This window comes from Hemiscyllium ocellatum, chromosome 15, assembly GCF_020745735.1.
Source record: "Hemiscyllium ocellatum isolate sHemOce1 chromosome 15, sHemOce1.pat.X.cur, whole genome shotgun sequence".
Lineage (NCBI taxonomy): Eukaryota > Metazoa > Chordata > Chondrichthyes > Orectolobiformes > Hemiscylliidae > Hemiscyllium > Hemiscyllium ocellatum.
Genome location: NC_083415.1, coordinates 8984835 through 9039657, shown reverse-complemented (window position 1 = coordinate 9039657; position 54823 = coordinate 8984835). Strand labels below are relative to the sequence as shown.

General features: G+C 43.4%; 1 protein-coding gene across 1 annotated transcript; it reads right to left on the bottom strand.

Annotated features, from left to right (window-relative positions):
- Positions 1-21795: 21795 nt before the first annotated feature.
- On the bottom strand, positions 21796-38374 carry sys1 (SYS1 golgi trafficking protein). The gene is made up of 4 exons (XM_060835948.1): positions 38154-38374; positions 35222-35539; positions 30528-30595; positions 21796-22211 (listed from the first exon to the last, which is right to left on the bottom strand). Exons 2-4 carry the CDS (start codon positions 35381-35383, stop codon positions 21971-21973), a joined length of 471 nt encoding a protein of 156 aa, XP_060691931.1. The 5' UTR covers positions 35384-35539; positions 38154-38374; the 3' UTR covers positions 21796-21970.
- Between the last annotated feature and the right edge of the window lie 16449 nt (positions 38375-54823).

Below are 54823 nucleotides of genomic sequence, written 5' to 3'. Positions count from 1 at the left end.
TTCTGGGACTGAGATAATTGCTCTCCAACAGAGAACTATCTTTCTTTGTGCAAGGTTTGACTCCAGTCAGTGACTCCTGGCGATTCTAGTTTTGCTAAGGCTTCTTGACGCCATAAACCGTCATGCCAGGTCTCAGTTCAAGGCTGCAATGAGGTCACCCTGGGGCATCCCAAACTAAATATCAGTGAGCACATAAATGCAGAGAAAATATGGCAGCACTGTCAATGACTCTTTCCCTCACTTTGGTGAAAGAATGATAAGGTGGTATTTGACCAGGTTGAAGTTGTCATTTTGTTTTAGAACAGACAGAACATAGCTGGGCATTTTTCCACATTGGCATCTACCCAACACCCAGCAATGCTGTGGTTGTACTCGAACAGCTAGTCGTAGAATAATAGAGATCCACAGCACAAAAAAAAAGCCTTTCAACCCATCTAGCCTATCTAGTCAAAACCAAGCACCCATCTATTCTGATTCCAATTTCCAGCACTTAGTCATGTATGCCTTGGGATCACAAGTATTCATTTAAATATTTCTAGAATGTGATGACGGTTTTTGCCCCTACCACACTCACAGGCAAGGAGTTCCAGATTCCCACCACTCTCTGGGTCAAAAAGCTTTTCCTCAAATCTCCGGCCCTTTACCTTAAATCTATGGCTGCTGGTCACTAATCCCTCCACTAAGGGGAAAGGTTTCTTCCTGTCTATACCCCTCACAATTTTATACATCTCAATCATAGTTGTGGGTATGTTTGCTGAGTTGGGAAGTTGGCTTGCAGACATTTCGTCCTCTTTCTAGGTGAAAACCCAACTTCCCAGCTCGGGAAGCATTCCCACAACTCTTACATCTCAATCACGTCGGCCCTCAGTCTTCACTGCTCCAAGGAAAACAGCTCCAGTCTGTCCAATCTCGCTACATCAGTGAAACTTTCCAGCCCAGGCGATATCCTGGTAAATCTCCTCTCACCCTTTCTAGTGCAATCACACCCCTTCTATAATGTGGGTTTCAGATCTGCACACAATACTCCACCTGTAGCCTAACTAACATTTTATACAGTTCCAGCAGTCTTCCTGCTCTTAAACGCTAACCATCAGCTAATAAAGACAAGAATCCCATATGCCTTTTAAACCTCTTTATCCACCTCCTTGCTACCTTCAGAGGCTGGTAAACATACACACCAAGTTCCCTCTGATCCTTGGTGCTTCCCCGGTCCCACTATTCATCATCTATTCACTGCCTTGCTTGTCTTGTGTCACCTCATTCTTATCCAAATTGAATTTCATTTGCCACTGATCAACTCATCTGACCAATTGATTTGTATCCTATTGCAATCTAAGGTCATTCTCCTCATTATTTACCAACCCACCAATTTTTGTACCATCCCTTAATTTACTGATCAATATATACCACAAATAGCAAGAGCTCCAAAACTGACATCTGTAGAACCCCAGAGGACACTGGCTTCCAGTCACAAAAGCATGCCTCAACCATTACCCTCTACTTCCTGCCACTCAGCCAATTCTGGATTCAATGAGCCAAATTTCTTTGGATCCCATTGGCTCTCACCTTTGCTATCAGTCTAGGAGAAAGTGAGGACTGCAGATGCTGGAGATCCGGGTCGAGAGTGTGTTGCTGGAAAATCACAGCAGGCGAGTCAGCATCACAACTCATTCCTGATGAAGGGCTTTTGCCCGAAACGTCGATTCCCCTGCTACTCAGATGCTGCCTGACCTGCTATGTTTTTCCAACACCCACTCTCAAAGTTGCTATCAGTCTCCCATGTGGGACCTGATCAAAAGCCTTGCTGAAAACCAAGGTGACTACATTGAGTGCACTGGCCTCGTCGACACGCTTGTTCAACTCTGAAAAATTCAGTTAAGTTGGTCAGACATGACTCACCTTTAAACAAAACCGTACTGATTATTCTTGATTAATTCCTGCCTCTCCAAATGCAGATATTTCTGTCCCTCAGAATGGCTTCCAATAGTTTTCTCAGCGATAGGAATAGACTGACTGGTTTGTAGTTTGCTGCTTTATCCCTTGCTCCCATTCTTGAATTATCTGTAAGGGTTCTGTCATATTTAAAGTGCATTTATGAAGAACAAATCTCAAAAAAATTACAGGTGGGCAACAAATGCTGATCCAGCTAGGGACCTCACGCACTGTGAATGAATAAAAATGAAAAGAATTCCTGGGGAGGTTTGATCATGTGACATTCTGACCACATGATACCTTCTGATATTTGGTCATGAGATTTGATAGTGGTGACATTTTGTCACACAACTTCCCAAAATGTTAATGAATATCCATTGTTGTTCTCCTATAGTCAGCTACATTCACTTCTGCTCAGTAATTATTGGTGTTATATCCTCCCACAGGCCACCCATGAGAAGTCCCTCTCCATGCTTTCAGGCGTTTGGCCTACAGTTCTGAATGCGTATTTGGTATGGACCCTGCAAGTAAACGCACACATCCAGCACTCCAAGAGTCAACTCCAAAACAAGGAGTGGTACAACAAAGGTGTCTTTCAGCTCTTTGCTTGAGCTATTAAATTAGTCTTTCTCCCCTGCTCTTCCTCCGTACTCTATCATTATTTCCCCTACTGTACCTCTTCAACTTACTTCTCAAAGTTCTTATTGAACATACTCCAATCCTCTGTCATTCCCAATGACAGTCATTCACTGTGGAAAAAAATGTATTCACTTCTGGTTGATTAAATCAGGCAGCCTCTGAAGAGAGAAGCAGAGTTAACATTTCAGATTAATAATAATTCTTCACCAGAATTGAGGAGAGGTAGAAATCTGTTCTGCTGTAGGGTAGTTAGCAACTTGAAACATTAACTTTGTTGCACTCCATAGATGCCTGCTGAGTATTTAAAGCATTTCCTGTTTTTATTTCAGATTAGATTACTTACAGTGTGGAAACAGGCCCTTCGGCCCAACAAGTCTACACCGACCCGCCGAAGCGCAACCCACCCATACCCCTACATATACCCCTTACCTAACACTACGGGCAATTTATCCTGGCCAATTCACCTGACCCGCACATCTTTGGACTGTGGGAGGAAACCGGAGCACCCGGAGGAAACCCACGCAGACACGGGGAGAATGTGCAAACTCCACACAGTCAGTCGCCTGAGGCGGGAATTGAACCCAGGTCCCTGGCGCTGTGAGGCAGCAGTGCTAACCACTGTGCCACCGTGCCGCCCTCCAATTGTTTCCTTTTGCCTTGGCTACATTATCTCTGGTTCATTTGCCAAGTGCCTTGAATTGGTGTCTTCTGGTTAATATCAACACTTCTGGCACTGGAAACAGTTTCTTCTTATTCACTTTTATTTTAAAATCAATCTGTTCAGAGATGTTATTACACACTTCTGTCTGACTTGAACTTCAGTCTCCTGGCTCAGAGATGTTAGTGCTACCACTGTGCCATACAGGATCCATTTGTGCTCTTACATACAACTGAACTTTTCCCGTCACCAAATCACTCATCACCTATTAACCATCACGAGTTCATATTTACTTTCTTTTTAAATCAACCTATTCAGAATGTTCTTACACACCTCTGGAGAGGGTGGGACTTGAACCCAGGCCTTTTGGCTCAGAGATAGGAGCACTACCACTGGGCCACGATAGCCCCTTTTTTTAAAAACTAATAACAACCACTGTATAAACACTCATGTAGCCAAATCGATATGCAAAGCCCATTAAGGCAATACTAACAAGCACTTAATTTGTTTTATATTATATAGGGCCAAATAGTGTTTCTTACTTTAGTTCCAAACCATATATATTTATTCCACATTGTGAGACAGAAAGAAAAAGACAGTTGTGAACAGGAAAGCACCCATGTAGCCAATTTAATGTTTGCATGCAAAGTCCATTAAAGGCATTGCTAATCATCATTTATTTACTTTATCTACTCTGAACACTTTAGTCTCAGTACAGATAATGTGCTAGCAAGTTCTCCCATTCAGAAATTTTGTGACTTTAGAACCTCTTTACAACAACATGGACATTTGTTGAGTTCTTCTTTTGCTGACACAATGTTATTCTATTAACTTCTCAGAACAATTAAGAGCACATGTCCTTTGCACCAATTACACTGACACAAACCAGTTTCTGGATCACGTTGATGTTCCAGTTTGAGAAATAACTTAAGTTTCAGACTTTCGTCAAAATATCTTTTAATCACAATCCTCCTGTTATATCCCATCTCTGGTTAGGTGCAATTTGACCTCCAAACTTCCAGTTCAAGAGGTAGGGACACTACCACTGCATTACAAGACTCTTCAGTCTTTTCTAAACATATTTTTACAATATTCAGGTGTGTCATGACTTAATTCCGCAGCAGGTGAGCTGTGAATGCAGGCCTCTTGGCTTAGAGATAGGGTCACAACCACTGCATTACAAGAGCCCCTAAGGGCATCAGTGAACCAGTAGAGCTTTTAGATACTTCTATTCAACTTGTTCAGTTTTGCTGGAAAAGGTGGGAGTTGAACCTTGTCCTGTTGGTTCAGAGGTATGGACATTGCCAGTGCATCACAAGCATCCGCCAGTCTTTCCTGTACCTCAAAGTTAAGACAGCTGTCACCTGTGGCTCAGTGGCAACACTTTCACTTCAAGCCCTCTGCCTGGAACCTGACCACAAATTCTGGGCTGACACTCCACTGTGGTGCTGAGGGATGCTTATCCTATTGCAGGTGCTGTATTTCAGAAGAGACAGCCAACAGTAGACACTAAAGAGAACATGGAATCCAATCCAACAATTATCATCACTATAGTGTCCAACTGTGTACTGAATTATTTCAAAGCTTTTGCTTTCACTGCTTTACCTGACAGTCCATGCCCAGTGCTGGTGCCTCTTCCTGTGAGTAAGAATCTGCCCATATTAATCTGTAAATCTACCATTTACTAATTTCTGTTGTTCTCCTCACACAATTTAAAAACAATTTCCAAATTCACCTTTTGCTGGCCTTCAACTCCTTTGTCTCAATCAGTAACCTCACTTCCTAGATACCCTCTTTTACATATTAAAAAAAATCCAATCTCTCCAGTCTCACCTCATTCATCAGCATAGCTCCCCTCTGCACCGCCTTCAACACTTGAAGATCTTCCTCAAGTCTTGCTCACTGGAACTGCTCCAGATCCCAAAATCGCAGTGTGAAAAAGGCACTGTTCCATTTGACTGCGGTTTCATCTGGCTAGTATCTACTGTTTCAGTGATTGAGTTTCTCATTTTCCACTACCAGTGGCAAGGCAAACAATCTCAGTCAAATCCAAGATTGGATTTCAGTCAGTCTCATCAGAGTGAACAACGTTGCAGTAGTAGCAGGGCTAGGTAAGGAAAGCTGATTTCCTTCGTGAAATTATTGAACCAGTTGGATTTTTTACAACAATTGAGAATGTTTTGGTCATCATTACTTAAGACTACCTTTCAATTCCAGATTTTATGAATTGAATTTAAGCTGTTGTATACGTGCAGCACATAGACTACAGTATGGCTCACCAACACGGTCTCAAGGACAACTAGGGATGGGCAATAAACACTGGCCAGATGGCTGGATGACCTAACAATGAACCTTATATTTAACAGTGTAAAATTTGCTTTGGCCGACTGCAAACACAGACCCCTCGAGGATCTTTCTGCTTACATTTTCAACCAATGCTTTTCATTTAAGGTCTTAAATATCATGTGTTAGTTGTCTGCCAATTGTATAACTGATTTCAACCACTTAAGGAGAAAGTGAGGACTGCAGATGCTGGAGATCAGAGCTGAAAAATGTGTTGCTGGAAAAGCGCAGCAGGTCAGGCAGCATCAAAGGAGCAGGAGAATCGACGTTTTGGGCATAAGCCCTTCTTCAACCATTTCACCCTTGCTGCACTCGCTAGTTTCATCTTTGAAAACTGGAACCTTTACATCCTGGTCACTAAAGTCATTGAGTGTGCCGTACTGTCATCTCTGAAACCAACATCTATTTTATTCCTAGCACATCATGATTGAATCCCTTCAATTACATTTATGCCCGATTACAGGAGCACAATGACTTTGTCAAAGTCACACGATAACCTGTGTGACTTAGTGAAACATAATCTATCCCACCTGGTCATTCTTGACCTATCAGCAGCTTCTGACTTATTTGGCTGCATCATCCTCCTCCAAAACCTCTCCACCATCCTTCATCCGAACAGCAGTACAACTTGGGCCATCTATCGATCCAGTTGTAGCCAAAGATTTTATTGCGAAGGGTTCACTTCTTGCTCCCATAACATGGCTACAAGGCATATGTTTAAAGTATGAGGAGAGAGATTTAAAAGAACATGTGGGGCAACTTCTTTTTACAGTATGTGGTTAGTGTGTAGAATGAACTGCCAGAGAAAGTTGCGGATACAGGTAGTTACAATGTTTAAAAGACATTTGGATAAGTTCATGAATTGAAAAGGTTGGGATGGATATGGGCCAAGTGCAGGCAGGTGGGACTAGTTTAGTTTTGGAACATAATCAGCGTGGACAGGTTGGACTGATGGGCCTGTTTTTTCTGCTGCATGACTCTATGATCTCTATGACGTCCCCCAAGAATCTGGTCTGAATCTCCTTGTATTTCTCATCTACCTGCTCACCTTGGTAACGCTATATGAAAATTAGATTAGATTCCCTACAGTGTGGAAACAGGCCCTTCAGCCCTACCAGTCCACACCACCTCTCTGAAGAGTAACCCACCCAGAACCATTTCCCTCTGATTAATGCACCTAACACTATGGGCAATTTAGCACGGCCAATTGACCTGCACATCTTTGGATTGTGGGAGGAAACCAGAGCACCCGGAGGAAACTCACGCAGACACGGGGAGAATGTGCAAACTCCTCACAGACAGTTGCCCGAGGCTGGAATCGAACCTGGGACCCTGGTGCTGTGAGGCAGCAATGTGAGGCACTGAGCCACCATGCCACTCCTTTCTTTCAGTGTGGAAACAGGCCCTTCGGCCCAACAAGTCCATACCAACCCGCTTATGTGCAACCCACCCAGACCCATTCCCCTACATCTACCCCCTTCACCTCACACTATGGGCAATTTAGCATGGCCAAATCACCTAATCTGCACATTTTTGGATCAGAGCACCCGGAGGAAACCCACGCAGACATGGGGAGAATGCGCAAACTCCACAGAGTTGCCTGAGGCGGAAATTGAATCCGGGTCTCTGGCGTTGTGAGGCAGCAGTGCTAATCACTGTGCCACCGTGCCACCCAGAAAATACAGTATCTCAGAACATATGCTAAAACATCCAGCTCCACCTCACAGCCAGCTGTCTCAAACTGCTTGTCCAACATCCAATAGTGGACGGTCAAACAGTTAAATATTGGGAACACCTGAACCATTGTCTGCAGTATCCACTACAATATCCATTTCCTACGTAGAAAAGCCACCCTATCTTTGGCCACTGTCGGCAGAGTGGAGTCATTAAGATTTGCTCAGCCAAATACCTGTACTATCCCTAATACCACCATTCCCAACTTTTTTGTTCATTCATAGGATGTGGATGTCATGGCCAGACAGCATTTGTTGCCAATCTCTAATTTCCCAGGGGCCAGTTAAGAGAGAACCATATTGCTGTGGGTCTGGAGTCACATGTAATCGAGAGCAGGTAAAGATGGCAGTTTCCTTCCCTAAAGGACAATAGTGAACCAGATTGTTGTCAGTTGTTGGGGGAAAAAAAAAGTTTCATGGCCATTATTAGAATCTTAATTTCAGATTTCTTATCGAATTCAATTTCCACCATCTGCCATGGGGATTTGAAATCAATTCACATGTCCCTGGAACATTACTGGGTCTCTGGATTAAGAATCTAGCGATATTACCACCTCTCCACAACGCCTCAAAATGTTTTGACTTCACCCCAGATTCAGCTCATTCAGAGGCACTGAAACCCTCAGCTATGACTTCGATACTTCTAAACTTGGCTTTTACAAAGCACTGACCTCCCAGGTTCTAGAAGTCACCCACGAACAGAGAACTCAGAAGGATTAGCACATCAACGTGGAGATTCAGAACCTCAGACGGTAGAAGGAACACAAGGTAACCAGTGGATAGGGACAAAACCAGACAGGCTCTGAAAAAATACTTATATATAACCACAGGGACCAATGAAAGGGACCCTTGATTACTAATGACAGGTTGATCCTCATATTCTTATAATCACATATACCATTTGTGGATGGCACAGAGGTTCAGTGGTTAGCACTGCTGCCTCACAGCGCCAGGGACTCAAAGTGATTCTTGCCTCAGGTGACTGCCTGTGTGGAGTTTGGATTGTGGGAGGAAACCCGTGCAAAGGTGTGCAGGTCAGGTGAATTGGCCATGCTAAATTGCCCATAGTGTTAGGTGCATTAGTCAGAGATAAATATAGGGGGGAAAATGGGTCTGGTGGGTTGCTCTTTGGAGGGTCGTTGTGGACTTGTTGGGCTGAAGGGCCTGTTTCCATACTGTAGGGAATCTAATCAGATCATCTGGATATGAACCAACATGTTTCTTTCCATTAAGCACACATCTAAAAAGAAGTTCTTTAAACATGTGTACTTTCCCTATTTGTGTAGCTCCTCCAGTTCTTCTAACTAGATAATATTCATTGTAAGATAAACATTAAATAAAATGCTATATAAAACAGACCTAACATAAGGGTCAGAAAGCAGCATTACTTCTGTCTCGCTGCATTAGTCCAGAGATTCTGAGAACATGGGCTCTAATTGTTTTCAATCACTTGTGGGATGTGGGCATGGCTGAAAGCCAGAATTTCTTGTCCATTCCTAGCTGCCCTTGAGAAGATGGTGATGAGCTGCCTTCTTGAATCGCTGTAGTAACCACTATAGGTAGACAACAGCTGGTGGAATTTAAATTCAATTCATAAAATCTGGAATGTTGAATTTGAATTCAATAAAGAATCTTGGGTGGCATGGTGGCTCAATGGTTACAGCACTAGGGACCCGGGTTTGATTCCAGCCTCAGGCATCTGTCTGTGTGGAGTTTGCATATTCTCTCAGTGTCTGCGTGGGTTTCCTCCCATAATCCAAAGATTGGCAAGTTAGGTGAATTAGCCATGCTAAACTGCCCATTGTATTTAGGGATGCCTAGGTTAGGTGCACTAGTTCTGAGGAAATGTCACTGGACTAGAAATGTTAACTCTGATATCTCTCCACTGATGCTGCCAGACCTGTTGAGCTTTTCCAGCAATTTCTGTTTTTGTTGCTCACTTGTCTTTTCTCTGCAATGGCCTAGCAAGACAGTTCAAGGAAAGTTAGGGATTGGCAAAAATTGGTGGCCTTGCCCTATGAAAGAAGGGAAAAAAAAACTTGCCTGTCCAACAGGGTCTTGTTGATAAAAAAAAATAAATTTACTCATGACACGTGGGCATCTCTGGTCTAGGCTGGCATTTATTCAGCAGTTAAGATTCAACCACATTGCTGTGGGTCTGGAGTCACATGTTGGCCAGACCAGGATTCCTCTCTTAAAAGGACATTGGTGAACCAGATGGGTCTTTCCAACAATTGGCAATGGTTTCATGGTCATCATTAGTCCAGATTCATACACTCAGAATCCCTACAGTGTGGAATCAGGCCCTTTGGCCCGACAAGTCCACACCGACCCTCGAGTAACCCATCCTGCTATACTATTAGCCTACATTTACCCCTGACTAATACACCTAACCTTGGCATCCCTGAACACCATGGGAAATTTAGTATGGTTAACTCATCTAACTCGCACATCTTTGGACTGTGGGATGAAACCCACATTGAGATGAGGAGAGTATACAAACTCCACACAGTAACGAAAAGCTGGAATCGAACCCAGGTCCCCAGCGCTGTAAGACAGCAGTGCTAACCATTCAGCCACTGTGCCACCCAAGATTCTTTATTGAATTCAAATTCAACCATCTACCATGGCAGGATTTAAACCAGAGTCTCCAGAACTTTAGCTGAGTTTCTGGATTAATAATCCAGAGGCCATTGCCTCCTCATATGAAACAAATCCTGAAATTTAAGGAAGATAAACTTCAGAATGAGAAATAAGCTGGAAACCTAATGGTCAGATTTATTGAGGGGGATATTTGGTACATTACAAAACTGGCATGTGTTCCTCACACAAAGGGTGCATTGTGCAGATTAACAATCATAGCAATCAAACAGAATATCAAGATAAAAGTGCAGGGTTGCAGAGATAAATGGAAATTCAACAACAGGGAGAGCAAGAAACAGATTGAGGCAATAAAAAGTGTGTGTTTCTTTTTGCAAAGGTTGTCAAAGCAAACAGAAAACATTTTTACAAAGAGACAGGATGTTAATGTGGAGCCATAAAGTGAGGCTGCAGGCAACAGTAATAAAGCAAAGAAATGGCAAACTTGTCAAAGGGAATACGTTGTATCTGTTTTCACAAGTGAAGATGACAAAATACCAGCTTAAAAATAGATCTACTCAATTACTCCCATTGATTTATTAGCTCAAAAAGTAATGGAGATGATAATAGAACTTTAACACATCTCCAGGATCCAACAGTTTTCAGCTGAGGGTATTAAACAGAAATTACAGGTGTTAATCATAATTTTACAGCAGATTTGGGAATTGTGCTAATGGGATTGCAAAACTGCAAATGTTTTTTCACAAAGACTGAGAGGGAGGAAACAAGTAACTAAATAACTGCCAGTTTATCAAGCTGGAAAAAAAACTATTGAAATACCATAGAGGATACAGATTGACCCCATTAGACTGTCTGCCTTGGGTTGTGCCATATGGAAGGTATCAAACTAATATGTTTTCAGAAACTCATGACCATTAGTCGATCAGGAACTAGTGATCTCGTTTGTATGGTGTATCAGCAGATGTTTGACAAGGCTCCACACTAGACATTAATGTGAGCACAATGAATCAGAGCTAACCTCCTGAGGAGCTGGTAATTGACTTGGGAGGTGGGAGATGACTGAGATAAAGGAATGTTCTTCGAATGGTGGGATGAACATATGTTGTTTGCAGGGACATCAACTTTTCGCTACAAAACAGGAAAAATAGACTATATTAGAAGGAGGAACAGAGAGTTGTATTTCAAATTTGCAAATGGCATGTGTTAAGTAAACAGTACGTTCCTTTGTTTGGATGGGAGCAGCAAGTTACAAAGGGATCTAAACAGACTGAGTGAACTCCATCTTTCATTTTACTCGATGTTGACAAGTGAAGATCGTCTGCTCACAGTCTCAGAAAGACCAAGTAGCATATTTTCTGAATGGTGAGAAACTAGAAGGTGTGGAGGAAGCCCATGTTATTGAAAGGCAATTACAAAAAGCATTTAAAAATGATGTTGGAACGTTAGGCTTTTCTGAAGGAGTTGGAATTAAAGTATGATATGCAATTCAAGAATGAGGCTCCAAGTGTTTACAATCTTGGTTAGACCCCACTTGGAGTACTGCTTTCAATATAATACACACTTGGAAACATATATGGATCATGGGATAGGTGCAGTTCAGATTCAACAGAACTATCCAAGGACTTGAGCTCAGTAATGAGGGCAGATTACATGAATCTGGTGTGTATCCTCAAGGGTACAGATGGCTGAGTGATCTAATCAAAGTGGTTAAAATGATTAAGCAGTGGATATTTAACACAAAAACAGAAGTTGGAAAGCTCAGCAGATCTAGCAGCATCTGTGAAGAGAAATCAGAATTAAATCTAGATTCTCTAAATTCACTGGGTAGGAAATTCAACAACAGTGGGGCCGACTCTTAAAATCAGACCTTGGTCATCTAGGAGTGAGTCAGGAACTGAAAACAAAAAATTATGGAAATCACAGCAGTTCAGGCAGCAATCATGGGAAGAGAGAGCAAGCTAATGTTTCAAGTCTAGACAACTCTTTACCAGAGCTGATGTGAAGTGTGGAGGGGGTAGCATTTATGCAGTAGTGGGGGGAAGGAGTGCTGGGGGAGAAAGGGTGCTGACTGTCAGAGTAAGGGATTGGAATGTGAGAATGGCAGATGGTTCCACTGGAGTGGGGGGAAAGAGGAGAAAGGATATGGTGACAGAGAATGCAATAAGCTAAAAGAAAAGGGAAGAAATGGGAATGAGCTCACAATCTAAAGGTACTGAACTTAATATTAAGTCCAGGAACACCATGTCACATTTAGGGAAGCGTAAAATCTGGAATATGAACTTCAAAAGTGGTAGATGCTGGATGAATTAAAATTTTCAAGAACAGGAGATAGCTTTTTAATCAGGTAAAGCTAACAAAAGATCTGGAGAATAGGTAGGTAAACAGTGTTAAACAGGTCCTTGATATTACCTCCAAAAGTATTTTACAATTTGTTTTCCATTATTCACTCCTTCACCACACCAGGTGTTAAGTTCTATAAACCTAAATCTTCTACATCCAGTTTCAAAAAGTCTTAATTATTTCCATTAGCATTAGTTCTACACTTTGAGTGCTCTCTAATGAGTAATTCATGAAACGGAATGATCCAAGGCAGCAACATGAACATGCTTGTTTTAAGCAACAAATTTTAAAATCTATTGAACAGACTTTGGTATAGCTAAAAGACAATGCTTTAAATTGGAGAAGTAATTAGTATCATTTTTTTAAAAAAAATCACAATTCCATTAGATGCTGACTTTCAGGAAGAGCTAAAGGTGGAAAAATGAAAATTATATTTAATTATAAAAGTTCCAGTTTATTGCTAAAGTAATTTCTCAACATGGGGTGGCATGGTGGCTCAGAGGTTAGCACTGCTGCCTCACAGCACCAGGGACCCAGGTTAGATTCCAGACTCAGGAGAAAGTGAGGACTGCAGATGCTGGAGATCAGAGCTGAAAATGTGTTGCTGGAGAAGTGCAGCAGGTCAGGCAGCATCCAAGGGGGAGAATTGACGTTTCGGGCATCAGCCCTTTTTCAGGAATCATGCCCAAAGAAGGGCTCATGCCCGAAACGTCGATTCTCCTGCTCCTTGGATGCTGCGCTTTTCCAGCAATACATTTTCAGCTTTGATTCCAGTCTCAGGTGAATATCTATCTATCTGTGTGGAGTTTGTACGTTCTTCCCATGTCTGTGTGGGTTTCCTCTGGGTGCTCTGGTTTCTACCCACAAACCAGGTGAATTGGCCTTGCTAAATTGCTCATAGTGTTAGGTGAATTAGTGAGAGGGAAATGGGTCTGGATGGGTTACTCTTTGGAGGGTTGGTGTGGACTTTTCGGCCAAAGGGCCTGTTTCCACACTGTGGGGGAATGAAATCTAAATCTCAAAATGAGAATCTCCATGGTTACAGCTCAAGGGGAAGCCATACAATTTTATCATGTCCCTTGGCTCAGAGTATGCCCTTACACAAGTCCTGTGTGGGTGCTCCCCCTGCAGTTGTGGCATTAAACAGCATTTCAGATCCATTTTAAATGTTTCACATTCAGTTAAAAATCGCCCAACAGGTTTATTTGAAAGCACTAGATTGTAGAGCATTGCTCCTTTATCAGGTAACTGTTGAGCAGAACTATAAGACACAGAATTTATAGCAAATGATTAATGTCATGCAACTGAAATGATTATATATTGAACCTAGACTGCTGTTAAGTCGAGGTTTGTTCAATATATCATTTCAGTTGCATGACACTAATCTTTTGTTATAAATTCTGTGATGTATGGTCCTGCTCCACAGCTACCTCATGAAGGAGCAGCGTTTAAAAGCTGGTATTGAGATCGGTGTGACTTCTTCCAAACTGAAGTGTGTTGGAAAATGGCTATTTTTAAACTTTAGACAGGGTGGGGAGGGGGAAGAGAGAAACGGGGCAGATGGTGTAAAGTCCAGTGCAAAATACTGTATGGAGTTTGTTAATAAGAACGAAAGAGATCTGTAAAATGGGCATAAATTAAGGTGTGAAAGGAAGAAAATTGACCCTCTCTGCTGAGACAAAGAAAACAGCACACCAACAAGACAAGGCTGTGGAGAGAGGAAGGAGAATGGAAGAAAATTGAGCAACAGACATAATGCAGTCAGTTTCTGAAGTTGTGGAAGTTGTTGAGATCTCGAGGCTGCAAAATCAAGTGGTGTTCATTGAGCTTAGAACATAGAACTTTACAGCGCAGTACAGGCCCTTCGGCTTTCAAAGGTGCGCAACCTGCAAAATTAGTTTGATGCCCATCTAACCTGCACCGTTCCATTATTATTCATATGTATGTCCAACGCCCATTTAAATACTCTTAACGTCAGCGTGTCTACTACTGTTGTAGGCAGGTCGTTCCACACCCCTACTACTCTGAGTAAAGAAAATACTCCAGGTATCTGCCCTAAACCCATCACCCCTCAATTTAAAGCTATGTGTCCTCATGTTAGTCTTCACCATCCGAGGAAACAGGCTCTCACTGCCCACCCTATCTAACCCTCTGATTATCTTATATGCCTTGATTAAGTCACCTGTCAACCACTTTCTCTCCAATGAAAACAGCCTCAGTTCCATCAGCCTTTCCTCATAAGACCTTCCTTCCATACCAGGCAACATTCTAGTAAATTTCCTTTGAACCTTTTCCAAAGCTTCCATATCCTTCCTATAATGCAGTGACCAGAACTGCATGCAATACTCCAGATGCGGCCTTACCAATGTCTAGTACAGGTGAAGTATGATCTTCTGGATCCGAAACTCAATCCCCCTACCAATAAGCACCATCAGACCATATGCCTTATTTACAATCCTATCAACGTGGCTGGCAACATTCAGGGATTTATGCACCTGGACAGAGATCTCTCTCTGTTCATCTACACTGCCAATACTTTTACCATTAGCTCAGTACTCTGTATTCCTGTTATTTCTTCTGAAGTGAACTACCTCACATTTTTCTGCATTAAACTCCATTTGCCACTTCTCAGCCCAGCTCTGCATCTTATCTATGTTCCTCCGTAACCCACAACATCCTTTGGCACTATCCACAACTCTGCCTACCTTAGTGTCATCTGCAAATTTACTAACCCACCCCTTCTCCGCCCACATCCAGATCATTTATAAAAATGACAAACAGCGGTGGTCCTAAAACAGATCCTTGCGGCACACCACTGGTAATTGAGCTCCAGGATTACATTTCCTATCAACTACCACCCTCTGTTTTCTTTCAGCTAGCCAATTTCTGATCCAAATCACGAAATCACCTTCAATCCTGAAACTCCTTACTTTGTGCAATAGTCTACCATGTGGAACCTTATTAAACGCCTGACTGAAGTCCATATACACATCAACTGCTTTACCTTCATCCACCTGTATTGTCACCTTCTCAAATAACTCAATAAGGTTAGTGAGGCACGACCTACCCTTCACAAAACTGTGTTGACCATCCCTAACCAAATTATTCCTTTCCAGATGATTGGAAATCCTATCTCTTATAACATTTTCCAACAACTTACCCACAACCGAAGCAAGACTCACTGGCCTTCTTAAACAAGGGAACAACATTTGCTATCCTCCAGTCTTCTGGCACTACTCCTGTCGACAATGATAACATAAAGATTGAAGCCAAAGGCTCTGCAATCTCCCTGGCTTCCCAGAGAATCAGAGAATAAATCCCATCCAGTCCAGGGGTCTTTTGTATTTTCAGACTTTCAGAATTGCTAAAACCTCCTTTGTCAACCTCAATTCCATCTAATTTTGTCATAGGAAGCTCCATATTCTCACTAACATTGCCCTTTTCCAATGTGAATACTGACAAAAACTATCCATTAAGCGCTTCCCCTATGTCCTCAGATTCCACACAAAACTTTACACTACTATCTTTGATTGGCTCTAATCTTACTCTAGTCATTCTTTTATTCCTGATATACATATAGAAGGCCTTAGAGTTGTCCTTGATCCTATCCGCCAACTTCCCATGTCCTCTCCTGGCTCTTCTTAGCCCTCTGTTTAGATCTTTTCTGGCTAACTTATAACTCTCAAGCCCCTGAGCCTTCACACCTCATCCTCACATGAACGTTCCTCTTCCTGTTGACAAGAGCTTCAACTTCTTTAGTAAACCACTGCTTCCTCTCTCGACAACGATCCCTGCCTGATAGGTATATACTCATCAAGGACCTGCAGTAGCTGTTCCTTGAATATGCTCCACATTTCAACAGTATCCATTCCCTGCAATTTCCTTCCCCATCCTATGCATCCAAAATCTTGCCTAATCTCATCAAAATTGCCCTTCCCCCTGTTACACCTCTTTCCCTGGGGAATATACCTGTACCTGCCCATTGCTATTGCAAACATAACCGAATTATGGCCATCATTGCCAAAGTGCTCACCTACCTTCAACCTGGGACCAGGTTCGTGCCCCAGTACCAAATCCAATATGGCATCACTCCTTGTTGGCCTGTATACATACTGTGTCAGAAAACCCTCCTTGCACACATTGGTGGAGCTTGAATTGGAAGAGTGCAGAAAGTCTAGGTTAGAAACTTTAGCATGGTGGTTTATTTAAATAGCAAGCAACTGGGAGGTCAGGGTAATTCCTACAGATACAGCAGAGGTGGTCCGCAAAATGGTTATCCATTCCATATTTACTCTTGCCAATGTAAAGACGACTCCATTGACAGCAGCGAATGCAGGTCATGAAATTGAAAGTAGCACAACTAAGACGTTATTTCATCTGTACAGTGTGTTTAGAGTCTTGATCAGTGAGGAATAAGGTGAATTGACAGGTGTTACACATTCTGCAATTGCCTGGGAAGGTGCCATGGAAGGGGTGGAGGTGAGGAAGTATTGGGAGTGATGGAGAAGTGGACCAGGAAGTCACAGATGGAATGGCCCATGTGGAATGCTGACAGTGGAGGGGAGATGAGGATCCCAATCAATCTAAATGTGGAGTGAGCCCCGGGAGAGAGGAGGCGCCCGGGGAGAGTGAGCCCCAGGAGAGAGGAGGCGCCCGGGGAGAGTGAGCCCCAGGAGAGAGGAGGTGCCAGGGAGAGTGAGCCCCGGGCGAGGAGGGGGCGCGGGGGAGAGGGAGCCCCGGGCGAGGGGCTTAGCACCATTAGCACCATTCTCATGACTCTTTTCTACGCCCTTTCAAATGCCTTCACATATTTGCCAAAATGTAGTGGCCAGAACAAAACACAATACTCTAACCGAGGCTGAAAATAATGTCCTATGTAGATATAGCACAGCCCTCTTGCTATCGCACTATACCAGATACTGTAGTCTTATAAATAATTCTGGATCAGTGGTGCTGGAAGAGCACAGCAGTTCAGGCAGCATCCAACGAGCAGCGAAAATCGACGTTTCAGGCAAAAGCCCTTCATCAGGAATAAAGGCAGTGAGCTGGAAGCATGGAGAGATAAGCTAGAGGGAGGTGGGGGTGGGGAGAGAGTAGCATAGAGTACAGTGGGTGAGTGGGGGAGGAGATGAAGGTGATAGGTCAGGGAGGAGAGGGTGGAGTGGATAGGTGGAAAAGGAGCTAAGCAGGTCGGACAAGTCCGGACAAGTCACGGGGACAGTGCTGAGCTGGAAGTTTGAAACTAGGATGAGGTGGGGGAAGGGGAAATGAGGAAACTGGTGAAGTCCACATTGATGCCCTGGGGTTGAAGTTTTCCGAGGCGGAATATGAGGCGTTCTTCCTTCAGGCGTCTGGTGGTGAGGGAGCGGCGGTGAAGGAGGCCCAGGACCTCCATGTCCTCAGCAGAGTGGGAGGGGGAGTTGAAATGCCCCACTGACCTCATCTCTACCTCCCTCGACACTGTCCTATCCCCCCTAGTCCAGGAACTCCCCACATACGTTCGAGACACCACCCACGCCCTCCACCTCCTCCAAGACTTCCATTTCCCCGGCCCCCAACACCTCACCTTCACCATGGATATCCAATCCCTCTACACCTCCGTCCGCCATGACCAGGGCCTCCAAGCCCTCCGTATTTTTCCTCTCCCGACATCCTCAACAGTATCCTTCCACCAACACTCTCATTCGTTTGGCCGAACTGGTCCTCACTCTTACCAATTTCTCCTTTGAATCCTCCCACTTCCTCCAGACCAAAGGGGTAGCCATGGGCACACGAATGGGCCCCTGTTAAGCCTGTCTCTTTGTTGGCTATGTAGAACAGTTGATCTTCCGTAATTACACCGGCCCACTCCCCACCTCTTCCTCCGCTACACTGATGACTGTATTGGTGCCACCTCGTGCTCCCGCGAGGAGGTTGAGCAATTCATCAACTTCACCAACACATTCCACCCTGACCTTAAATTTACCTGGACCATCTCTGACACCTCCCTCCCCTTCCTGGACCTCTCCATCTCCATTAATGACGACTGACTTGACACTGACATTTTTTTTTTACAAACCCACCAACTCCCACAGCTACCTGGTTTACACCTCTTCCCACCCTATCTCTTGCGACAATATCATCCCGTCTTCCCAATTCCTCCGCCTACCGCCGTATCTGCTCCCAGGTGGACCAGTTCCACCATAGAACACACCAGATAGCCTCCTTCTTTAGAGACCACAATTTCCCTTCCCACACATCTCGCCCACATCCCACACCTCCGCCCTCAGACCACACCCCTCCAACCGTAACAAGGACAGAATGCCCCAGGTGCTCACCTTCCAACCTTCGCATAAACCAAATCATCCGCCGACATTTCCACCACCTCCAAAAAGACCCCACCACCAGGGATATATTTCCCTCCCCACCCCTTTCCGCCTTCCGCAAAGACCGTTCCCTCCGTGACTACCTGGTCAGGTCCATGCCCCCCTACGACCCACCCTCCCATCCCGGCACCTTCCCCTGCCACTGCAGGAACTGTAAAACCTGTGCCCACACCACCTCCCTCACCTCCATCCAAGGCCCTAAAGGAGCCTTCTACATCCATCAAAGTTTTACCTGCACATCACTAATATCATTTATTGTATCCGTTGCTCCCGATGCGGTCTCCTCTACATTGGGGAGACTGGGCGCCTCCTAGCAGAGCGCTTTAGGGAACATCTCCGGGACACCCGCACCAATCAACCACACCGCCCCGTGGCCCAACATTTCAACTCCCCCTCCCACTCTGCTGAGGACATGGAGGTCCTGGGCCTACTTCACTGCTGCTCCCTCACCACCAGACATCTGGAGGAAGAACGCCTCATCTTCCGCCTCGGAAAACTTCAACCCCAGGGCATCAATGTGGACTTCAACAGTTTCCTCATTTCCCCTTCCCACCTCATCCTAGTTTCAAACTTCCAGTTCAGCACTGTCCCCATGACTTGTCCGACCTGCCTAGCTCCTTTTCCACCTATCCACTCCACCCTCCCCTCCCTGACCTATCACCTTCATCTCCTCCCCCACTCACCCATTGTACTCTATGCTACTCTCTCCCCACCCCCACCTCCCTCTAGCTGATCTCTCCATGCTTCCAGCTCACTGCCTTTATTCATGAAGGGCTTTTGCCCGAAACGTCGATTTCGCTGCTCGTTGGATGCTGCCTGAACTGCTGTGCTCTTCCAGCACCACTGATCCAGAATCTGGTTTCCAGCATCTGCAGTCATTGTTTTTACCTTATAAATAATTCTCTCAATTTGTGTCACCATTGTCATTGAATCATACACATGTGCATTCAGGTCAATTTGCTCCTGCACTCTTTTTGAATTGTACCCTTTGTGTTCTTCCTACCAAATAAATCACTTCATAATTCTCTGCTTGAAATTTTATCTGCCAATTCCACCTTCCTATGTTCACCTGAAGTTCAACATACCCTCTTCATTATTCACAATGCTCAAGTTTTTATGGTCTAAGACTTTTAAAGACTGGAGCAGCATGATAGCTCAGTGATTAGCATGGCTGCCTGTCAGTGCCAGGGACCCAGTTCAATAGCAGCCTCGAGTGACTGTCTGGGTGGAGTTTACACATTCTCCCTGCTTCTGCATGGGTTTCCTCCCAGTCCAAAGATGTGCAGTTTAGATGGATTAGCCATGTTATATTGCCCAGGGTTCAGGGAGATGCAGAGTAGGTGGATTAGCCTTCTGAAATGCAGGATTACAGGGATGGGGGTGGGGGTGGGGGGGGGATGCTCTTCAGAGTCGGTGAGGCCTTGATGGCTCGCTTCCAAACTGTAGGGATTCTATGAAGTCATTATAAGACACTAAGATGGAGTCTGCCATTCAACCCATCAAGTCTTATCAACCACCATTCAAAACAGATCCTTATTTGTCTTACTCACAAACTATCGCAGCATTAAATATTTAACAACCCAGCCTCAGCAGCCTTCAGTGATAAAGAATTGCACAGATTCACCACCCTCAAAAAGACTCCTCCTAATTTGTCTTAAACGGGTGACCACTTATAGTTATCAGGAAGAGTCAGAGTTTCAATTGAGCTCTATAGACCTCCACTACAAACCTTCCTCCAGCCCACACCAACATCTATTAACTACTACTGTTTCCTGGACCTCAGGGGCAGCACGGTGGCTAGCACTGCTGCTTCACAGTGGCAGGGACCCAGATTTCATTCCTGCCTCGGGCGACTGTCTGTGTGGAGTTTGCACATTCTCCCCGTGTCTGCATGGGTTTCCTCCAGGTGCTCTGGTTGTGCAGTTTTAGTCAATTGGCCATGCTAAAGTGCCCATAGGGATGTGTAGGTCAGGTGCATTAGTCAGGGGCAAACGTAGGGGAATGGGTCTGGGTGGGTCACTCTTCGGAGGGTCGGTGTGGACCTGGGTCGAAGGGTCTGTTTCCACACTTTATGGATTCTAATTCTCGGTCAAATTTGTATCAGTGCAACTAGTATCCCTTTTATGCTATGAATCGTCATTTGTTCACAACTCTGTTGTGCAGCATTCTACAAAATGCCGTTAGAAGACCATGCACCCCACATCAACCGCACTGCTCGCCAACCTTCTGTGTTGCCTCAAGAAACTCCAGCAAGTTAGCCAAACAGAATCTTCCCGTAGTCATTTGTGATTCTACTCCATTTATCAACGTTTTACTTACAGGATGCCTGAAAGTTGTTGGAACAGGTCTGTAATGGTGTCACGACTTGCATCATGAATCAGGCTGAGATACTGGAGGTGGACTATTGACATTAAAGCCGAACCCCAGAAAAAAAAAATCACTGCTATGAGGAGAGGTGAAAACTGAAACAGAGAAGGGGAATACCATATAGTGACGGAATAGATAGAGAAAAATCTGAATCAAGAGCTAAACCATCAACTTTCAACACTGCAATAAATTTATTCCTCAGTGAGTTTTAAACAAAATAGAGATTAAGCGGTGTTCCCTGCCAATAAAAAATGGCAGAAAGGTCATGGACTGTGTCCACAGGTCAGTCCCTCAAGTCTAGGTCCAGCCTTTAGTTTCAAAGTGCTTTTTATCATTCATTACTAAACTATTTTACACCAGATATATTTCAATATCAAAACAACGGTGCTTAATCTTTGCTTAAAAATCACTGAAAACTGTGCGGATATACCCAGTGTTACAACAGGCTCTAGGTCTCACATTTGAGAATGACAACATTCCTTAAATGTTCAAGTGTTGAGCACTTTTGAGGGTAATTTAGATTGAGAAATGAAGATTGGTGTAAACTCTGGGAAACATTCCAGCTTGTCTGCAAGGAGTGAAGACACTGGGCAGATCAGATGACAAGTTCTTACCACTGAGACGACGTAAAAGCAGAATTCTGCAACAATTCAAGCATGCTGCATTCTTAACAAGTCTGAAAAACTCATTCAATCCATATCCAGCCACAGGTGTCTTCCAGTTTGAACTCTGTTCACCAACTCCCAGCCAACCAGATTTTGAATAGATACATGCTTAGAAAGGCTTATCCTTAAATAAAGATGCAGTTTACAAACAATTTTCACTTTACATAAGTTATATTATAGTGGCCAAAATAAGGATTCAATGTTATTGCATTGTGTAGAGAAGTCTTGTTAACATTGAAATTAAATATTTAACACTGGTCATTGGGCAGTTTCATTCACAATCGGACAAATCTGAGGTGCTGTGTGTTCAGGATTCTGCACAACGTGTCACAGGTTAGATTTGGGTCCACTGTTCACGGGAATGGCCCTCAGTTCTGTCCGCATGCACAAGTACTCTCCTATCACAGCCATCAATGCAATGCACACAATGTTCACCAGCCACCAGCTCAGTGCTGTGGGAAAGTGTAAGTTGTAGATCCAGCAGCCCATGAAGTGGAAGATATGGATGGTCACAGTAAAATCCAAACACTGCTTTCCTCTTCGAATGAAATACCACAATCCAAGGGCACTGGAGAAGAAAAGAGGAATAGATGATAGATGTACCTTTTAACAGAGCAGACTTTAACATATACTCTGGAGTCTTCAGCATTATGTTTACACTGAACTCCAGAGCAATATGAAGGGATAGCTGCACTTTCAAGGGTGTGCCCACTTGGTTGGATGTAAAATATCTCCTCCAATCCACCAGCATGTTATTTCACAGTATCCTTATGCAGATTGGGACAGATTGTCAACCCAGAGTTCTGTACAACTCATTTGCATTCTCTGGCAACTGCCTAGTCACTGTCAAATTCATTTCAGATCACATTGTATAAACTGAAACGAAAGGAAAGCTATCCCTGTATCTCAGCCTGGGGTGATTTCAAACCCAGAGTGGCAATGAAAGGATAGTTTTGTTTTACATCAGCCCATCATTCCCCTTTTCTGAACTCTCAAGTGATACAACGCCAAGTTCATGAAGCTATCCACAACTAGCTGGAGAACAGTAGCATAGAGGTAATGTCACTGGAGACCTAAATAACACCACTACAAAAGCTGAGTGTTTAAATTTAATTAACAAACCTGAAATAAAACATTAATCTCATAAATAATATTCAATTGCATGACTATAAAAGCTAATGCCTTTTAGGGAAGGAAATCTGCTATCAATACAGAGCCTGGCCTACATGCAATTCTAGACCCACAGAAGTTGACTCTTCACTTCCTTCTGAAATGGCCTGGCGAGCCAGTCAGTTATAGGTTGTTCACCACCACCCACTCAAGAACAATCAGTGATGGACCACAGATGTTAGCCTAATACTGCCACTTGAAAAGTTGTATTCCTTTTGGAGAATGCTGTCCTCCTGAATATTTCACAGGTAATTAAACATATGAGCATAGGAGCAAAGTAGCAGAAATGAGCTATTTTGGCAAAAGTAATTATTCTGTTTTTGGTTTAATCATCTTGCACTTCTCATTCGCATTAGAAGGCATATATAGTGCCTGTAAATATGCAACTCTACATTTGGTGTCATTGTCTTGTTACATAATGAATTTACAAATGAGACCAGAAGGTACAAAAGAGTGGTATTGATATAGCCCTTTCATGACATCAGAATAGCCATTGCATTTCATAGCCAATGAAATATATTTTAAGTACACATTGTTGTAATAGGACAACTGTGGTCCAACTTAACTCCACAAACAACAATGTTTAAATTATGTTCAGCCTTAATGAGATAGGAGCTCATGATGTTGGGTTTGTATATTAGAAGACAGTTGGGAGAAAAAGGGCATTTTTAGGATGACAACACATAACTAATGGACTGTCATAGATCAATGATGGGCTGCAACTATTTACAAAATATATTAATGACTTGGCTACAGCCAGTTCACGTCTGTTATACAAGTTTGCAGATGACAAAAAAAGACAGAAAGGCAAGGAGTAAGCATGACACAAGTAGTCTACAGAGGGTTATTGACAGGTTAAATGATTGGGGAAAAAAAAATTGATGGATTGAATTGAATGCAAGAATATCGGAGATGATACACAGTGTAAGAATAGAAGAACTAAGTATTAACTTAACTGGTGAAAGATAACGAACAAAGAAAATTTATAGGCCAGGAACATGCCCCTCAGCCCTCCAAGCCTGAGCCAATCCAAATGTACGGTCTAAACCTGTCGGTCATTTCCTAAGCATCTGTATCCCTCTGCTCCCCACCTACTCATGCATCTGTCCAGACGCATCTTAAATGAATCTACCATGCCTGCCTCTACCACCTCTGCTGGCAACATGTTCCAAACGCCCACCACCCTCTGTGTGAAGTACTTACCACGTGTATCCCCCTTAAACTTTTCACTTCTCATTTTGAAAGCATGACCTCTCACCCTGGGAAAAAGCTTGTCTCTATCCACCCTGTCTATACCCTTCATGATTTTGTAAACCTCAATCAAGTCTCCCCTCAATCTCCTTTGAAATTGGGAGATAGAGATGTCTAAGAGAGGGGTTTTCAGAGATTTGTGTCCAGGCAGCAAATAGCAGGGCTGCCAGTGACGAAATGTTGAAAATAATAGGATGCAGAAGAGGCCAGAATTGGAGAAGCATGAATATATCACAGGGGTATAGGCTGGAGGTGGTTCAAGATTGGATCAACAAGGCCACAGGGAGATTTGAAGGAGGAGAATTTTAAAACTGGGGTGATATCAAACCAAGCGAGAACAGGGCTGATGGGTGAATAGAACATAGGTACCATGCCTGGTATTACACATCTTACATATTGCTAAAAGGAGACTAAAAGTCTAAGCTTTTCATCAAAATAGGACACAAGAACAGGATTGTAAAAGAGACGCTTTGATAAAGGAGAAGAGGGTGCTTGAGTGGTTAGGCCATCATTACTATGGAGATGCAGCAACAGTTAACTGTCAATCTTAATTTTCAGGTAGATTCTGATTAGTTAGGATGCGGTCATGTGGTTACAGCAGAATTTGATGGTCTCTCACCCTTTTTTTGGGGAAGATGTGTGTGTAGATTCCTTTTGCCTACATTAAACAGGTCATGAATATTTATGTATGTAACTTTTAGCATATGCACACTGCAGGCCCAATGACAGTCTTCAAATGGCTTCCAGTTTAACTCTTAGCACAATTCAGATTGTTTAACAAATAAATTACAAAATCAGAATCACATGTAATGCTGGATATATTTTTCTGAAACTTGCAAACACTGGTGCCCTGGTGCAAGCTACGAATGGTCAATGGGGCATCTTATTTCATACAGTCGACCAATCATAGGGAAGTACAGCCAACTCACCTGCCTTCATACCAGCACTGAAACTTGGATTATTCATTTGAGGGGTATGCAAAATTTGCTTTGGCTTGGTGGCATCAGAAGTTAGTAAAGAAAACAACTTGAGGATTTAATGTTTAGCTGCAGCGTGAGACAGCTAGTTTCGTCAGTTGTGCAAAGTTTTTAGACACCTTTCCCTGTCAAGGTAATGAGGTAGACCAGGCACCATTCAGAGCCAAAAATGGTGACTGTAGGCCCTTTCATGAGTTTGTGAGATACAGCAAGTGGTGATTTGATCAGATTATCTCACACAATCGTTTTAATTTACCTTATTTCAGTGTTAAACCTATATGGTGAGCAAGTGGCTACAAGTCCTAGTCACATGATTGTCAATAAAATTGATATTGTAGAATGTAGGATTGCTTCTCATGGTAACCAACAAAGATGCTAGCAACAGCTGAACCTAGCAGTGATCCCATGGCAATGCCACCTATTTGAGTGTAAATTAGTGTAACTAAAATGGAATTCAAATGCATAAGCTGCCAAGTTCATGAGTTTGATGAACAGAGATTCAGATGCAGGTAGTATATCTAGACTACCACGAAAGAGTGACAGTGCAGAAGTTAATGGCTCCATTAAGTAGTATATTGATAAATAAGCTAGCAATGACAAAACAGCACATGGACATACTATTATTCTCAATATGTAGATTTTGTATGGTCTTAAACATTAAGGAATCCTTCACAGTATACGTGGAAAACTCATTTGGAACAGGTTGCAACAGCAAACATAGCCATTGACAGATACAACAAGACCTTGTGTGTCTTGGGTAGCCCGTACATATGTAGATGGACTAAAGCATGCAGGTTACCAGCCTTACCAACAAATGCCACTTCAGCTTGTTCTCAAATGATGCCCTCCAATGCATTACGTTCATATCCCGCACCTCCGCCCTCAGACCCCACCCTTCCAAATGTAACAAGGACAGAAGACCCTTGGTGCTCACCTTCCACCCTACCAACCTTTGCATCAACCAAATTATCCGCCACCTCCAAACGGACCCCACCACCAGGGATATATTTCTTTCCCCACCCTTTCCACCTTCCGCAAAGACCGTTCTTTCTGTGAGTACCTGGTCAGGTCCACGCTCCCATACAACCCACCCTCCCATCCTGGTATCTTCCTCTGCCACCACAGGAATTGCAAAACCTGCGCCCACACCTCCTCCCTCACCTCCATCCAAGGCCCTAATGGAGCCTTCCACATCCAAAGATTTACCCTGCACGTCCACCAATATAATTTATTGTATCCTTGCTTCTGATGCGGTCTCCTCTACATTGGGGAGACTGGACACCTCCTAGCAGAGCACTTTAGGGAACATCTCTGGGACACCTGCACCAATCAACCACACTGCCCTGTGGCCCAACATTTCAACTCCCCCTCACACTCTGCCGAGGACATGGATGTCCTGGGCCTCCTTCACCGCTGCTCCCTCACCACCAGACGCCTGGAGGAAGAACGCCTCATCTTCTGCCTCGGAACACTTCAACCCCAGGGCATCAATGTGGACTTCAACAGTTTCCTCATTTCCCCTTCCCCCACCTCACCCCAGTCCCAAACTTCCAGCTCAGCACTGTCCCCATGACTTGTCCTACCTGCCTATCTTCTTTTCCACCTGTCTACTCCACCCTCCTCCCTGACCTATCACCTTCATCCCCACCCCCACTCACCTATTGTACTCTATACTACTTTCTTCCCACCCCCAACCTCCTCTCATTTATCTCTCCACTCTTCAGGCACTCTACCTGTATTCCTGATGAAGGGCTTTTGCCCGAAACATCGATTTTACTGCTCCTCGGATGCTGCCTGAACTGCTGTGCTTTTCGAGCACCACTGTAATCTAGACTCTCAAATGTGGATGTTCAGCCATAACCAGAGAACCAGCCACTAGCCACAACTTTGGATACGACTTTGAGGATAGTGTGCATTTCCTGAATGTAATCACTTTTGTTGACTATGACTTCACTTGGCAGATAATTAAGTACTCCACAGTATATATGTACTGTACCTAATCTGCCCCACGTGCTTTCAGTGCTTCAGCATCATTGGTGTATGCTGATTTATGAGGTGGTAACTGGGTAGTATGGTCTCTTTCAAGTTTGTTTTTGCATCCTAGCTCCGATGAGCACAAGATGAAAAATTTCAACTTCAAGTCTCCTTTTAACAATGTGTTAGAACAGTATTTCTCAACTTTTCCATATTCAAGTCCCCCTTCTTATCCTTGAAATCATGCAACGCCCCCTAATCACCGAAGTCTGTTTTTGCACATATAACTGCAATATACTTCAGTGCTGAAAACAGAAAAATATGTTTTACTTGCAACAAAAAAAACAAAATGTTATCATTTATTACTGTTCTTACTGTCCACCTACTTTTGGCTCATCTGTATAAAATTTAGTCTGTGATAGCAAAATAGTCAATGTGATCCTTGTGGTTCATGTTGTCTTGCTAAATCATATATATCTGGTTTAATTTTTGTCAAAAGCAATCTCAAGTCACCACGCTGAACAACGTCCATGCGATTGCAGGTCTTAGCTCGTATTCTGGCGACGGCACCGAATCCTTTCTCAACCAAATAAGAGGTAGGAAATGGTAGAGCAAACCGCTTTGCCTCTTCGCTTAATAGCAGGAAATGACATCGGGTGGCATCTTGAATCCGAAAAAGGGGCTCACCCATTTGCGAAAACTGAATTTTCATTGTAGTGTCATTTTGGAGCTCTATCATTTCTTCCTGAAGGTGAATGTCCATTTCTTCTGCCAATGAGATAAAGGGGGTCAGTCAGCCACGTGGTGATCTCCACCTCGATAAGATCAGCAAATCGTATTTTCATATCATCCTGCAGTGCACGAATGTGAGCTGAGTAGATATGTAATTGATCAGTAACATCCTCCATGATATTGTTTAAACTCAGGAACTGGTAAAACTCACGATGACTGATATTTCGATGAAAGAGATCAAGTTTCACAATAAAAGATGTAACAGCATTCCTTGCTTTTATGAAACTCTCATTACCTTCCTGTATCTGCACGATCAGCAAATTGCACTTATCGAATATATCCGCGAGATATGCACACAGTCGTATTTTATGGTTTCTGCTTTCATACAAAGGTTTTCATTATTTCTGTGTAGGAATTTAATGATAGAATCGAACAGCTCATGGAAACGATTGAGGCATTTTCGAGAGCCATCTCACTTCTGTGTGTAGCAGCAATAACAGAAATTCATCTTCATTATCTTTACAGAGTTGGTGGAAAAGTCATTCATTCAGAGTATGTCTCTTTATATAATTTACACATCTATCACCACTTGTAGAGAATGGTCGAGGACTTCACTAAATTTCTTTGAAGCCAGATGCTGCCGATGCATAATGCAGTGTACTGTGAAAACATGTGGCACTTCTCTCTTTAATAATGTGACAAATCCCCGATGATGGCCAGTCATAGCACGCGTGCCATCCGTACTACAAGCAACAATGTTTTTGAGGGGAACAGACTTTTTATCAAAATAATCCTTGACGCAGTCGAAGATAGTCTTACCTTTGGTATCTGTTGATAGATCCAGAGCAAAAAAAAACTGCTTCCCATGTTTCATTTTTGTCGATGAAACATACGCACCCCAAAAGTAAAGCTTGATTTCCGTATATAGTACTTTCATCAATTTGTAAGGCGATTTCTTTCGATTTCAAAAGGGAACATAATTTATCAACATTTGAGGCCATTTCATCGATGCGCCTTCTCATGGAATCGTTGCTAAGAGGAATACGCTTGACAGTCATCGATGGTTCCTGATGTAGCACGGTTGATAATACTTCGGCAATAGTTGGAAGCACCAACAATTCACCCACGGAATATAGTTTACCACATTTTGCAATTAGCTTCGCTATGTTATATGATGCCACAAGGCCATCCACATTTTTGCCTCGCATCATTGAAAAAAACAATGGAAATTGTTGGACGCTAATTGAATTTATTCTTTAATGTTTGAAAATATGCCAAATCTTTGTTCTTTTTTGTCACTGTGTTGCTTTTCCAACTGGGAAGGCTTCATGGTCTCGTTGGAAAAACTTTGTTCACAGAGCAAACACGGTGTTAACTGCTTATTAGACGGAGATTGAATAAAGCGATATCACAAATAGTCCATGCTATGCTGCCTGCACTTTTTCCTACTTGATGAGGCCATTTCTACACTGTTGCTCGAATACCCTGATGGAATCATGGGTATTACCTTATAACGATAATTTTAAGACGCTCAGATAAGTGGCAAAATTTGATTCGCTAATTAGCTGTAATGTGCATTCATTCTGCCACCCGGTAGAACAGTTGAAAAGCTACGTTTTGTCTTCCTAGAAGCAACACGAGTTAGGTGATATTGATCTCGGCAGCAGTAGAATCAGTGCCAACTGCAAACGAGTTCAAATGGTTTGCCATTCACAAAGAAAACTATCAGAGCACACGCCTCCATGGGTGCAGGGAAAATAACAGACTCGTGATATATGACTATCCATCTGCACACAGCAATGTCCTTCAAGGATATGGCAGTCTTCCAAGTGATTGGTAAGCTCTCTACAAAGTCATTCAGTGCCCCCTTGCTGCCCCCTTTGACTTCAACACCCACCGAAGGAAGGCAAACGCCCCTCAGGGGGCACTTCTGCCCCGTTGAGACACCCTGTTTTAGAACATAGTGAGGTAGGACACAAAGAGTTTTAACTTTATGGAATGATATGATTAAGCATGATTTTGCTGCTCGCCACCTGAAGACCATGGGATTTCAATGAATTGCCAGTTAGAGACTAATAGCTTTGTATAATTCAGGACAACAGTTAGAGATCTGACTTGTTTTCCACTTTACTTTTCAAATTATATTACATTCGTGCAGGTTGAAAAACTTTTCTAAGTTGGCACATAAGGAAACCAGTTAGAAGGCCATAATAAAAAATTAAGGAAATACAAACAAATGGCAGCTGGTTTTACTAGTAATTCTAGTGATCATTTGATGTTTTTTCCCCTGTCAAGATTTACATAGGAAGGAAATGGCAGAAGACAAACTGCTTCTTCAGAGAACCAGTGCAAAACTGTGTGCCAAACAGCAGCTTATTGTGCTGCAACAATTCCATAAATCTGCACTGTGATGTCAATAGTTGGAATTAAATTAATTAAATCTGGGGTAGGTGCACGAAGAATTGGTCAGAGAGGGAGATAAGATAATGTTATGCAATTGATATCTTCTAAATTGCATTCGGCAGGAAGTCACACCACCAGGTTTTGGTCCAACAGGTTGATTTGAAATCACAAGCTTTCGGATCTGAAGCGACTTCACCTGACGAAGTAGCAGCACTCTGGAAGTTTGTGACTTTAAATAAACTTGTTAGACTATAACCTGAGGTCATGAGACTTCTGACTTTGTCCACCACAATCCAACAGCAACATTTCCACATCATTACATTAAGTAGTCTGCAAACTGCTATGGTCTCTTTTTCAACAGTTGCATATGTACTCACCATGTGAGTGAATTGAGGACAAATGCCATCATCGATAGCCTTCCCTGAGCTGTGGAAAATCCCAGCACCTGAATTACAAATAGGACCAATATAAACAGAAAATTTAAAAAAAACACATGCAAAGACCAAACCACTATTGAGATACCATCAAATACAACACAAACAAACACTCTGCTTGAAGCTGGTAACAAGGTTTACCACAGAGTATATCCACTGTGTTGCAAAAGACAATTGAAGTTTAAAAAGAAATGTGATGTTTGAAGAGAAACATGCAGTTCACATACTACTCCCTCCAGGCTCCAGTGGCATAATTCAATCCAGTATGCTGCATTTAGTGATGCAGGCTTATCTGGGTTGGAGAATTATTCAGAGCAAAGGCTTAACAACAAATTAAAACCTAGTTAAGTATTTCAGGTGCAAAGGCAATTTTATTCTTTTGCTATTCTTGACCAGTTTTAAATTATAAAATATAAGAGTAGGGGAATGCACAAACATAGAGATATTCAACTTACAGATACTTCACTTAAATGTAGATACATATGACTATTCAATACAAATAATCACTGAATCTTTCAATGCCTTTGTTCTCAAGTTACAGTGCTGCTACTGGGATTTCAGTTATGCTTGATGGAGGCATGTGAAGTTAACAAGCATTTCTGTTTAATGACAACAATTGACCTACTGAGCATTATTTAAGTTAACAGTATTTTTGAAACAGTAACAAGTAGCATCAGGAATTGTGGACTGTGTATGCATGATACATTATTACACTGTTGGAAAGTGGAGAGAAAAAGTTTAAGCAAGCTTAACTCCTTAAAAGATACAAGTTTTAATTGCTTTAGATTAGCACAGCTCAAGGTCAGCTATTACTGTTAGGTAACAAAAAAATGGATAACAAAGAATTATTGAATTTGCTGCTTAGAGGAAACATGAACTTTATTCAAGAAAAAAGATACCTCTGACAGTGTAAAGTAGAACAACCTCAAAGTTTGATATGTATTCTGCTATTACAACTGACCCACATGGTGCCATAAAAAGCTCGAGTTCTAATAATTACATTACTGCCCAAAAGACTTCTTATGAATTTTCATCAGTAATGTTTCAGTAATTTCTCTAGATCAGAAGAAACAAAAGGGCTATTTCAAAAACGACTACAAAGTGCAACTATACCTTGCAAATGATCAGACTACTGAAGGAAGCACTCACTGGACAAAAACCAATGGATATTTCTCACATCCTTCTCACCAACATGCCCACTCCCCATCAAAGAGAGAAAACATCCTTCCATTATTCTAGTAGTGCTTGGCAGATTTGCCTCATATGATCTTTGCCCTTTCATGAAATATCTAGAATGCGTTACAAACACTGAAGATGCAAGTTAGAGTTGCCTTTCATGATAGGTGCAAGTTGGCCATCACATCCTCAGATGCCAGGCTGATGTTATTCCATGAATATTTCAGTTACAAAGTTGCTTGCATGAATGAAACACTAATTCCTTAAGGGGACTCCATTCCTGATTTTGTGTCAAGTTTACTCCAGAGCCTTTAACTCTCCAAATTGTTAACATTAAGCCATCCAGCAGGGTCCAAATCACTAATGTCATGGATTGGAGAAAAAAGAAATATAAAATTAATTGAAGGCTACCTCACAACCTGCTCCAGCGTTGAATGTCATTGCCAGATTGTCAGCTCATTCCCTGAGTGAACAACCTCCAAACTACCTACTACACCTCCATCACTAAACTCTGGTAACAGTCATGACACTCAACTAGACTTAACTTCACCTTAAATCTCCCTCAATATCCTCTCACCACAACCTAGTTAAACAGTCTAAAAAAAACACACACATCTAAACTTAAACCTGTCTATAAAACCTAGCTCCCATCAGCCTCCCAAAATCACTTACATTTTCTTGTCATAGCGACACAAATTTCTAATTCCGCTCTGGCCAAAGGGAGAGTGCCAGAGGACTGCGGGACAGCTAATATGGTTTCACTTTTTAGGAGGGGTGGTAGAGGAAATTACAGACTAGTGAGTCTCACATCTGTGTAGGGAAACTACTGGAGAAAATTCTGAAGGAGTGAATTAACACCCACTTGGAAAGACACAGGTTAATTAGGGATAGTCAGCATGGTTTTGACAGAGTGAGACCATGCCTAACAAATCTGTAAGAAATTTCTTTTGAAAATGTAATCAAGTGTGTGGATGAGAGAAGTCCAGTTGACGTAGTTTATATGAATTGTATCAAATTCTTTGACAAGATCCCACATGGGAGACTGATTGAGACTGTTATGATTGAGACTGCATATGGAATTGAGAGAAACGTGGCAAGATGGATCAGAAGCTGACTTAGTAATAGGACACAAAGGGTAGTGGTAGAAGGCTGTTTGAGTGATTGGAGGCCGGGGACCTGGCCGTGTACCACAAGGATCAGTACTAGGGCTCCTTTTGTTGGTTATATACATAAATTACATAGATGAAAATGTGGGTGGAATGTTCGGCAAGTTTGCAGATGACACCAAGATTGGTAGAGTGGAGGATAGTTTTAAGTTACAGGAAGATATAGATGGGCTAGCCAGATGGGCAGAGCAACGGCAAATGGTATTTAACACTTTGGAATGTACTTTGGAAGAAACAAGATCTAAAATCCGTTCAGCCCAACAAGTCCACACCGACCTTCTGAAGACTAACCCACCCAGATCCATTTCCTTACCCTATATTTATCCCTGACTAATAACCTACACTATAGGTAATTTAGCGTGACCAATTCACTAAACCTCCACATGTTTGGATCGTGGGAGCACCTGGAGGAAACCCACGCAGGAATGGAGAGAATGTGCAAACTGCACGTAGACAGTCGCTCGAGGATGGAATTGAACCCAGGTCCCTGGCACTGAGGCAGCAGTGTTAACCACTGATTACAGTGGTGCTGGAAAAGCACAGCAGGTCAAGCAGCATCCGAGGAGCAGGAAAATTGATGTTTCGGGCAAAATTCCTTCATTAGGAACAAGGCCTCATTTCTGAGAAGGGTTTTTGCCAGAAATGTTGATTTTCCTGCTCCTCAGATGCTGCGATATGCTATGCATTTCCAGCACCACTCTAATCTCAAGTCTAATCTCCAGCATCTGCAGTCCTCACTTTCGCCCGGTGCTAACCACTGACCATCCATGACCAGGATGAGGTCGCTCTTTTTTTTCCATTTCGTTAATTCATGGGATGAGGGCGTCACTGACCAGGAAGCAATTTATTGTCCATCCCTAACTGCCCAGAGGGAATTAAGAGTCAAGCACATTGCTGTGGGTCTGAAATCACATGCAGACCAGACAAACTAAGAATGGCAGTTTCCTTCCTTCCCGAAGTATAGTAGTGAGCCAGCTGTTTTTTTTCCTGACAACTGACAACAGATTCATGGTCATCATTAGATTCTTAATTCCAGATATTTATTGAATTCAAATTCCACCATTTGCCTGGCAGGATTCAAACCCAGATCATTATCTGGATCTCTGGGCTAACGGAGTTTTGATTAGAGTGGTGCTGAAAAAGCACAGCAGGTCAGGCAGCATCCGAAGAGCAGGAAAATCGACATTTCGGGCAAAAGCCCTTCATCAGAAATCATTCCTGCTCCTCGGATGCTGCCTGACCTGCTGTGCCTTTCCAGCATCACTCTAATCTAAACTCTGGTTTCCAGCATTTGCAGTCCTCACTTTTGCCTCGCTGGGTTAACAGTCCAGTGACAATACCACTAGGCCATCACCTCCCCATATTTAATGAATGGAAAGACACTGGGGAGCTTAGAGGAACAGAGAGATTTCGGGTTAATTATTCATAGATACCTGAAGTCAGCAGAACATGTGAATAGGATAGTTAAGGCAGCACATGGAACACTTGGCTTTCATCAGTCATGACAGAGCACAAGAGCAAGGAGTTAATGTTGAACTTATATAGAGTATTGATGGTGCCCCAACTGGAATACTGTGTGCAGTTCTGTTACCTCATGATAGGAAGGATGCGATAGCAATAGAGGGGGTAGAGAGGAGGTTCACCAGGATATTGCCTAGCATGGAGAAATTGAGCTATAAGGACAGTCTAGGTAGGTTTATATTTTGGGGGGGGGGGGGGGGGGGGGGGGGGGGGGGGGTGCAGGGCGGGGGTGTGAGGAACATGATTAAGCTGTATAATATTGGATGAAGAGAGAGTAGTTGTTCCTCTTGGTTGAGTGATCAATCACATAAGGGCTGAGTTTTAGAGTGAGGGTGAGGAGACTCAGAGGGGACTTGGGAAAAAACCTTTTAACTCAGCGGGTGATGGGAATCAGGGATGGATTGCCTGGGAAGATAGTGAAAGCTGAATAACTTACAAACTTTAAAAAATATTTGGATGAGTATTTCAAATATCATAACATTGAAGGATATGGGACAAGAACAGGAAATTGGGATTAGTGCACCTTCAGTGGTAGTAATGTCGCTGCAGGCACAACGGGTCGTTGGGTCTTTTCTGCACTGTATACGTCTATGAATCTATAAAGCACTACAGCAAAAAAAAGTCTGAACAACTCATCCATAGTAAGTTTCATTTTACCTCCTTCCCAGAAAATAGGATAAACCCACTGGTTCAAACCCTTCCAAAAAGAGATTTTTTTGAAGAGCTGCTAGTGTAAACAAAAAGCACACTTCAAAAGCTTTAATTTTTGTTTACCTCATAGCTAAATACTTGATCGAGTGAGCGACTGTTCTGTACCAGGCTGTCCACCACAGCTAACCAAATGCCGAGGAAACTGTAATAGATGCATTGCATCAGGATAATCTGAGATATGATAAGAATGGGGTCCCATACGTAGCTGCGGAAGTGCCCGGCCATTCCCACTGCACGCTTTGTGAACCACAACCAGTAACAAGAATAATCACTTTCAGTCTTTAGTCACTCGGAACATGATGCTTCCTGAGGCTAAATGCCAGCAGAAAGATTCAAACTGCCACAGCTGCAAAATCCAGAAGAGAGATGCATTCACCACACCTGAAGGGGAAAGAGAAACAAATACCTTTAGGTGGCAAAATAACATTTAACATATTCAGTAGCCACCACGAATTCATAGCTCCTTTGAGAGAATATTAAGAGAAATTAGTAAATTAGTAAAAAAAACTAATTTTTGAGCAAAACACAGAAACTTCTAACAATTAGGATAGCTACAAGCTATTCAGCCCCCTCAAACACATGCCACAATTCACCTTCATCAAGGCTGATCAGTACCTCAACCCCATTTACTTGTCTTTCATATTTTCATGTCCTTAGCCCCCTCCCCTCCCCAAAAAATCTGTTAAGCCTGGACATAAATTTCAGTATTCTCAGCATTTTGGGAATGGGAAGGGGAGAAGTAGGTTTACAAGCCTCATTTCTAACTGGCATAGCTTTAACATATTAGAAGTATTTTATCCTGGATATTCTACAAGGGCCAGTAGATTAATTATAGTAACAATGAGAAACATTTTAAACACCTCAATTAGGTCACCCCTCAACTTTTTAAACTCAACTGTATTTAAACCAAAATGTAACAAAATTCAATGCAACACTCCTTACTGCTGTAATGAATCTGCACTGTAAACCAAGCCAATATTAACTCCTCAACATTGTGCAAAACCAATCATGAAGCAGAGTTTTGACCTGCATATTCATGCTAAAGCATCTGGTATGGACTTTAATCCATATCCTTGTAACCCCGAAATAGCAATGCTACCAATCAAGTTACAGCTGACAAAAAAGTATGCAGAGAAAGATTTGGTCAGTCATTACTGCAATACACACACAAAACAGATTTACAAATTTTCAAATTATACTTGGTTTGAATCTACTGAAACATGCTCTTTTGCACATGTTCAATAACAAACAAGGCTGCTGTATTATTGATAAGCTAGATTTCATGACAGTAAAACATGAGGAAGAACAAACATCATACACCATCCCGAAGATGACCAATAGATACAGGAACAGAAGCAGGCTGATTGGCGCATTGAGTGTTCCACCATTCAGCTAAATCATGGCTGATCTGATCATGCTCAACTCTACTTTCTTGCCCTTTTCCCCATAATCCTGGATTCCATTAATGATTAAAAATCTATCTTGGCCTAAAATATTCTTAGCAACGCACCCTCTACCATGCTCCATCATAAAGAATTCTACATGACTCACTGTCGCCAGAAGAATTCCCTCCCATCGGTGTTAAGTGGAAGACCCTTACTCTGAGACAATGTCCCCCGCTTTTAGATTCTGCCAAGGGGAAACAAACTCTCAACATCTATCCTGTCAGGTCAAGAATTTAACTGTTTCACATAAGAGCATCTCTCTGTACCCAGGATATAGGAGGCGATGGGCTAGCAGTGTTATCGCTGGACTGACAATCCAAAGACGCAAGTAATGTTCTGGGGACTCTGGCTTGAACCCACCATGGTAGACGGTAGAATTTAAATTCAGTAAAAATCTGGAATTAGGAGTCTAATGATGACCTTGAATCCACTGCTGATTGTTAGGGAAAGCCCATCTGATTCACTATCTGATGAGGAAAACTGCTCTCATTACTAGGTCTGGCCTACGTGGGACTCTCAGCTACTACCTGATCAATTAGGGATGGGCAACAAATGCTAGCCTAGCCAGCGACTCCCTCATCCAATGAATTAAAAAATGGGGGGGGGGGGGGAAAGAGTGGGCGGGATGGGGAGATGTGGGTGAGATGGGAATAGACGGTGGGGGGGAGCAAGACGGGGACAGACGCGGGGAGGGGGATGTGGGAGTGGGCGGGATGGGGACAGATAGGGGGAGTGGGCAGAACAGGGATAGACGGGAGGGGGTGGGCAGGACGGGGACAGACGGGGGGGCGGTGGGAGTGGGCAGGATGGGGATAGACGGGGGGGCGGTGGGAGTGGGCAGGACGGGGACAGACGGGGGGGGCGGTGGGAGTGGGCGGGATGGGGATAGGCGGTGGGAGTGGGCGGGATGGGGATAGGCGGGGGGGCGGTGGGAGTGGGCAGGATGGGGACAGACGGGGGGGGCGGTGGGAGTGGGCAGGACGGGGATAGACAGGGGGGGCGGTGGGAGTGGGCGGGATAGGGACAGACGGGGGGGCGGTGGGAGTGGGCGGGATGGGGACAGACGGGGGGGCGGTGGGAGTGGGCGGGATGGGGACAGACGGGGGGGGCGGTGGGAGTGGGCGGGATGGGGACAGACGGGGGGGCGGTGGGAGTGGGCGGGATGGGGACAGACGGGGGGGCGGTGGGAGTGGGCGGGATGGGGACAGACGGGGGGGCGGTGGGAGTGGGCGGGATGGGGACAGACGGGGGGGCGGTGGGAGTGGGCGGGATGGGGACAGACGGGGGGGGCGGTGGGAGTGGGCGGGATGGGGACAGACGGGGGGGGGCGGTGGGAGTGGGCGGGATGGGGACAGACGGGGGGGGGCGGTGGGAGTGGGCGGGATGGGGACAGACGCGGGGGGGAGGGGGAAATCTAGGGTGAAGGTTAGAAGCTGAAAGGGTTTTGTGATGGGGTGGTGTTGAAAGCCCTGATCCCCTGGCTGCGCTGCAGGCCCCAGTCACCGGAGGCGCCCTCCAACACCTGAGAACCCACGGGAAACAGCACCTACCTGGGCAGGCCGTGTGTGAGAAACGGCAGGTCACCGAGGGAGGGGGGTCCTGTCGGCTGAAGGGACTCTGTCACATTGCCGTCCCAGGGTGGGGTGTGGGTTTTGTCAGTGCGGTCCCGGTGAGGGGGTGGGGAGCCTCTCTGTGTCGGTGGTCACCGGAGTGAGGGGGGGTTGGGGTGAAGACAAACAGCCAGCGACGCAGCTCGATCCGGGTCCTCAAGGATCACCGGAAACATGCGTTCTTCTGACGTCACTTCCGACCCCTCCCTCAGGGGACGGACGGACGGACGGTTGGTTGGCGCCTTCTCCTGCTTTCCCACCGCACCATGTGAGCGCTCTAACACACCGACGGTTTTTACTGCGGCGATCGTGTGACAAATCTGTTCCAGTTCTATCTGCAGCATTTGTTGTTGTCAGTACAGGTTCCACACTCTGCAGTTATTTGCTCCTTTTCCGTCAAACGGTGTAAATTTAAAATGGCGTCTATCGGGTACCATGGCAACGCATTTAAACGAACAGTAAATTAATCCAAAATATTGCAGGAGTGGAAAGAAGTGCAACTCTACAACACACACATAACATTGACTCAATCCTATCTTTATTTCGCTAAGGAGTGAGTTGTGTTGAGTTTTTTTAGAGAGACTTTCTTCTCCCTTATCAATTTGTAACCTTTCCAGTGACAGAATAGTAGCAGAGTAGCATCTACCTCCGGTGAAGACAAATGCAAAATATTCATCTCATACATCCTGACCCCTTCCTCTATGTAGAAATTAGCTCTATCCCTTTTATCAATCTGACTATCTATATGCCTCAAGAAGACTTTGGGATTTCCTTTATGTTGACTCCCAATTTTTAAAAAATCATTATACCTCTTCACTTTAATATGTTTTTTCACCTCACCCCGAACCTTGTGTTCCTCTTTGTTCTCAATTGTAATTTCAACCTGACACCTTTTGTAAGCAAGCTTTTTCTTTATTTTACTTGCTATCTCCTTTGATCATCTACAAAGCTCTGGAATTGATTGTTCTGCCTTTCCCTCTTTAATAATATGGGTTTGGCAGTAACTGAACCATCTCTGTTTTGAAGGTAGACCATTGCTCATTTGCAGTTTTTGCCACCAAACTTTCAGTCCAGTCTGTTCTGCTCAGCTGTGATCTTGCCTCCTTGAAGTCAGCTCCTCCGACCATTGATTTTTCTTGTGCTGAATCTACTATTGTCATTTTCCACCATCATCCTAAACTTAAGACAAACTGATGACTGTCTAATCAAATATTTCCCTGTAATATGATCCACTTAGCACACCTTATTCTCATGAACCACGTTTAATAGTGCATTATTTCTTCTTGGAATAGACACATGCTGCTGTAGGAAATTGTCCTGAACACAATCACTGCCCTTTAACATGACCAATATTTCAGCCTATGTTTTGGTAATTAAAGTCCCTCATTATGGTTATTCTACAATGTATTTCTACAATTTTTCTGCTAATTTGTCCTTTGCATCCTTTCATTAAATCAGTAGTCTATTGACTACACCAAACAATGTAGTTGCACTCATTTTGCTCTTTAGCTCCAGCCAAATTGATTCTGTTTTCCAATTCCCAAAAAGTTGACAGGCAGGAGGCTGGAAGAAGACAGCAAGCCAGAGAGCATCAGGTGGTTCGACGGTTCAGGTGTAACCCTTCTTCAGGACTGGGTGTGAGTGTAGAGGAACCTGCAGATAAAGGGGGTGACGGGGGCAGGGTGGTGAGGTGGGGATAGGTGAAGACAGGTAGAGGGTAATGGGAGGAATGAATCCGGTAGGTGGCTGGGAGGACTGGAAGGGAGGGGGAACGGGTTGGGAAGGGAGTTGGAGGAAGGGAAGGAAGGTTATTTGAATATGAAGAACTCAATATTGAGTCCTCCAGGCTATAGGCTGTCCAAGCAGAAGATGAGATGTTGTCCCTCCAGTTCGCGGTTTGGTTTGTTGTGGCAATGGAGGAGACCAAGAATGTCAATAGGAAGGGGAGTTAAAATTGACGGTGACTGGGACGTCCGGTCTGCCCCTGTGGTCTCAGTGGTTTGCACTACTGCCTGACAGTGGCAGGGACCTGAGTTTGATTTCACCTTGGGTGACTGTGTGGAGTTTGCACATTCTCCTGTGACTACTCGGGTTTCCTCCCACAATCTAAAGATGTGGTGGTTAGGTGGATTCGCCATGCTGAATTGCCCATAGTGTACAGGGATGTGTAGGGTGAGGTAGATTAGCCAGGAGAAATGCAGGCTCACAGGGATAAGGTAGAGGGGGAATGGGTCAGGATGGTATGCTTTACAGAGGGTTAGTATGGACTCAATGGGCCGAATGGCCTGCTTCCACACTGTTGGAATTCTATGATACATATTTCCCCCACTATTACCATTACATTTTTCTTCCTCCCCCTCCTGTAGAGCTGAAGTATTCATCATGAAAATAACACGGCTCTGACTGCTTTCACTAGGTAATAGGTGTCCTCATGAGCTTCCAAAATGGGAAACTGAATTGCGACCCTAGGAAACTCCTGCGCAACCTGCCTGTTTCTGTTGGATAGCCTGGTGGTCACCCATTCCCTTTCTGACTTCAGGCCCTTAAACTGCAATGTGCTCACCCCTCTAAATATGCTGTCATTGTAATTCTCATCCTCGTGGATGTGCCACAATATCCCCAGTTATCGCTCAAGATCTGAAACTGGAACTCAAGCTTCTGCAGCTGATTTGATTTGATTTGATTTGGTTTATTATTGTTATATGTACCTAGTTACAGTGAAAGTTTTTGTTTTGCATGCAGTACAGGTAGATCATACACTGCAAATGATGCTGCCTGGCCTGCTGTGCTTTGACCAGCAACACATTTGCAGTTGTGATCTCCAGCATCTGCAGACCTCATTTTTTACAGGTAGATCATACACACAAAGCGCATTAGGGTAATAGAAAAGAGCAAAGTATACAATGTTATGACTGCAGAGAAGGTGCACAGAAAGTGAGTTCAACATTAAATTTAAAATTTGGGAGGTCCATTCAGAAGTATAATAATATTGATGACGAAGCTGCTCTTGAATCTGTTCACAGGTATATAAAAACATCTATAACTTCTGCAGGATGGAAGAGAGTATAAGCAGGGTGGGAGGGGATCTTTGATTGTGTTGGTTACCGGCAGCACTTCCTGCATGTGTGTTCATCTGGCATGCCGGCAGGGTCAATGACCTCCCACACAATGCATAGATATACACATTCCAATCTAGACAGGTTGGGAGAGTGGTCCAGGAAATGGCTGATGGAATTTAACGTGAGCAAGTGCGCGGTCTTGCACTTTGGCAAAAAGAATAAAAGCATAGACTACTTTCTAAATGGTGAGAAAATTAGTAAAACCAAAGTACAAAGGGATCTGAGAGTGCTAGTTGAGGATTCTCTAAAGGTAAACATGCAGGTTGAGTCCGTGAATAAGAAAGCGAATGCAATGTTGTCTCTTATCTCAAGAGGGTTGGAATATAAAAGCAGAGATGTGCTACTGAGACTTTATAAAGCTCTGGTTAGGCCCCATGTGGAGTACTGTGTCCAGTTTTGGTCCCCACACCTCAGGAAGGACATACTGGCACTGGAACGTGTCCAGCGGAGATTCACACGGATGATCCCTGGAATGGCAGGTCTAACATACGAGGAACGGCTGAGGATCCTGGGATTATATTCATTGGAGTTTAGAAGATTAATGGGAGACTTAATAGAGACGTACAAGATAATACATGGCTTGGAAAGGGTGGACGCTAGGAAATTGTTTCCATTAGGCGAGGAGACTAGGACCCGTGGACACAGCCTTAGAATTAGAGGGGGTCAATTCAGAACTGAAATGCGGAGACATTTCTTCAGCCAGAGGGTGGTGGGCCTGTGGAATTCATTGCCACAGAGTGCAGTGGAGGCCGGGACGCTAAATGTCTTCAAGGCCGAGATTGATAGATTCTTGTTGTCTCGAGGAATTAAGGGCTACGGGGAGAACGCTGGTAAGTGGAGTTGAAATGCCCATCAGCCATGATTGAATGGCAGAGTGGACTTGATGGGCCGAATGGCCTTACTTCCACTTCTATGTCTTGTGGTCTTATGGTATTATGGTAATCGATCAAGCTGAGCTGCCATATTTTAATTTTAGTTCACTTGTGTTAACCTTATTCTGTTTTGGATTACATTTTTTATTTTATGGTATTGGTCCTAACTTCCCTTATTTCTTGTTTTTCTCAGTTAATCCAAATATAATTACTTTTCCAAAAAAAAATGTTTTTCTAATTTATAAAAATTTAAAGACAGTCCCTAAAAGTAGTTTCTAACCAACTAATGAACTGATTGTGGAAAGTAGAAGAAAAATGTACCACCTCCCCATACTTCAAACTCTCTGCTTCGCACAATTTACTTCTTGCAGTGCACTATATTTAAAGCCCTTGACTTCCCTCTCCACCAACCTCGGGTCATATGGACAGTACATTTTTAAGTGTAGTCACCCCACAGCTTTAGGAAGTGCAGTCACAAAGGGAATGAGTGACTGTTAGTCAGAAGAAGGATCATAAGCAAATAGTCAGGAAAGCCCCAGAATACATCTCACCAGAGAACAGGTTTTGTGTGTTGGAAATTGGTGATAGTGACGCTGCCTCTGCAGAGTGCAGCCAAGCCCATCTACAAAAGGAGGGATCAGAGAGAGAGAGAGAGAGAACAACAGTGATTGGAGACTCCGTAGTGAGGGGCACAGTCAGATATTTCTGCAGCCACAGACATGATTCCAGGATCACGTGTTGCCTCCCTGGGGCCAGGGTGAAGAGTATGTTTGAACAGATGCAGGGTATTCTGAAGGGTGAGGTGAACAGTCATGGTTCAAATTGTAACATACAACATGAGTAAAAAGAAGGATGAGGTCCTGCAGCAGGAATTCAAGGAGATAAGTAGTAACTGAAAAATAGGACTCAAAAGTTGTCATCTCCAGCTACTCCTGGTGCCATACGCTGGTGAACATACAGTCATAAAGTCTAATGGCAAGGAAGCAGATCCTTCAGTGAAACTCCTCCATGCCAATCAAGTTTTCAGACATAAACTAGTTCCACTTGCTTCTAAACCTTTCCTATTCATGTACCTATCCAAATGTCTTTTAAATGTTATAATTATACCTGCATCTACTAAGATTCTTAAGGGGGAGGGTGAGCAGCCAGAAGTTGTGGTACACATCGGTACCAATGACATAGCTAGGAAAAGGAATAAGGACCTGAAAAGTGAATATAGGGAGTTAGGTTGGAAGCTAAAAGGCAGGACAAGCAGTGTAGTAATCTCAGAATTGTTACCAGTGCCATAGGCTTGTGAGGCTAGGAACAAAGAGCAAGTGCAGCTGAACATGTGGTTATAGAGCTGGTGCAGGAACGAGGGCTTCAGATATGTGGATCATTGGGATACCTTATAGGGAAGGTGGGACCTGTATAAGGAGGATAGGTTGCACCTGAACTGAAGGGATACCAATATCTGAGGTGGGAGTTTTGCTAGAGCTCTCTGGGAGGGTATAAACTAGTTTGGCAGGTGGCTAGAAACCAGAGGTATGGATCAGGGGATGGACTAGGTGGTAAACAGACAGATACAGCGTGCAGAGAGTCTGTGAGGAAGGACAGACAATTGATAGGGCAAAGTTGCAGTCAGTGTGATGGGTTGAAGTGTGTCTATTGTTATGAAGATGTGGGTATACTGTTCCTTTAAGAAAGTTAAAAGCTAGCAGAACTACCTGATACAGCACCAAGTGTTCTGAATAAGACATGGTGTAACATTTGGTTAAACCACTCGATTAGCTGGTTGCCTGGAGACAACAAAACAAATTCGAATTAGGCCAATCAGTTTAAATTATACCCCCAAAATACCAACACCAATCAAGTTTGAATTTCATATACTGACAATCTTAAAAGCCAATGACACAATTCAAAGCTTTGGGGGTATAAGACTGGTGAAAATTGACCAGTTGGGAGGAGAACTGCCAAGCCAGCACGATTATAGAGACGGCCTGAAAAATAGCTTTCTTAAAGGTACCTTTATCAATCAGTAAACTAAGAAGAAGAAAGGAAAGCACAAAGAGAAGATTCGACATCTGGCTGGTTTTGAAAATTTGAATTTTGGTAAATCTTAATTAGTGGTTTTATCGGACTAGTATTGTAGAAGGGGAAAGTAAAAGATAGATTAGAGGAAGGAGTTGTAAATAGTTGTTAGTTAATTACTCTTATACTTTAAGAAATAAAGTTGTTAATTTTTACTTAAAATAGTTCTTGGCCTCTTGTTTTTCCACAGATTACTGCACGGGATAAATATTTTCTGCGTTACTGGTTTAAATTAAGCAGGAGGGTTTATCCTGTGTTGTAACACTATTTTAATGCAAGAAGTGTGCTCAGGAGTTCCTTCCCTAAAGTTCTTGGCCTCTCAAACTAATTTTTTTCTTTTAAGATCACCCTAAACCTATACCTTCTCATGCTGGACTCCCCCATCCCAGGGAAAAGACTTTGTCTATTTACCCTATCTATGCCTCTCATGATTTTGTAAATCTCTATAAGGTCACCCGTCAGCCAGGAAAAACATCCCTAGCCTATCAGCCTCTCCCTATATTTAATAGGGACCTAAGGGGCAACTTTTTCATGCAGAGAATGGGTGTATGGAATGAGCTGCTAGAGGAAGTGGTGGAGGCTGGTACAATTCCAACATTTAAAAAGCATCTGGATAGGTTTATGAATAGGACAGGTTTAGAGTAATAAGGGTCAAGTGCTGGCAAATGGGACTACATTTGGTTAGGATATATGGTTGGCATGGACGAATTGGACCTGTAAGTGCTGTATATTTCTATAACTCGATGACTAAGTGTCAGGAATAAGGGTGATGAACTTAGGGCATGGATCAATACTTGGAGCTACGATGTTGTGGACCTTACAGGAACTTGGATATCATAGGGGCAGGAATGGTTGTTGGATGTTCTTGAATTCATATGTTTCAAAAGGAATAGGGAGGGAGATAACAGAGGTGGGTGGGGGGTAGGGGTAGGGTAGGTGGATGGGTTGGGTGGTGGTGGCATGGCATAACTAATATAACAGCTGCGGAAAGGGAGGTCATTGAGGAGGGGTTGTTTACTGTGTCATTTTGGGTGGAAGTCAGAAACAAGAGAGGAGCAGTCACTTTATTGGGAGTTTTCTGTAGACCCCTCCAATAGAAACAGAGACACGGAGGAGTAAATTGGGAGGCAGATTTTGGAAAGGTGCAGAATAACAGGGTTGTTGTCATGGGTGACGTCAACTTCCCTAATATTGATTGGAACCTCCTTAGTGCCAACAGTTTGGATGGAGCAGATTTTTGTCAGGTATGTCCAGGAAGGACTCCTGACTCAGTATGTAGATAAGCTGGCTAGAGAGGAGGCTGTATTGGATTTGGTGCTAGATCTCATCACAACTCCCTGACCTAGTCATGGAGAGGGATCGGAGCAGATGGTATGGGAAAGTATTTAACTGGGGGAGGGGGAATTACAATGTTATTCAGCAAGAAGTCTGGAGCATAAATTGGGAGCAGATATTCTCAGGGAAATGCACAACAGAAATGTGGAGGTTGTTTAGGGAGCATTTGCTGCGAGTGTTGGAGAGGTTTACCCCACTGAGGCAATGAAGGGGATGGTAGGGTGACGGAACCTTGGATGACAAGAGATGTTGGACATCTAGTCAAGAAGAAGAAGGAAGCTTACTTAAGGTTGAGGAGGCAAGGATCAGACAGGGCTGTAGAGGGTTACAAGGTAGCCAGGAAGGAACTGAAGAATGAACTTAGGAGAGCAAAAGGGGGCATGAAAAAGCCTTGGCGGGTAGGATTAAGGAAAACCCCAAGGTGTTCTACACTTATATGAAGAGCAACAAGATGGACAGAGTGAGGGTAAGGTCAATCAGGGATAGTGGAGGGAACTTGTGCTTGGAGTCATAGGATGTAGGGGAGGTCCTTAATGAATACTTTGCTTCAGTATTCACTAGTGAGAGGGTCCTTGTCATTTGTGAGGACAGCAATAAGGAGGGACGATATGTGAGAAGTTTCTCAAATGAGGCCATATGGGTAGAAAGTAAAAACAAAAAGGAGACAATCATATTGCTGGGAGTGTAGTAAAAACCCAAAAAAGTCAGGGAGAGATAGAAAAACTTCAGGGGAGTGTAAATATAGAAGGGGAATTTCAACTTTCCCAGTATTAATTGGGATAAAAAAATGTGAAAGATTTAGAGCGGACAGATTCTTAAAATGTATCTAGGGAGAATCTTTAAAGCCACTCAGGAAAAATCTACAAGGGAAGAGGTGGTGCTGTACCTAATTTTGGGAAATGAAGCCAGGCAAGTGGTAGATGTGGCAGTGGAGACCATTTTGCTGCTGGTGACTGTAATTCAGTGAGATTAAGGTTGTTATGGATAAGGACAAAGATGGACTGGAAATGAAATCTAATCTTGAGGAATGGCTAATTTTAAATAAAGTAGGCCAGGATCTGTCCAAAATGGACTGGGAGCAACTACTTGCAGGAAAATGCACTTTAGAGTAGTGGGAAATATTCAAAACAGTAGTAATGAGAGGACAGGGCTATATGCTCCCTGAAAGGTGAGGCGGGGCTTAACAAAGGGATGAACAGGATTGAGTAGTAAGAAAAAGAAGGGTATGGTAGGCTTGAAACAGCAAATTCCCTCGAGGAGTATAGAAAGTGCAAGTTATCACTTTAAAAAAATAAATTAGCAGAGAACAAAGAATATTACGATACGAGAACAGGCCCTTCAGCCCTCCAAGCTTGCGCCGATCCAAATCCTCGATTTAAACCTGTTGCCTGTGTTCTAAGGGTCTGTATCCCTTGGTCCCTGCCCATTCATGATTCTGTCTAGATAGATCTGAAAAGAGAACAAAGAGAAAAAATCTTAAAAGAGCAAAGAGGGGAAAAAACACTGATGGTAACATGAGAGAAAATCTGAAGGATTTTTATAACTGTGTTTGCAGCATGAGAATAACCAGGAAAAAAGTAGGGACCACTGGCGACCTAAGTGACATTGTGTACAGAGTCAGAAGACATAGCTGAGATTTTAAATACATACTTTGCATCTAAATTCAGTGCAGAGAAGAATGATGTAGGTATAGAGATCAGGGAGGGGATATGTGATATTTGAATGAATTAGCATTGAGAGGGAGGATGTTTTAATGGTTTTAGCAGTCTTGAAATTGGATAAATCCCATGTCCAGATGAGATGTATCTAAGGCTGCTGTGGGAGGCAAGCGAGGAGATTGCAGGAACTTGGACATTAATTTTCGATTCCTGTGACCACTGGAGGGGTGCCAGAGGACTGGGGTAACTGCTAATGATTTAGAGTACTTCCTAATTCAAGAAGGGTAGTGGGGATAAACCAGCAAATGGCAGGCTGGTGAGTATAACATCTTTGGAAGGGAAACTTGTAAAAAAAATTCTGAGGGACAGAATTAGCCTTCACTGGAGAGGCAATGATTAATCGAGGATAGTCAGCACAGCTTTATATGGGGATATCATATTTGACGGATTTGATTGAATTTTTTTAAGCAGGTGACTAGATGTGTCAATGAGGGTAATGCAGTTGATGTAGTTTACATGGATTTCAGTAGAGCTTTTGACAAGGTCTAACATGGCGGAAACTAAAAAAATTAAGAAACTAAGAGCCTGGGGGATTCAAGATGGCGGTGATCCAGTAGGTCAGCCCTGCCGAACTCTGCACCAGAACCCAGACAAAGTGGTGCACTCACCCTTCCTTTATTAGCCATTGTTGTAGAATTGTTTGTTTTTGACCCCCAGAATTGTTTTGCGTTAGTTTAAAATAGTTAGAAAAAATTACTAGAGGGAAGGGACCATGAGGATCGCAGCAAGCAGGGCACTCCCTTGCACTCCCCTTGTGAAACTCCGAGAGAAGATTGATTCAGCGATGGAGGAAACCCAGACCAGGCTGGAACCGATCTCGGGCATGCTGCAGTAGCATGACCAGGAGATCCAGCGTCTCGGGCAGTGTGTCGTGGAGGTGGAGCAACGAACCGCAGCTCCGAAACCGCGGTAGAATCCTTGGCAAGTCAGGTCCTGGCCCTAGAACGGCAGGGGCGGGCCTTGGAAGAGCAGGTTGATGACCTCAAAAATTGAGGTTGTCAGAAGAACATCCTTCTGGTGGGTCTGCTAGAATGGGAGGCAGAACGCCAACTCGTCAGCTTCTTGGAACAATGGCTCCCACAGTTTCTGAAGCTGGAAGTCGGGACAGGCTGGGTGCGGGTTGAGTGGGCCCACCATGTTGCAGTGCACAGGCCTGGATCAGACCAGTGCCCCTGCCTTATCCTAGTGTGATTTCAGCATTACAGAGATAAGCAAATGGTGCGGGAAGCTTCTAGAGCACTGGGGAAAGACCCACAGGCTCTGATATACAGAGGATCACAAATTATATTTTTCCAAAATGTTTCTGTGGCCGTGACAAGAGGAAGGCCTTTGAAGAGGTAAAAAGGCAGCTGTTGGACTTGAATATCCACTATTCCATAAGATATTCAGCAATATCACGTTTCAGCCAGAGAGGGTCCGTGTTTAATTTTGACTTAGTGGAAAAGGCAAAAGACTTCCTGGATACTTTAAAATAGACTGGCTGGCTCGAATAATACAGACAATACTGCTTACTTTGATACTCTCTGTACTTTGCCTGGTTTACCTGGTTGTCGGGGTTTTTAAAAAATATATGTAGGGGTCCTAACTATTATTTCTTTTTCTCTCACTTCTTCCTTCTCTCTCCCCTCCCGTTATCCTTTGTTATTTTTTCTCATCATTTCTCCCTTGGTATGGGATTGGAGTGTATGGTTGGGGGATGCGGGGGCATTATATATTTCTGTTCTACCCAGGAGTGACTAGGATTAAAGTATGGATAGGACGGGTTGAGTGTCCACTTTTCATTTTCTTGTTATAAGATGTGTGTAACTTTCTCTTTGTGTTGTCTGGGGCTGGGGCACTACTTCAGTTAGAAGGAGCCTTGGAAGGTTAATGGGTAGTATGAGCACCCTCTGTGGGCAGAGGGATAAGTCTCCTTTTGTCTGTGTTATATGTTGGTCTGTTGTAGAAGATGTTGTTAGAAGTTTTGATTTGGTAGCTTTGGAGTTGTATTTTTAAATTTATACAAACTGTTTGCTGTTTTCATTTGTCGCACTATGAGTATGGTTCTTCCTCCCAGGTGGGGGGTGGGGGTGGGGTGTCACATTGTTTCAGACGGCTATAGCTAACTGTTCATTTAAATGGTGTACCTGGAATGTTAAGGGGAGTCATTCATCAATTAAGGAAAAAAACGATACTTTCAAGCCTTAGAAAAAAGAGGGTTGATGTAACCTTGCTGCAAGAAACACATTTAACTGATAAGGAGTACTTGAAGTTACAGCAGGGTGGGTTCGGACGGGTTTTTTTTCTTATCCTTTAATTCAAAAAGTAGAGGAGTTGCTATACTCATCCAGAAGAATCTCCCATTTCAACTGTTAGACCAAATTAAGGATGAATATGGGTGGTTTGTGATTCTTAAAGCTTTAATACATGAAGAGGAGTATGGGATTTTGAATGTATATTGCCCCCCCGGCACATCCCCTCAAATTTTTAACAGATGCGCTTTCCAGGTTGGTGGCCCTTGGGGCATGTCATATGATTATAGAGGGAGACTTTAACTGACATATTGACCCTGAGGTAGACAGGAAGCCTAGGGGCCTTGCAGCTCTGTCCCTGCAATTCAGGCAGTTGGTGGACCTGAACAGAGAGCTGGAGTTGGTGGATATGTGGAGATGTCTTCACCCTGAAGGTAGGGATCTCACCTTTTTCTCTAACCCACATCAGTGCTATACTAGGATTGACATGGTTTTTGCCCCAGCGACCTTTTTGAACTTGGTGCTGTCTTGCAGAATCAGGAACATAGTTGTTTCCGATCATGCGACAGTGTACATGGAGGTCAAGGCTGATAGTAACGGGACAGGCTTGCAGCATTGGCACATGGATCCTTTCCTCTTGAAGGATAGTAAGTTTATAGAGCATTTTTTGCGGGAATTTAAAATCTTTTGGGACACTAATTTGGGTATGGCCAGTAATCAGTCAGTGCTGTGGGAGACTGCCAAGGCCTATGCTCAGGGTTTGATTTTTTCTAACTCAGCGACCCGGAAGCGGCAGAGTGGAGAGCAGCAACATTTGCTTGAGGCTTGCTTTCAGGCAGCTGAGACAGCATACTTTGACAGACCGTCTGTAACCAAACTGTAGCGGATTACAGCCCTTAGGGCTACTTTGAATGCTGCGCTCACCCAGACAGCAAAGAGGGAAATCTTCTTTGCGAAACAGACATTATTTGAGTATGGTGATAAACCCTGTAGATATCTAGCACACCTAGCCAGAAAGAAGAATGCCCCCCTACCCCCCAATTTATCACATCCATCAGAGAGATGGTACTCTTACTTGCGATGCCAAAAAGTTTAATACAGCATTTAGGAAGTTCTACTTTGATTGTATTGGTCGGAGGGCTGTGAGGACAGAATGGCAAAGATGGAGTCCTTTTTTAAGACCCTGGACCTCCCAGATGTAACTTCAGAGCAGGCATCTTTTTTTGTCCCTCTGACAATCCAAGAAATACAGGTTGCAGTGAGGCATCTCCAGAGTGGTAAAGCGCCCGCACCAGACAGTTTCAAAGTGAGTTTTACAAGGAGTTTAGACATGCTGGCCGGGCCACTGTTGGATACGTACAATTACTCATACAGTCAGGACATCGATTTTAAAATTCTGTTGAAAATGCTGGCAATGAGGCTGGAGAGGGTTTTGTCCTTCATTGTAAATGAGGACTAGACAAGGTTTATTAAGGGTTGTAGGTCCATTAATAATATTAGACGAGTATTAAACATGGTCCAGGTATGCCAGCAAGGGTCAATTCCGGGCTTGATAGTCTCCCTGGAGGCAGAGAAAGTGTTTGACCGGGTGAAGTGGCCTTACTGGAGCGGTTTGGTTTTGGAGGGGTTTTTGCTAGGTGGGTGGCAGTTTTGTATAGTGACCCGAAAGCAGCGATTCTCACTAATGGTATAAGGTCAGACAATTTTAGTATTGGCAGAGGCAGCCGACAAGGGTGCCCTCGCTATTATTTACGTTGGTGATTGAGCCATTGGCAGAGGCCATCTGGAGGAACCATCTCGTTGGACATTGAGGCCTCCCAGGCAAAATGCCCCCTCATCAATTTGTTGTTTATGGACTAGATGAAGACATTTATGGACCATTGCAGAAATCTGATTGTCCTTAACACGGTTAAAGCATGGAGAATGATGTGACAAGGTGAGGGCAACTTACAAAAAACCTCCCCTTTCACTTGTAGGAATGTTAGGAGTCTGGGCGGAGACAACAGACTCTGTCTTTAAGCTCTGTGAGTCTAGAGGAGTCTCCAGTTTGGGAGATTTATTTGAAGGGGAGATCATGATGATTTTCAAGCAGCTGAGCCAGAAACATGAACTATCTAGGAGGGACCTCGTTCATTATTTTCAGGTTAGGGACTTTATACAGAAAGAAACTACAATGATGGTTAGTCCCTATAAGTTGGGTATGGAGAGGAGAGTGCTCCGGTCTATGGACGCTCTCTCGGTCAGCACCCTCTATCACTTGTTAGGAGGTAATATCTTGATGGACATTGAGCAGTTATGCAGAATCTGGACTCGAATTGGGGGTGGAAATATCGTCAGAGGCATGGAAGGATATTTGGGACAATGTAAGAAAGATTTTGATTTGTAATAGGACGCAGGTTATGCAACTGAAGGTACTCCACAGGACTCATTTGACAGCAGAGCAACTTGCGAAATTTAAGACAGGAGCATCCCAATGTGCCCCAAATGTTAACACTCTTCCTCATTGCTTGTGTTCATGCCACAAGCTTCATAGGTATTGGGGTGCCATAGTGCATGTTTTGGAAGAGGTATTGGGGAACTGAGGTTAAGGTGGATCCAGTGACCCTCCTCTTGGGTTTGCCAAATCTCCCTTTTTTGGAAGCGCACGGGAAGAAACTGTTTAATATTCTTTCGTTCTTGGTATTGGAGAATCACCCAGAACTCTCAGGTAGCGTAGATTAGGTATAGAGCACATCTCCCTGGACTTCCTTACAAGTATGGTGCACCAGAAAAAGGAACTGTTTTGTAGAACATGGCCCTTTCTGAATTATATAGATGCAGACTTGTCGGCTAAATAGTCAGGGCCTTGTGTAGTCATGAGGGCTTTGCCTGGTGGTCCGGGGAGGGGGGCCCCCAGGGGGAAGAATTCCGAATAAATACGGGTATACCAACTGGGGAGCTTTTGGTGGGATTGTGCTGGCTGTTGTAACTTAACTGAATGTAATTTAATTTACCTTGGTTCAACTTGGTTTAATTTATTTTTAAAAGTTATTTATTGAATTGTAATTTTTGTACTTTTTTTTCTCTCAGTAGTTTGTGGAGTAGAGTAGTAGTTTGTTTACAGTTATTGTCATTATATTATGAGGTTGTTATACTGTTTTATAGTGATTTTGTAAAAAAATTAAAATCTTTTTTCTCAATAGAAATAATTATATAAAAAAAGTAGCTAAGTGCCCATGGGATCCTGGTAAATTGGACACAAAATTGGCTTAATGGCTGGAAACAAAGGGTGATGGTCAAATAGTGTTTTTATGACTAGGAGCCTGTGTCCAATGGTGTACCACAGAGTTTGGTGCTGCGTCCCTTGCAATTTGTTGTGTACTTAATGACCCAGACATGAATGTTGGAGGTATAATCGGTACTTTTCTAGATGACAAAAAAATTGATAGTGTGGCAAATGATGAAGAGGATACCCTTAGACCACAGAATGATACAGACGGTTTGGTCAGTTGAGTAGAACAATGGCAAATGGAATTTAATCCTGGAAAGTGCGAAGTGATGTGTTTTGTGAGGACTAACAAGGCATTGGAGTGTACATTGAATGATAGGACTCTAGGAAATGCAAAAGATCAGAGGGACTTTGGTATACATGTATACAGATCCTTGAAGACAGCAGGATGGGTGGATACTGGTTAAGAAGGCATCTGGGAGAGTTGCCTTTATTGATGAAGACAAAGAAGTTATCATGCAGCTATATATATGTTAGGCCACAGCTGGAGTGCTGTCTGCAGTTGTGGTTGCCACACAATAGGAAGGATGTGATTTCACTGGGGAGGGTGCAAAAGAGATTCAGAAGGTTATGACCTGGATGGAGTGATTCATCTAAGCAGAGAGACGAGGTAGGCTGGGGTTTGTTTTCCTTAAAGAAGAGAAGACTGACGAAGTATCTGAGGTGCACAAAGTTCTGAGAGACATAGACAAGGTAGATTAGGAGAAATCTTCCCTGTTAATGGAGGGATCAAGTAATCAGAGGGCCCAGTTTTAAGATAAGGTGTAGTAGGCTTATAGGGTATTTGAGGATAAACTCTTCAGCCAGACAAGGGTGGGTTTTTTATAAGTCACGATCTAAAAGGGTGGTAGAGGCAGGAACCCTCAAGACATTTCCTGAGATAAGCATAGCATACAAGGCTACAAACCAAGTACTGAAAAATGGGATTAGATTAGAGGAATTTTGTCATGGACACGATGGGATAAAGGGCCTCTTCCCATCCTGTAAAACTCAACTCTATGAACCTAAGCTTTAAACCAAAACAAATTTGGAACAAGTAACTCCTACCAGTAAATGATACATAGGAAGGAGGTAAATGGAATGGAGATAGACTCAAGAGGAAAATAGAGAAGACACAGCGGATCATGCCCAACTTTAAAAGGAAATTAAATCAGACAGACCTATCATTTGTGCTTCCAGTATAGTGAGCTTGAACATATTAAAGAAAATTGCTAGTTCAGAAAATTCCCAACGGGGGAGCAACAGCAATCAGAACTATGTGCAAATCCTTGAGAGTAGACCAGATCAAGCAGATAAGTGTGGTGCTGCAATATGGAAAAGCAGTGGAGTAATTCCTGATCTTTGCCACTAGATGCCAGAATTGTTCTTTCTTTAGAATGGAACCAAAATACACATAAGAAACAGCGGGCAAAAAGCCATGCTGCTCTTTTAAATCTGTGCCCCAAACACTTCAGTTTGCCTGCTTTTTGTATCTTCCTGTGCATGGTTTAAAAGTTAAACATATAAATGCAGTATCATTTACATATGTTTGTGTGCCGAGGAGTGACAGATGGAATTTAATTTAGATAAATGTGAGGTGCTGCATTTTAGAAAGGCAAATCAGAGCAGTACTTACACACCTAATGGTAATGTCTTACTGAACAAAGAGACCTTGGAGTGCAGGTTCATAGCTCCTTGAAAGTGAAGTCACAGATTGATAAGATAGTGAAGAATGCATTTGGTACACTCACCTTTATTGGTCAGGGTATTGAGTATAGGAGTTGGGAGGTTGAACTGCAGCTATATGGGGCATTGGTGAGGACTCTTTTGGAATATTGCATTCAGTTCTAGTCTCCATGCAATAGGAAAGATGTTGTGAAACTTGACAAGGTTCAGAAAAGATTTACAAGGATGTTCCCAGGGTTGGAGGAATTGAGCTATAGGGAAAGGCTGAATAGGTTTGGCTATTTTCCCTGGAGCTTTGAGGCTGAGGGGTTAGTTTATAAAATCAGTGGGTA

What these genes read in the sequence shown, in the direction of transcription:
- sys1 (XM_060835948.1), bottom strand. Translation starts at nt 35,383, where the DNA reads ATGGCCGGGCACTTCCGCAGCTACGTATGGGACCCCATTCTTATCATA. An exon ending in ATCAAGTATTTAGCTATGAG is followed by an intron (nt 30,596 to 35,221) that starts GTAAACAAAAAT and finishes TTTGTAATTCAG; the next exon opens with GTGCTGGGATTTTCCACAGC. An exon ending in GTCCTCAATTCACTCACATG is followed by an intron (nt 22,212 to 30,527) that starts GTGAGTACATAT and finishes TTTCTTCTCCAG; the next exon opens with TGCCCTTGGATTGTGGTATT.